Genomic DNA, 72,089 nt, shown 5'->3' on the forward strand with positions numbered 1-72,089 from the left:
AGAATTCAGTAGTTAGGGAAACAGACTTATGATGGAAGATTAAGCAATACTAAACAAGAGAGTGTAATTTTGTTAAAAGAAGACATGTGGTACCATGAAAAGAGCTCTGTTCTAGAATTCTGGCCCCTTGAGTCTTTTTCATTTTTGCCACTTACACTGGCTATTTTTCCTGGGACAAGATATTCAGTCTCTCAGATCCCCAATTTCCTCTTCCATGAAATATTACAGACAATGAAATCATGGCTTGCCTAATAAGGTTGTTTTAAGAATTGCATGAAATAATATATATGAAATTGCCTTGAAAATGGATAAGTACTATTTATGTGTAAAGGACTTCAAAATTATTAATAATGAGATAACAACAATAGCAGTTTTAAGATGGGCATAAGTATCCTAGACCTGCTTAACTCATGGAGTCTTCACGAGAATCAAAAGACATCATGTATATAAAAGTCCTTTGTAAAATGGAAAGCACCACAGGAACATAAGAGGGATACAAGAACAACAAGGTGGTATCTGAATGCTACCATTGAGAGGAGGAGAGCATAGGTTGATAATAAAATTAAATCAATAAAACCTTATTGGTAATTACATTTCCAGTTGAGACCCTTACGCAGATGACATGTGAGGGACAGCTTTTATTAGCATTAGGATTTGGCAGGAATCTGTTCATTTTGAATCTAAAGCGATTGATCGAGTGTCTTATCAAGGAAAATTGTAAGGTAGATTGCTATAATTAAATAAACCTTTCTCAGAAGCTTCCAGTTCCTGAACCCTCCCTCCCCCCCAGTGCAGCAAACAAATTGTGGCAAATAAGCAGTTTGCCAAAAGAACTAGCCAGAAGAGCTACTAACAGAAACCACAAAATATCAAAAGTCTTGCTTCCAAGAAGTATGGAATGCAAAAGAGAAAGTTTGTTATATTTGCATTCCTGCCACTGCCAAACATTGGCTACTTAGGCATAAAGTGTAGATACAAGAGCTCAGCGAATCATTCTCTGTTCTTAAAATTGTCCGGAAAATTGTAGAGTTCCTTGAAAAAAAGAAAGAAGAAAAAAAAGGAGGAGGAGGAAAAGGAGGAGGAGGAGAAGGGGGAGAAGATGAGACAAAGAAGAAGAAGGAGAAGAAAGAGGAGGAGGAGGAGAATTTCAAAAACCAACCTTGGGGATGTTGTGGTACTTATGGTGGGACTCTTTTTTACTGTTTTCTCCTTGATAATCATGAGGTAATCAAGTACCTTTGATGAGTTTTGCCTGTCAAATGTAATGGCAAGCAAAGTGGACTTTTTGTTGTCTTTGTTTTGGGTATGTCTCAGCACTCAGGTCATCACTAAGGAATCTTTGATGACCTACTTATGTCAAGGGAAAGCCTGGTTCACATGGATTTGAATTGTATGGTTGCGATGCCCTTTGACCCTGAAGAAGTGTATATAAACTCAGAGGTTAACGTTTTGCCTTTAGGGGCACACTCATTGAAAGTGTTGCTGACAAAACTCTGGTTAGCTATTGAAGTTGTGCCCCTCCCTCCCCCAGCTTTGAAAATCCAGATATTGGTGCTTCTCTCTGCTAACTATGTATGTGTTGTGATTTGGTCAGACAGATAAAAGCCTGTATGTTGATCTGTTTGTAATTTCTGTATGCATTTTCTCTGAAGTTCAGGGTGCTGGCTTTTCCTCCCGAACCAAGTGAATGGTATATGTATGTTTAATTAAAGTAAGATTGTTGACCCCTTAAAGTTTCTTTCCTTAGAAAAGCAGATCAAAGAACCTGTGCTAGCTGCCTTCCTGTGTGCTCTTGTTGTTGGTCTTTCACCTCCACAGCAGCTGCCGGCAACATTGTTGTTACAGGGGAAAGTAATTAGAAAAGATAACAAAATCCAAAACTGTATCAAAAGGCTGAAGCGTGGAAGAATGGGACAAAAAGAAGTAGAGGAAAAGGACTTTGAAGACTCAATACTGTGAATGAGTTTAAGGTGTTCCACATTAAGAGGGAACTGGACTTTTGGAGAGGAAAGTAGCATCTTCAATTATTTAAAGAGTCTTCTTGCAGAAGAGTGGTTTGGCTTGTTCCACTTAACCCTAGCAGGCAGAACGTATGTCACTTTGAATAAGGAAACACTTTGTGACATTTAGAACTTCCGCAAAATAGAATGGGCTGCATTGGAAGTTAGTTATTTCCTCCTCACGTGAAGTCCACAAGCAGATGTTGTGTAGTCACAGAAGATGTTGTGTAGTCACTTTGCCCAGAATTTTGTAGAGGGCATCCTTCATACTTGGAATTTGCTTCCTCCCTCCTTACTTCTACCTCACCAGGTGTCTCTTTTCCTTTGGGATATAACCTTAAACACTATCTTTTACAAGAAGCTTTTGCTTAACCCATCACTAATTGTTAAGGCCTTCCCTCTCAAACTATTTTGTATTTAACTACCTTGTATTCATGTGTAATTATTCACTTTCTATTTATTTGTGTGTATATATATATAATACATACTGGTGTGTATTATACATACACATAAATAGAAAGTGAATTATTGCAAATAAATAAGTATATGTATATGTTCATTTTTTCTCTATCCTTCCTCATTTAGAATCCCTTATGAAAATGGATTGTTTTCTTTTTCTTTGCACTTATATGGCCAGCATGTAGTACAGAGCCTAATGCATTGTAATTCTTAAATACATTGTAATTGTTAAATGTTTGTCGATTGATATTTTTACTCAGGTATGGATATCACAACTTCATGACTTACAGAATAATAAAAAAATTCACAGAATTGCAAAGCTGGAAGAGATCTCTGTGATTATCTATTCCAAATTCTACCCAAAGCAACAATCCTTTCTACAAGAACCCCAGAAAATGGTAATTAACAATAATTTGTGCCTTTGCTTTAATTCCTCCACTGTCAGCGACCTCAAAATTCTACCCCCAACCCCATCAGTTCATGTCATTACTGGACAGGGAAATTTTGCTCATTTTTAGCTAAAAATTCACTTCTTGTCTCTCCCAACCACAGTTTCTCATTCTGACCTTTAGAGTCATAGAGAACATTTCTAATTCTTCTTTCACAGGACAGCTTTCAATATATCAGAAGTTATCATTTTCCTCCAAAAGTTTTCTCTTCTGGATAAACATCTCCAGTTCCTTCTATCAATCTTCAGATGACACTTTGTTATGTCTCTTCACCATCATACCATCACAGTCACTTTCAGCTGGACATACTTTCTTAAGACATGTGCTTAGAATTGAATGCTCAAATATGGTTCAGACTTCTATGAAACTATCACTTCCTTGTTTTCTGGACACTATTTTAATGATCGCAACATACGGTTGATTGAGTTTTTTTTTAGCTGTCACATATCTCATCATCATATTGAGTATAAAACTGACTAAAATCACTCAGTCAATTTCACACAAACTCTTAAATCATCATGTTTCCCTAGGTATGTACTTAAGCCAAATTATTTGAAGTGCAGTGCAGAACTGCACATTTATCCTTTTTTTAGACTTATTCTTACCTTGTTGCTATTCTTCCAAATATCCAGATGTTTTTGGATCTCAGATCTTTGATTCAATATATTAGTGATTGCTCCCATTCACAAAGTGAATGAATAGTCAGTTATGCCCTCATCCAAGTCACTGACAAAATTGTAGAATAAAGCAAGGCCAGAATTATTGGAAAATATGATAAAGTATTTAATTAAGAATAATGAAATGAGATTTAAAAAAATAAATATGTCTCTCAGAAAGTCACTTTTAGGATTTTAATTCTTTAAGAGTATTAGTGAAGATATATTTTAGCCTATGCTCCTCTAGAAAGAAATTAGAAACATTTTCCATTGGAAATAATTGAAATTCCATCACTTGGAATACTTAAAAGTGGACTGGACAAAGTAATTAAAAGTTGCTAGAGTGAACTGTCCTACATTCTCTTGGGGGATTGACTAGATAACAATAAGTCCTTCTTTCCTAATTTATTCCCTTTAATGACTTATTTACCTTGCTGGAAACTAGCAAGATTTTCTTCCACCCTTAAGAGTGGGAAAAAGTGTAAATATCAAACTGGGTCATCATACTGTAGTCTATTATTAAAATTATTTCATCTATCAACAGTGCTGTGTAAATTTTGATTAACTGTGAAATGAAACAATGCATCTGCCACTGCATTCTTAAATAATCTATTTATACTTCAAGAATTTGATACATTGATGCACATGTGATTTTCCTTAGCAAAGAAGCACTCAAATATACTTTTTTCTAGAATAAGTTATCATTCATTCATATGATACTTGGCTGTCAAAAATGTTTAATATGATCTGAGCCTACAATAACATATGCATAATGATCAGGATGAAATAGGGGATCATCCCACTATTCCTTAGTCTGATGATATTGGGGATATTGTACCCAGTTATGTCACAAAGGATGTTACCAGATTGGAGCATTTCCAGAAAAGGATGATGAATGGGGGTGGTAGATTAGAAGTGAAGAGACTCAAAACACTTGTTTTAAAAGAATCATTTGAAAGATTTAGAGATTTTTAGCCTAGATGAGGGGAAAAATGAGGTGGCTGCCGTAGCTGGTTTCAAGTATTTGAAGGGTTGTTATACGTAAGAGAGATTAAACTTGTTTCACTTAGCCCCAGAGGCAGAGCTAGGAGGAAGGAGATCTTCAAATGGGAGGTAGATGTCCAGTTATTAAGAATGCTGCAATGGTGGTCTTTGCCCAAGTATGAATTGGACTAACTGCCTTCTAAGGGCTCCTCAAACTCTGACATTCAAAGAATTGCATCCTGGGCTAAATCTGTTACGCATCCTAGCTTGATAGTTCTCTATCACCATATTGTCATCCCAAATATTAAGTATCTCTTCCAACCTAATTTCCTCTGTAAAAGCAACAAGTATAGTACAACAAGTGTAGGTAGTGAGTTCACCATCCATTTTGGGAAGACTGCTTGCTGGAGAAGTTGTACATACCTTTAGCAAAGTTTATTCTTAAATGTTCAACTCTGTAATTCTATGTTGCAATAATTCAAAAGATTGTTGTTTGTTTTTCAATCATGTCTGACTCTTTGTGACCCTATGGACCATACGGTCCTTAGAGTTTTCTTGGAAAAGATGTGGAAGTGGTTTGACATTTCCTTCTCTGGTGTATTAAGGCAAAGAGGAAGTTAAGTGATTTGCCCAGGGTCATGCAGCTAGCAAGAGTCTGAGGCCATGTGTGAAATCAAATCTTCCTAAATCCAGGCCCAGTGCTCTATCCAGCGAGCCATCTAGCTGCCCCAATTCTATGTATTATATGTAAAGCATGCTGCTAATCACTAAACAGGAATTGATAGGGTTGTAAGAGATAATTTCTGCCTTCGGAGGGTTTACAAACTAAATAGAGAGGCTGTGTATGTGCACAGAATACTCTATAATAAGGTAGCGTCATGACAGTCACATAAAATTATATAGGAATATGAAGGAAGGAGTGATTGTAAGAAGCTTTATGGAAGAAAGGGTATTTACAACTGAATCTCGAATCTTGAAGGCCATTGATAGGCATAGATAAAAATGCATATTCTAGGAAAATGACCAGTTAGTAGAGAGGAAAGGAAATGTAGAAGGAAGAGTTAGATCTGGAAGGGAACTCAGGTTCTATATAGTCTTCCCCAAGCCCATTTTACAGATTAGGAAACTGAGGGTCAATAAAGTCAAGTGACTTGTCCAAGGTCATACATAGTAAACATCAGGTTGTCTGACTTTAACTTCCCGACTTCTAGAGAGGACACCAGCATTTTACCAGTCATCCAGATTTACTGCCCAGATGTCATATCAGCTCATCATTGTTACTTACCACCACCTCTTTCCAGTCTGTTGCTGTCTTATTGATTCTACTTCTGCAGCATCTCTTGAGTATGTCCCTTTCTTTCCATTTACAGCACAAACACTTTAGTTAAGGACTTGATTACCTCCTACTTGAGTTATTGATACATCCTCTTAATTGGTCTCCCTGTCTTCAGTCTCTCACATCATCAATCCATCTTCCACATAGCTGCCAAATTTCTATTTTAAAGGAGATATCTAACCGTATCCTTCTTCTGCCCAAAAAGTTTTCTGTGGCTCCCCATTACTGGTAGGACAAAACATATACTCCTCTATGTGGAATGTAAAGCTTTTCCCAGTTTTGCTCCAGTTATTCTGATTTCACATTATTCCAGGGGTGTCACGAGGCTCAAATGAGATAATGGATATAAAACTTTGAAAATCCAGATAATTATATAAATACCAGTTGTTGTTGTTGTTATCTTTTGGTCACCAGTCCCCCTGATAATGACTTCATTCCTAGTGTCTTCTACTGAACTCAAGCAATGTTTACAGAGAAATATAGAGGTGTGTTGGTAAATGGTTAACAACCAGCTCTGGGAGGTGGAGTGGGGGGGAGGGGGATATGCATACATACTTTTAGTTTAATCTGAATTATTAATACTTTCTTAAGTCTATATACAATCAATAACCAAGATCTGATTTAGAGCAACTTCTTCACACCGACAATTTAATGATCGGCTCTCACAAGTTGGTTAAAGCTAGCCTCAGCACATTCCAGCATTACCCCTACTGATTCACTGTATGCTCCAGTCAAACAGAATTACTTTTTGATTCCATCTCTAGAATCCTTTGAAAAGATGCTCTCTGGTGCCTAAAATGTTCTTCATCCTCCCTCTTGTCTCTTGGAATCTCTAGCTCCCTTGAAGGCTAGGACCAAGGATTTACTCCTTCAAGAAGTCTTTCCTTATTCTCCCTGTTTTTAATGTTCCTCTCCCGAGAAATGTGTGCTTGTTTAGGTATTTACTTATTTATGAACATATTGTGTGTCCCCCTAGAGGAATTTAAGGTACTGGAGAACAGGTATCCTCTCATTTTGGTAACTGTTTGTTGAGACATTGCTTGCTTGCTCTCACAGAATTTATGTTTTGGTGTTCAGTAGAGAGACTTTAAGGCAGGAGGCAGGATGATATTGCAATCATTCTACTGAGAAGTAAGATAAGAAGAAAACTAAAAGAAGGTGGTAACAGAGGTAATGAAAAGTTAGGGACAAACTGGAGAGATAAGGTATAGGAAACATTGATGTACAAAGAGAGAAACTATTGAAAGATGGTCCAAAGTTTTACAATTAGATAAGAGAATGATAGCAGCGTTTAAGAGAAACCGAAGGCTAGCATGTTGTTATTGTTTGTGCAAGTGAGGATTGGGTTAGGAATGATGTTAAGCTTAATATGACTGTGAAGTGATGGTGGGATAGCAAGTGTGAATGTCTAGAAAATAGTGAACATATAGAAACTTAAGAGAAAGTCTTAGCTAGAGTCTGGAATTGAGTCTTAGCCTCACAGAGAAAATAATTGAAGGCTTAGAAATGAATAAGAATGACAAATGAGAGGCCCAAGGCAGAATAGAAGTTCAAAGAACAGAACATTATGGAATATCAGTATTTAATGGTCAGGGTAAGAAGAATCAGCTTCCTTCTTGGTTATATAACTATTAATTTTCTAGTCCCACCATTACTATCTATTAATATCCCACTTTGATGCGTCATTGAGACATGGGGATGATGTTGAGTTATCAAAGGCTATCTCAACAGATTATGTGTTTTAAGGGCAAGCTGGAAAGGATTTAATATGGGTTCAGGGACAGGCTGCATCTGTCCTCTGAGGACCATTTTAGTAAATTTCAGAAAGGGTCATCACCAGAGAATCACCATATAGTTAATTGTTTAGCATATCTACTAAGATATGCATGGATAACAAACCTTAAAATACTGGAATACCTTAAGCAGGAAGAACAAACCTTGAATTTTATCTTTATGAGTTTTGTGGGACCTGCTGTCTATAAATTTTTTTTGTTAACATTTTGATAATTGTGTCTTAATATACTTGATTATTTTTAAAACCCTATGCATTTTTCTGAGAAGAGGTCCATAAGCTTCAACAAATTGCCAACATGGTCCATGGTACAAAAAATAATAAGAACTTCTGTGTTAGAAGATTGAATAAAATTTCTATTAAAGCAGACAAAACTACTGAATATTTCCCCCTCACTGGAACTTTCCATTAATTGTCTAAAAATTTCCCTTCGGAAATCAGCATCCATTATTCATATGAGAAAAAAGTCTATAAACTTCCTTAGGTCAGATTTATATCCAACATAATGATGGGAATTCTCCACTGCAGAACTGGCATTGCATAAGATGTGAATCTCATCCCTTTTCTCCATTTATTTTCCATTTACTCTTGCCTCTTTCCTCCCACTTGGTTTACAGCATAGGGAATGATTCACAGTAATTAAAATATATTTTTCATAGAACTATGCATAGAACTATCAGATGTGGCAAGGCCTTACCTGACATGCAACCTATCTCCCTGGGAGCATAGGAATGCATAGGAAACAGAGATACCCCTACTGGGGTAATATAAATACAAACAAAAAACAACCTACTTAAAGGAAATTTTTCCTAGCCTAAGTTACCATTCTAGTTGACCTCCAAACATTTTAAAACACTTGGTCCTTGCATCTCATGAAACCCATTTTAACAGTGTTCTCAACTCATAGTTTTAGTCAACTATCAAAGACCAGGTTACCAGAAAACATCAGCTTGTTTTGGTTAATAACTTTTTCAAGCATTATGACAGACCTTTCATTTTGTCACTGGTGTTTGATTTTTAAAAAGGTTTTTCAAAGATTTATTTACTGTCATTCAAATGAAAACTCTCAGCATTAACATCATCACCATCATCATCATCATCAGAACTCTCTTCAAAAGATCAGCAGTAGTGTGGAGACACCAGATTCTAATACAGTCTCTGGCCTTAACTAGTTGGGTAACCTTGGTTAAATCATTTACCCTTTGGGCCTTTGATTTCTCATTTGCAAAGCAAGGGATGGCACTAAAAGGCCACTAAAGTCCCTTGTGCCTCCAACAAGATATAATTCCATGAAAACAAAAACTACTATTCCTAAAGGAAAAGTTCATGTATCTAAAGGAGATTAATTTTCTTTACAATCCTAACCACACCAATGTGTTTAAAAATACCTGCGGGAGAGAAATAATGCCACAGCACTTTTCTTCCGATACTTGAGAAATTTAGTCTGGAGACTTTTCCAGTGTTCACTGGAAAAAAGTTAAAGCTTGATAAGATTCCCTAGAAACTTTGACAATCCAAAGCTTTATCAGCCCCATAGTGTTCAGTTCTTGAAGATTACTGTACTTAAAAGTATAATTATCTGTTTGCAATAAACTAATTTCCCTTATCTCCACACTACACCTTCATTTATCATGAAACTACCTTATTATTCACAGTGGTTTTTAAATCAATCATGCTGATGTAGGAACAATCAATCAGTAATTAAAAGGGCAAGCCAAACTGATTTGTAAACCACACATAACAGAAGGCAAACATTGCATTGTAATTTGAATCACATATTTTGATGGTAGAATTAATGTGGTGGTATTTTATGTGCCTGATCAAGGATTAAAAATATGTGTTATATAATTCAGTTTTTGAACATCTAAGAATTTTACTATCTCCACTTCTAGAGGCTTTTGAGTTTCTCTAAGCTGAATATTTGTGGTATTTCATTAAATTTGGGCATAAGGGCATAATCCTTGATTTTCAAACTCCTCTCCCCCCAACACACACACACACACACACACACACACACACACACACACCCTATCTCCTAAGGTGAAGCTAGTACACTTGCTGTAACTTCTATACCAATTAATGGTAGTCAGGCTTTAAAACTGTCCAGATGAAGTGCCTGGTTTAGCACATTCCCCTTTCTAAATGACCAATGAAAAACTTCAATTGCATGGAAAAGAACCATTTGTCTGGTTTCCGCATCTTTTTGAGATATTTTCTTGCATATTAAAGGACATGGTGACTAACTGGACACAAGCTAAGTTTGTGCATCAAAGACCTCTAACTACACTGGGAGAAATTACGCAACACATAAGAATGGAGATAATTTCCTGTGTCTGTCTCCTACTTTTATAATTTCCAAAGGTTAATATAAGTCATACAAGGGAGAGGGAGAAGGACTAAACCATGGTTTAATTGGTATAGGGAACTCCCAGATGAGGAAATTCCCTCTACCAATACAATTTTTCTACCTTCTCTACAATTTAGAGTTTTAGAGTTGAGAGTGAGAGAGACAGAGACAGAGAGATAGTACATGACCTTCCCAGGGTCACATAGGACATATGTATCAAAGACAGGACTTGAGCCCAGGTCTGTGTGGCTCCAAAAGCAACTGCCTACTCACCATGCCATTCTACCTGTCATTGTCAAACCAGAACAATACCAATTAATAATAGCTGACATTTATGTGGTGCTTAATTTTACGCTAGTTCATTTGAGACTCATAGACAGAAGTGTAGTGACATGCCCATGATCACAAAGCTGGCAAAGATCTGACTTGAGATTCAAACCTAGATCGTCCTGACCCTATTAGTCGGGTCCAGTCTTCTATTCACTATGTCATGTAGCCTCTCCTTTGAGACCTTATGTTAAGAAGAAGAGTCTGGAAGCAAAAAGGATTTGGGTATGACAGGCCCTGCTACTAAAGTTCATAGCAAAACTTTCAACTAGTTACAAAGTTTTTGGTTTCCTTGAGGAGACCAAAGCTGAATGCTGAATTCCGAATACGCAGTCAATTCTTCCTTTTTTTCTCCATTAAATTACTCTTCTGCCTATATCACACCAGGAATCATCTTGTCTCCTTGCCATCCCAGAGGAGAAGCAGGTGTTATTTTAAATTTAAATTTGGCAGAGGGGCAGGAAATTTCCAGGATTGATGACCTCTGGAACTGCAGTTTTTCTCCCTATTTACAGCAGAGGTACAATCTTCCAATGGAAATGCACTCAGATAGATGGCTGTAGGAGGACCCCAGAGAGCAGGTTTAAGGGGTGAGAGACACTAGACTAAAAACCAAACAAATGAGAATCAGCTTCTTGGTACTAGCGCTGCTTTAACAATGCCTCGATGTGAGGTCTTGGACAAATCACTTAACTTTGGGTGCCTTGGTTTCTTTATTTTCATATGATGCTGTTGTAATTCATCATTTGAGTAAAATGATAAATGCATATAGAGGAGGAATTTTGCCCCCTTCCAGGTCTAGCCAAACTGAACAATTTACTGTTCCCAAATCATCTTGTTTTCTCCTAACTCTTCCCATTCTGTTATACTGTCCACCACAGTCTGACGGCCAGAAACAAATTGTTTATGCTTCATCTGTTGAAATTCTTCTTTTCCCCCAAGGTCACAGCCACTTCACTTCACCTCCTACCTCCCCCTACCATTCTCCCCACAAAAAAAGCAACCCTGACCCCATCACACTTCAGCAAGCATTATAGTGGATAGAGTTGTTGAAAGGTCAGATTATCGCCTGCAGGAAAACATGAGTTGCAATCCCACCTCTGATACTTACTATGTGACCTTGGACAATTTGTCTTCACATTACTGAGTTTTAGTCTCCTCATTCAGAAAATTAGGGTGATAATAGCCCCTGCCTCATAGCCTTGTTAAGGGCCTCAAACGAAATGCCCAATATGAAGTGCTATGCAAACCAGGGAACACGTCATGAAAGAGGTGACACTCTTGTGTACTAAAGGATAGGTAGCAATTCAATATGCAAAGAGGTGAGAGGAGGGGATTTAAGGCATGGGAAAGCCTGAACAAGCCCAGAAACAGGGAAGCACACCTAGAAGTCAAAATACTCTATAATGGTTGGAGTATGGAGTAAATGACAGGAGGTAGCATGAGATGAGGCTGAAAACATAGGGTTGTATCAGGTTGGGAAAGACTGTGCTGTCAGGTGAAAGGAACTGGAAACATTTGAAAGGCAACCAAAGTACCACTGGAGTTTTTTGAACAGGGAAATGACAAGATGAAACTAATTAGTTTGCCACCCATAAGAAGTATGGATTAGAAGAGGAGAGAAGGGAAAACCTAGTAGGAGGCTATCAAAATGGTCAAGGTAGTGGCATAAAAGAGAAATACTGTCTATGCTATGTTGCTGTTCTGCTTAATTTTTAAAGATGATACTAATTACTATTAACTGTTCAATTCAAGGGTCTCTCTTTTCACTCTCTGTAGATTTCAATACTGTTGAGTACGGTATCTTCCTGGACACTCTTTGCTCCCTTATCTTCTATGGCACTGTTTTCTCTTTTTTCTCCTCCTCCCTATCCATTCATTCCTCCTCAATCCCCTTCAATGGGTGGATGAATGAATTAAATGAATGACTGAAAAAGCATTTAAGAGCTTACTATGTTCCAGACACTATGCTAAGGCCCAGAAAAACATATACAAAAGTGAGATAGTTCCTGCTCGCAAGAAGATTGCATTCTAATAATAAGAATAGCTAGTAATTATATCACACTTTCAGGTTTGCAAAGTGTTTACATACTGTTTCAACAATCCAGCTAGCAGCTGTTGTGGGGGTGATAGACCAACACAAGCCCAACAACAAGCACACTACCAGCACACTGCAAAAGCCCAGTTTCTTTTGATCTGCTTTAGTAAGGAAAGCAATGTTAAGCGGTTGACCAGCTTACTTTAATTCAGCATACAAATTCCATTCGCTTAGTTCAGGGGAAAAAACCAGCACCCTGAACTTCAGAGCAAAAAACAAACAAATTGCAAACATCGACAGACAGACCTTGTCTGATTCAAATCCCAGTACATAGTTACCAGAGTTTAACAAAGTCCCAACATCCAGGTTTATGAACTGGAGGGCTCTTAGCTACAGCTGCCTGAGTCTCCACATCAGTGCACCACCACCAGTGAGAGTCCCGAGCAAATAGCTCTGCCTTCTCTTCTTATACCATTTCAGACATCATCAAACGTCATCTGAATGAGCAGAACTTAGGCTCCTATGATTGGCTCTTGAGTTAGCACCTCCTCTTAGTACCCTGGAAGCTTCACACACACATAGGCTTAGCACCTAATAGGGGTTTGGGCCCGGGACTTAGAACCTAGTAAGCTGAATGAAGTACACCGAATTAATCAAAGGAAACAAAAGCCAAACTCTTCAAGGGCACTTGGTTGAACTAAGTGCTAAGAGCCCATTTTGCTTACCAACACACATACATGGTTTAATTTGACTCTCATAATAATTCTGTGACATAGGTGTTGTTATCATTCTCAATTTATAGATGAAGAAAACAAAGTTGAAAGACTCAATGACTTACCCGAGATCACACTATTAAAGGACCAGAAGCAGGTTCCAAACTCACTCCTTCCTAACTTCAAGTCCAATACTCTGTCCACTATGTCATCTACCTGCCTTAGGAAAAAAAAAAACAAAAAGAAAAAAAAAACAAAGAAGAGAAGCAGTGCCACATAAAGGGAGATTCTCCAAAGATGGGCATCCCCCAAATATCTGTGCTAAGCCATGATCTCTTCTTTTTCTACAGTCTCTCAGTGACCTCATTAATTCCCATGAAATCACTTACCATTTCTCTGTGGAAGACTCGTAAATCTCATCTTTCTCTGGAACATCAGACTGACATTTTCACCTGCATGCGGGACATCTCCATCTTGATATGCCATAGACATACTCAGTTATGTCCAAAACAGAACCTTGGATATTTACCTCTCAAATCTACCTCTCAAACTTCTCCTTTTCTATTGACAGTATCATCTTCCAGGCAGCTCCATTGTTTCCTTTCCTGCACTACACCCCTCCACAATCATTCAGTTATCATCTTTTGCTAATTCTACTTTCACTATAGCTGATACATCTGCCTCTTTTTCTTCACAGCCTTTCTTTCACATCTCATCACCTAGTACTTGGACTATTAATATAGCCTCCTAGTGTGTCTCACTGCTTCCTGTCTCTTCCCTCCACATAGATGTCCAATTCACACTCACAGAACAAAGATCTGGCCAAATAAACCTCAATGAAACATTATCAATTGCCCTCTGTTATCTCAAGATCAAAATTCAAAATCTTCAATCTGACATTTGTGAAAATAAGTAATCTACCTCCTACCTAGAGCTTGTGCCTTATTTCACATCACTCCCCCTCCATACTTTCTATTCCTGTCATGGTATCCCGTGAGCTATTATGTCAATATATTATGTCCATATATGTTAAGCCATCTCCCACCTCTGGGCCTTTGCATAAGAGTTCCCACGCATATAAAATATACTACATATCTCCCCCCACCTCCCTAAATCTCAAGTTTTATTCAAAGCAAGGCTCAAGCACCACCTTCTGATTTTTTGTCTCCTCCTTCTCTTTCCCAGCTGTAAACTCTATTACCCTGTTGGATTTTGTACTATTTTGTACAGCCTTTGTACCAGCTTTCCTATGCAAATGTAGAAAACAGCCTCCTAGAAGATACGGATTGTTTATTTTTGGTCTTATATTCCCAATATCAAATATAGTGCCTCATATGTAGTATGCATTCAATAACTATTTGTTCAAATGAATTATTGTTGAACCATTTTAATCAATGCTTGTGGGGTTGGCTGCAAAAGAAGACAAGAAGCGCAGTTCATTTTATACTATGTAAATGCAGTGTCTGTCCCATGATTAGTATGGGTAACTACTCTTTCGATAGCCTATTGGCATTTGTGACTTTTCCTTTTAGACTTGCATTTAAGCCCAAAGCATTTGCTCAAGATGAGTAAGTCCATCTTTATAGATGCACGCCAGCCTGGTGAGCAGATTGTGGGTGTTCCCTAGACATCCATGGTTATTTATGCCACGGGACTTGGAGCTCTGATCTGCCAGTCTTGAGAACATTTCCTTTGCCCTTCCTATTCACAATAGGTCCCCTTTAGCTCACAACACAACAGGTGCTTGAATATCCTGCTGTTACCTTTTCCTTAAATATGTCCGGTCCAGCGGAGTTTTCTTCTGACAAGCATGACACCAACGCTAGCAGATTGGCTATTGTTACAGGGCTTTATCATTGGTGACCTTGTCCTGCCATTTCGAGACAGGCTCACAGGTGGCATGATTGAAGCTATTCCAGAGAGTGGAAGCTCTAGGCCCTCAATGTGTGGCCCTCTACAGGGCTAGAGAATATTATGTTATTTTAAAGATTTTCCATTTCATTTGGAACTTGAAACACACTATGCCTGCCAACTTCCCAAAGGACATGTTATGATATCTTGATTGAGTTTACTTTGTCAACCATCACAAGACTGATTGATCACTCTTTTGGAAGTGCTCATCACCTGATGAGTTTCCTAAATGTCTGAAGAGAGAGTTTCACTAGATCCCCTATATGTTTTTCAAGTATAGCTATAAAAATAGTATCTTAACAATTTTGAGTTGGAAAGGATCTCAGAGATGATTTAGTCCAAGCTATATGATAATATAATTTTGTAATATTATTTTTGCTGTTGAGTCGTTTGAGTCATGTCAGACTCTCCATGACCCCGTTCGGGGTTTTCTTGGCAGAGATACTGGAATGGTTTGCCATTTCCTTCTCTAGCTCATTTTAGAGATGAGGAAACTGAGGCAAACAGGGTTAAGTAACTTGCCCAGGGTCACATAGCTACTAAGTATCTGAGGCAAGATTTGAACTCAGGAAGATGAGTCTTCCTGACCTAGACCCAGGACTCTAATTACTATGGTGCTACCTAGCACCCTCAATATGCCTGACAGGGATGCTTAAATGCTTGATGCTTAAATAGGAACAGCAGTCATAATACTTGAGCTCAATCCCTAACTGTACTACTCGTTAACATAAGTCACTTTGTTTTTTAATATGCAAAAGTAGGCAGCTGGACTACCTGACCTTTATGGTCCCCTTTAATAACATAATAACCTTATGATCTCCTGTGACAGGAAGTTGAGTAATATTCAGCTTTCAATCAACCAGCAAGCATTTGTTAAATGCCAGATATGGGCAGCTAGGTGACCCAGTGGATAGAGTACCAGACCTGGTGACAAGAAGACTGATATTTGTGAGTCCAAATCCAGCTTTAGACAGTTACTAGCTGTATGACCCTGGGCAAGTCACTTAACCCTGTTTGCCTCAATTCCTCATCTGTAAAATGAGCTAGAGGAGAAAATGATAAACCACTCCAGTATCTTTGCCAAGAAAACCACAGATGAGGTCATGAAGAGTCAGACATGAGTGAAATACCCGAATAACGAAAATGTGCCATCTACCTCTTTGACAATGGAGATACAAAAAAGAAAATAAAAGAGCTCCTAACCTCAAGAAGCTTACATCTTATCATGAGAAACAAAATATATACTTAGAAGTATTAACAAAATACAATTTATTTATTTTGTCTATTTTTTTGGTGGGGGAAGCAGTAGATGGTAGAGACATCAAGAAAGACCTCCATCTGTAAGTATACTATGAAGTACAATAAGAATATTTATGAATTTCTTTGATTAACCAAACTTTTTAAAGTAGTTGGCTCATCCCAAGTCAACTAATGAGATATAATACCTTTTGTGTGGTCTATGAATTCAATGTAGAGTTCCTAATGCCATTCCTTCTGCTTTTCCCATTTCTGAGCATCTTTCCCAGCCTTATTTTTTCAGTGTAATATAAGAGAAAGAACACTAGCTCCAGAGTGAGGAGATTTTGGCTCAAATCCTATTGTCTCCTACTATTTAGCTGAGTGACTTTAAACTCAAGGTCTCAGTGTCATCATCTTTAAAATGAGGAAGTTGATGTACCTTATTTCTAAGTTCTCTTCCAGAATTATTATTCAGTGATACCAACAATCTAATCCCCTACATAGACATCTCTTTTCATCAATACTGCCCCCCTAATATGACTACCACTTTTCTTTCCCCATGCCTTTATTCACTGTCTCAACCAGGAATGGAATACATCTACTCATCAGATCTTGAGTTCAACTAATCTGAGTCATGAGGACTTTATAATGAAAATGAAAGTGGATAGGGAACATTGCCCAAACATATCTGCCAAAGAATCAGTTATGACAAAGTATAGCAGTAAAATGTAGCACTGTGCAACATAGGAAGAGTATCAGTAAAGAAGACCACAAGAAACAATAATCGAGAAATGAACCAGCAAAAAAGCCCATGATTTCAGATTTCTAGAGATAAAAGAAAGATGTGACACAGTCTTCACAGCCATAAAGATCAGAAGTAGGAACACAATGAGTAGAAGTTACAGAAAAAATAGAACTGACATTAATATAAGAAGAAAAAAAGTCATAATAATTAGAGCCATCCAAAAGTGAAATACACTGGTAGGTAAGTGACAAGTCCCTCTGAGATGTTTCATTTCACTAGAGCTCTTCAAAATGAGACTGGATGACCACTTGTAATGATATTATATCTCAGAGTTCTATTCAAGTGTGTGATGTACTTTAGAGTTTCCAAGGTACCTTCTCACACTAAGATTCTCTGATTATTTGGCACATGCTTCTGCAGATGTGTTTCCTATCCCAATTCTATGATTCTGAATTGGAGTGGGAGGAATAGGAAAGGTTGTATGTCGTTAGGGAAGGTGCTCCTTAATAGTGCATTTTTCTTAAGTTCCCTCATACCAACATTGAACCTTGGATTGCTAAGCACAAGGTGCCTGAGCAAGAGAACAGATTTAGTGAATGTTTCTCCAATTATTTAATTTGCATGAGGACCTACATTGCTGAAGGTTTGCCCTAAATATTATCTTAACAATTTTATGTATTTTTATCATCATCTACCAAATCAAGAGGTGGGGGAGGAAACACCTTTATGTCCATTATGAATACAATTAACCTCAAAGAATAACTTTAACAAAACTAGACATGCACAGAAAGTTGGAATAGGGATTGGTTTTCCTCCAAAGAATTCTTCCACTCCAGATGCCATCCCAAGTGATATATCACTTAGAAATAACAGCTGGTCAGGGGATAGAATATTTCACATCTGTTTGCAATATATTTGGATATTATTAATACTTATAAAGTAATTCAAAAAGTAATAAATTAGCATAATTTTTGTACCATTCTTATGGTGTGTGTATGCATATGTGTGTATTTGTATGTGTGTGCAACATTTTTCATAAAATATTAATCAATTTTCTCTCCTTTGTGAAATTTTATCTATCTTATTTCTTATTATAAATCATGCAGGATATAAATATTTCACTTAACACAAGTAAAAATTTAGAAATTTAGATTTAACAAATTAAAACTTATACAACATAGAAAGGAAAGGAGAATCACTAAATATTAGGACATGTTTTAAGTCTGAGACTCTTGCCATTGATGAGATAGCTAGAAACATCAGGGAAGGAAAAGTGCCTTGCAGCCCAAGTCCTGTTGATGTGGCTCCATGGGTGTTTCAGAGGAAGAGGAGAAGAGCAGTGATGATTGGTGACTCCATGCTGAGGGGTACTGAAGCAGGCATGTACTGACCTGACACTAACAATATGGAAGTCTACTGTTCTCTCAAGACACATATCTATGATGTGACAGATACTCTTCCAAGAATCATCAAACCTAATGACTACAACTTACTTTAGTTAATTTAAATGGGGACAAATGCTACTGTCAAAAAGAAACCTACAAAGCCTTACTAAGGATTTTTAAGACTTAGACTAGAAACTGAAGACCTTAAGGACACAAGATGACTCATGAAAAAGAGCAATTATAGGAAATAACATCTGGTAAGAAGATGGGGTCTGTTTGAGGACTTTAATTTAAGACTGTACAGGGATAATAAGATCTGATCAGAGATGGGTATCACTAAAAAGGATGGCAGAATTTTACCAATATGTCACTACTAGGCTTATACACCAAAGAGGTCACAAAATGATGGAAAGGACCCATTAGCGCAAAAATATTTATAGCAGCTCTTCTTCTAGTGTTCAAGTACAGTTAACTAAGGGGATAGCTATCAAATGAGTAATGGCTGAACAAATTATGGGAAATGAATGTAATAAAATACTCAGTGCATAAGAAATGATAAAAGAGGTTTCAGGGAAAGCTGGAAAGACTTGTTTAAATTGGTGCTGAATGAAGTAAGCAGAAACAGGAGAATATAACAACAGCAACATTGTAAAGACAGACAACTTTAAAAGACTTGAGAATTCTAATCAATATAATGAACAATCATGATTCTGGGTGATCAAAGATGAAACTGGCTACACATGACAGAGAAGGGATAGACTCATGATGCAGAATGAGATATATACTTTTGGATATAACATGGGAATTTGTTTTGTTTGATTACACATATTTGCTAAAAGTTATTCTTTTTGAAGGGGTAGGAGAAAAATTAATGTGTTAATTGAAAAAATTAAAAATATTGTATAGTTTCACATATTTACTCAAAATAGATTTAATTGGAAAGAAAAAAAGAGAGAACTATCTTCACTTATCTATATACCATAGAGAAAATTTACAATGTAGATGAAGAAAGAGCAATAGAGACACAGTAATTTCATGGGTGAGAAATTTCAAAAACCAAAATATATATATATATGACCAAAAACCATGGTCACACGTGTTTAAATAAATAAAAAAGGATGGGAGACAAATGAGGCAAATTGGGGATTTTAATGAAAAAATACAAGTTTTACCTCATAGATATGACTAAGGCCTGGTAGAATGGGACCTTTTATGGGTAGAACAGAGCAATATTCTCCAGTAAAAAGATTTACTCAGATGTATGGGTGTATCCCACAGAAGGAATTCATATCTCATGAGGTTCCAGGCCTTAATGATGGACTGGCTAAAGTTACTGGGATTTCAATTCACATGAGACTATGTGCACTCAAGGTAGGATGTTTGTACCAGGAAAATAATGGCTACTTCAGACCAGCGGAGTAGCTGCCTCCAGAAGCACTTACAAAATGAAAGAGGAGGAGGAAGAAGAAGGATGAGGAAGGAGAAGAAGAAGAGGAGGATGAAGATGAGAGGAGGAGGAAGAGGAGGAGGAGGAAGAGGAGGACCTTCCACTGTGACTGAGTTAGTGGAAAGTGCTAGACACAGTGAGGGGAAATGAGTGAGATACTGTGAGTGAATCTCTCTCCTAGCTTCTATGGGAAATGTATCATATTTCCTCCATACCAAAACATGAGTCTTGTAGTAGACTATTTCTTATCTTATTCATTTAGGGATTAGACCTAATTTCTGTGTCTCTAATCATTTTCTAATTGTTATAGTCCAAATTAAGCATTTTATTTTTTAAGTTCTTATTTGATCTGCAAACTTGGTGCATACTGAGTTTAAATAATCTTAGAAAATATGGATCTGAGATGGGTGGAGAAGTTAAACTAGATAAACATCAGATAATACAATGCCCACTGAACCCAAGCATGCCCATGAATCCAGAGATGAGTAGAATGTTGATGGCATAAGGACAATTAGGAACTAAAGTTGAGATGCATATTTGAGTGCATTCATTAATTAGTAGGAGGAGGAGGAGGAACAGGAGAAGGAGGAGGAGGAGGAGGAGGAGGAGGAGAAGGAGAAGGAGAAAGAAAGAAAGAAAGAAAGAAAGAAAGAAAGAAAGAAAGAAAGAAAGAAAGAAAGAAAGAAAGAAAAAGAAGAAGAAGAAGAAGAAGAAGAAGAAGAAGAAGAAGAAGAAGAAGAAGAAGAAGAAGAAGAAGAAGAAGAAGAAGAAACCAAACAAGGCATTCCAGAAAGAAAATAAAAGAATGTCTTCAAGGCATGATATAGTAGGGACTATTGTTGTTATTGAGTGGTGTCCAACTCTTTGTGATCCTGTATGGGGTTTTCTAGGCAAAGATACTGAAGTGGTTTGCCATTTTCTTCTCTAGTGGATTAAGGCAAACAGAGGTTAAATGATTTGACTGGGGTTACAGAACTAGTGAGTGTCTGAGGCCACATCTGAACTCAGGTCTTCCTGACTCCAGGTCCATTACTTTATCCACTGAACCACCCAGTCTCTGCCTGGCTCCTGAAATGGGAAGGATAGCAGTCTTGGGAGAAGGTTAATATAGTTTCCTAGAATTTATGACAGAGAAGGAAAAGAAAGCTGGACAGACATGTCCTAGGTTTGGGGAGAGTGTATTTCAAAGAATTCAGGGTAAAGATGGGTAGGATATCACAGCCTAAAATTCTAGAGGGGTATCAGCCCTGCAGACATAAGAAGCTCACAAGAATGAATTCAGAAGAAATGAAGGGAAGTAATTCTAATGGAGGAGAGAATTATATAAAGAGACCAATGTGAGTAGCCAGAGGACTAACTGCCTGACTTAGCTTTCATTAAGACAGGTTTAAAAAATTAAAGCAAAGGGAGATGATGAAGGATTATATTTTTTAAAAGTGCAGCATAGTTTTATAAGAATGTCAGGACACGCATAATGAAAAATGCTATTCACCTCCAGAGAAAGAACAGATGAAATCTGAGTATAAATTGAAGTATAGTTTTCTCACTTTCTTTATTTTTCTTGCTTTTTGTGATACAGATGATATGGAAATATGTTTTGCCTTATTTCACACATATAATTTATATCATATTGCTTGCCTTCTCAGTGGAGGGAGTAAGAGGGAGAGAGAATTTGGAACTCAAAATTTTAAATAAAAGAATGTTTAAAAATAAATATTTTTTAAAAAATACTGTCAGGACACTAAAGGTCGGCTTGGTAAGACCAACAAATTTTTTTTGTCTTGTGATATTTAAAGCAATGTTGGTGAAAAGAAGATTGAAGAAAGTAAAATACAACTTTCAGTGGATTGGTTAATGATAACGGATAATGGAGAAAAGGAAAAAAATCCCTTAACTATTATTTAATTTCTCTTTTCTCTATCAAGGAGAATAATTGTAGTATATGTCTCATAGGGATTTGGAATTCAAGGTACATAGGAAAGAAAGTAAAAGGCTATCTGGCTGACCTCTATGAGTTCGAGTCACTAGGCACAAACATACACATACAACTTTTTGAAAGGACAGGTGAGGGCCTTCTGACAAAGACAGTAGCTATATCTAAGGCTGATTCTCACCTTCACTATCTCAAAATAAAATAAAAATAAACAAGAAGAAAAGAAGAAACAATTCTTTACAGGGTAATTTCTATCTGTAAAACAACATAAAGCTTACTTAAACTTCCTGCTTAAACCATGTGGTATTCTTACCATTCTAGGTCCTCTACCCCCGTACTCCACAAAAACTCCTCTACTGTTTTTACTCAGAATTTCCTCTCTGTGATGATAAAACAGCTCCTTTCATTCCTCAGCAAAGAGTCGGGGGCAGGAATTTGTCCAGCTCTTCTGGGCTGCACGGGAAAGAATAGATGTTCTTGTTTGAGGGAGGGGACCAACATCAAGACTATATGAAACAGGAAGGAAAGGACTTCCAGCAAGAAAGAAAAATGAGAGGTTATAAGAAGACTAGCTGCCCCTCACAACCCTGAGTAAGTTAGAAAGGTTCCAAACCAACTAAAGTACAATTCAGAGGGGAAAAATAAAGACTTCTGGCAATACTGCTACATGACAAGTCTTGGGCAAATCCAACTTTTTTCCATCTTGTCAAAGAAATTTACCTAAAATACAAGACAAGAAACAACAAACGATGCATTGGAGGGAAAAAGGAAAATAGTCATTACATTCTTTAGAGGAAAAAAATAGCAGCAAAACCAGCAGAGACTGAAAACAAAAGAAAAATGATCAGTAACAAAAAGATTCCAATGTAATGAATTAACATTTCACTGAAAGAACTCCTAGATGAAAGGGAAAACATTATAGTTACAATGATAAAAGCCCTGAAAATCACTGAATATATCTTAAAATCTCTACAATGGTGCAAAAGAACAATAAAAAAATTTGAAGAAGTGTCAAAATAAATAAGGTAGAAATTGGGATGAAAATTAGAATTCTCAAGGAAGAAATTAGATTATCAGGATGCTAGTGAATTTTGAACAAATTATTGAGAATCATTTCAAAATCACTTACGAATACTCAGCAGAAAAAAATGTAATGAAGAGTTAAAATGGTTTTAGACAAGTCAAGAATAAAAATCAAGAGAGATATACAGAAAAAAAAACATTGTTTAAAGGTATAGTGAAAAAATATTGGCAAATATGTGTTGAGGATATCCCTATTTGCAGATGGAAAAAAATGATTACTTAGAAAATTATGGGGGCAGCTAGGTGGCACAGTGAGTAGAATACCAGCCCTGGAATCAGGAGGATCTGAGTTCAAATGTGGCCTCACACTTGACACCTTTACTAGCTGTGTGATCTTGGGCAAGTCACTTAGCCCCAATTGCCCTGCCTCCCCCCCATCCAAAAAATATAATTATTTTGAAAACTGTGGATAATCAGCAAATAAAATCATCAAAATGATTAATAGAATTGGTAAAGTAGAAGGTTTAACAGTAAGTCAGTAGAAAAATCATTAGTATTTTTATATTGTACTAACAAAAAAAAGTAAAAAAAAATATAAAAAGAGCAATTATATTTTTACAAAACTAGGAAAAAGGAGTTAACCTACTAAGACATGCACAGGACTTAGTTAAATATAATTACAAGATTCTCCAGAAAAATAGGGAGAAAAATAACAGCATACATAGTCAATATTCAGGCCTGACTATACCAAAGTAACAAAATTATATTACCCAAATTAGATAATAAATGTAGAGTCATATGCATCAAAACGTGAAGGAGTTATTTCATAGAACTAGACAAAATAATAACAAAATGTCAAGAACTTCAAGGAAAATAATGAAAAAAGTAGAAATGGAGAAGTCCTACCTAGAATTATCTCATTCATCTTAAACTATAAAGCATCAATCATCAGAACTATCATTGGAAATTTTTTAAATTGTTAAGCAAAAAAAGACTGGACTAAGCAAGCTGTAGAAAGAAATGAATATGATTACTATAATAGTCCCATGATAAAGTTTGATAAAGCCAAGGGCATAAACTACCGAAGCAAGGGCCATTTGGAAAGAACTGCTGGGAAAACTGGATGACAGTTTGGTGTGAAATAAGTTTGAACCAACATCTGACAGGGTTACCATAATAACCTAAAAAACCATATGTGATCCAAACATAAAGGAGTACATAGGTCCGTTTTTTGTAAAACTAAAGGAAAATGAAAAATTACTTGTTATAGTCATGTTTTGAGAAATAGTTCATAACCTGACCAGAGATAAAGGCAAGTATAAAGAATATAAATATAAGAATAAAATATGTAATATATTAAATATAAATATATATTATATGATATATAAATAAAACATGAAATATAAACATAAAAATAAAATACCCAGCTTTCGTTTTATAAATTTTAAAGATTTGCCTTAACAAACTTCATGTGCTAGAGGAAGTTAGAGGTTGGGAAATATCTTTTTCATCAAGCAACTCTGATAAAGTCTAACATCAAAGGTATAGAGAGGATTGACAAAAATTTATATGACTAAAAGCCACTCCCCAATATAATCAAATGGACAAAGGATGCAGTTTTCAAAGCAGTGGTGATTATTATTATTGTCCTTAATAACATTAATAATTGTTATTTTAATAATAATATAGATAAAGTATATATAGCACTTACAATGGGCCAGGCACTGTGCTAAGCACTTTATAATTATTATCTCCTTATATTCTCACAATCACCCTGGAACACAGGTGTTATTTTACAAATAAGGAAACCGAGGCAAACAGAAATTATAATCTATGAACACACATATGGAAGAATGCTGTAGATCACAATAAGAGAAATAGAAACTAAATTGCCTCTAAAATAACACTTTGCATACTTCAAATTGATAATAACAAAAAAGCAGAAATCAAATTGAGAGAGCTAGGAAAAGAATAGCAGGCTAACATGTTGAATTGGCATAACCAGCCTAGTAATCCATTTGGAATCCTATGAGAAAAGTTACTGAATTGTCCATACCCTTTGACCCAGGGATCTACTACAGGATATACATGCCAAAGAAGTCAATGGCAGGGAGACATTGACATACATGGCCAATATATGACAATATTCACAATTTCATTATTCATACTATTTAAAGAACTGGAAAGAAAGTGAGTACCTATCAGTCGGAGAATAGCTGAATGAATTGTGGTATAAAGAGGCAAGGTGGGCTACTGTTGTGGAAGAATAAACAACAATATGAGAGAAGCAGACAAGAAAATTTGAATGAAGTGTAGGAAAGTGCCAGAAGAACAACATAAGCAATAATGACAAAATTTAAATGAATAATAATAATGCCCACCAATTATACAGTGCTTTAAGGTTTGCAAAGATCTTTACATATTGTTGCATTTGATCCTTACAACAAACCTGTAATATAGGTCCTATTATTATCCCTGTTTTATAGATGAAGAAACTGAGGATGGAAGAATTTCGATGACATGCCCAAGGTCACTCAGCAAGCAAGTTATCTGAGGCAGAATGTGAAGTTACCTTCCTGACTCCATACCCAACATTCTACCCACTACACAATCTAGCCCTCTTCCATCTGAAGATAATTGAACTCAAATAAAATGACTGGAATCAGATGATTAAAGGTGGAATACACTTCCTTTTTCTCGGTTAAAAAAGAGGCGTACTTTCAGTGCAGGATGTTACACAGTCAGGTAGGTTATTGTTTCAGACGTTTTGCAGTGCTGTCCTAGTGTAGTGCCAGATGCAAAATGTAACAAAACATTTAAAAAAGAATAAATTGTAGGTGTGATTTGTGAGCCACTGTGAATAGTGATCTTTGAAAGATCATTAAGAAAGGGAAAGTCACTGCAGGACTGAAAGAAGTAGTCTGTCCTGAATGATTGCCCCCTTCCCTAAATCCACCCTGGTTCATCCATCACCTGATCAACTCCAAGAGCCTCCTAATTGGTCTCTCTGCTTCCTGTCTCTTCCCTCTCTCATCTTTCCTCCCCATGGCTACCAAAGTGATCTTCCTGAAAGCACAAGCCTGACCAGGTCACTCCTGTTCGGTGGTTAGTGATTGATTCTAGGAGGAAATACAAGCTCTTCTATATGTCATAGGTATGAAGACATACCCACACAATCTGGTTCCAACCTATCTTTCTTGATAGATTTAATATAATTTCTCCTCCAGAACACTACATTCCAGCATAACTCACTACTTGATTTTGTGCCTTCATACAGGCTCTCTCTCCCAATGCCAAAAATACTCCTCCTCTTCATCTCCACCTCTTAGAATCCCAAGCTCCCTTCAAAGCTTCAAGCCCTTTCTTATAGGAGGTCTTTCCTGACCCTCCTGTCTCCCACTCAGTCATTACTGCTCTTATCCATTTACTTTGAATGTATTTTGTTTTTCTTTTTTTTATGTGAATGTGGTTTCACCTTTGTCTTATCTCTAGCACGTGACAGAACGCCTATCACAGAGTAGGAGCTTAATAAATGCTTAGTGAATTGAATCAAAAGAACTTACCATCAAAAAGTTGTGCTCTTCCTAACTCTCTCTATCCTGACTGGGAAGGATGGAACAAGGAGTATTAACAAGACTTTGGGGAAACGTTCTCCAAGAACCAACTGTGGAAAAACAGATTAGGGAGGCAAACTGAGTAAAGTGAGAAGGCAAACAGAGCTTTTTTAAAAAAAATATGGTTCATAAGTTGGATTTCTTCCCTGGAGAACTCCCTTTTCACATCTTTTAACAATTTATCAATTAGGGCCTGGCTGGTTTTTTATAAGTTCGAATCAGTTCCTCATATGTCTTGGAAATGACACCTTTGTCAGAGAAATTTAATGCAAAGATTTTCTTTTCCCCAGTCATCTATTTTCCTCCAAAACATAGCTTCATTAGTTTTGTTTGCACAGAGTTTGAAATTTTATGTAATCAAATTTGTGCATTTTAATTTTAATGTATTCTCTTTATCCCTTATTTGGCATTGAACCCTTTCTGGATCCATACATCCAAAAGGCAATACAGGGTAAAGTGAATAGACCTTAGAGAACAATTTATGTAACAACAATAACATTTTTAAAGACAAATTTAAAGACCTCACAACTCTGACAAACATAATGACCAGCCTTGATTCTTGATATAATGAAAAATGCTGCCCACCCCTTAACAGAGAAGAGATAAGCTCAAGATGCAGGCTGAAACTATTCATTTTTGGATATGGCTAATGTGGTAATTTTTTTTGATTACCTATGCATATTTGTTACAAAAGCTTTGTGTTTCTGGGTTGTTGCCCACTCCCCCTCCATGGGATCGGGGGATAGAAGAGAGAAAAAAATAAATGTTTGATAATTTTAAAAGAATAACATTTAATTTAAATGTATATACATGTGTGTATACACACATATATGTATGTATGCGTGTATGCACACATATATATATATGTAGTGAATGGAGAGGAAAGCTGAAAATCAACACACACACACACACACACACACACACCATGAAAGAGATCAAAATAAATAATCTGATACAGAAAACTTTCTTATACTTTTGTTTCCTGGATGAACAAACTCTCCTTTTTATATTAAGACCTAGGAGCTTTCTTGACTTAAAACAAACTTAAGATACTAAAATCTCAGTTATAATGAAAGGATTTTATTGTATCTACACGATCTTTCCTTATATAATGAACTGGTTTTCTGTATTAAACCTCTATCCATAATGTTATATTAAAAGATTTTAACTTTTAATTTCCTTTTGTTAAAAAAATGTATAAAAGTAAAAGAAGCCTTAGAGAACAAAGGTAATAGGAAAAGAGTTCAGCAGAATAATGTTCAGATGTAAATGTTAAAATAAATGGATAACTTCCAAATAAAAATATTATATGTCCAGTTTCCTGATAGCTCAGATTTACATGTTCCTTAATTCTAGTAGGCAATGAGATGTTTTGGGTTTGTTTGTTTTTTTAAGTTGCTGATAACCTGTACATTATTTTTCTCCAGGTGAAAAAGTATTTATGCACCTTTTAGGAAAGAACAGTCTTTCCTTCCCAACCCTCAATCCCCTCCTCCTCCCCGCTGTTCCTGGCCTGGAGGTAGTCACACATGTAAAAATTCTAGAGGAAGAAAATTCTAGAGAGAAAGAAGAGAGGGATGTCATATTTACGTGCATTGACTTACCCATAAGTCCTCCTGATTATACCCAGAGACTCCATGTTGGGACATAAACATATCAGTCATCTATCTTTACCAGGAAGCATACTTTGAGGCAGATTTGATGCAGAAAGATGGTACCAATGTAAGTTGTGCCCCCAATTCCACTCTACTTCTTCTACGCCATGCCCCTCCCCCACCAAATACACTCTAGCCCATCTCTCCCCAGACAGGTGTTGCTCCTGCCTTCCTATATATCAGGGATTCAACCTGGATTTCAGGGGGTACATCAATTTGGTACCAAAAAATATATCTTTATTTTCACTAACCTCTAAATGAGATTTAGTCACTCCTTCGATTATAATTTAGAAAACAACAACAACATTATTCCAAGAAGACGTCCATACGTTTGTTCAAACTGCCAAAGAGGTCTACAACACAAAAGTAGTTTAAAAATCTCTGCTCAATTTATTGACCAGATCCCATAGGTGTGAGAGAGCTACTTCTTATTCTCTTTATAAATTTTACTGATGCTTTTTTAATACTTCATTCATTTTTAAATATCATTCCCCCAACATCTCACCCTGAACCCTCCCTTGTAGCAAAGAAATACAATCCAAAAAAACATGAACTACCATTGTTTCACATATATAATATTCCATGCCAACAGCTCTCCCCACCACCTCCTTCTTTACCAAGGGAGAAGAATATGCTTCCTCTTATTTCTCCAGCACTTGGAAGATCGGTCATTTCAATTTCTCTAAGTCTGCCTGCTTTTGGGTGTTGTTTTCGATTACATTATTGTAGTCACTGTGCATTCTCTTCTTCTGTCCTAAAGCAAGCCATTTCTTAAAGTGAACTAATAATCCATATAATCAATTCTTATGTCTGATATTAAAAAGTCAGTGGAGCATGGTGCTAATGAAACCTAGTTTAGGAATTAAGGAAAAAGAATCCTGGTCTCTTGAAAGTTAATAAAACTTCTAGGAAGGAGGAACTCTTCTCTTTTTTTAAAAAAATATAACTGTAGGTTTTGGCCCCCTGACAATAGTCATTTATTTTGCATTTTATATTTCAAAAAGTAGTTTGCTTTATGTCCATTTCTCAGGTATGGGAAAATTCAGTTGAGACCATAGATTTGAGACTAAAGCATCATTAAGTTATGAATATCTATTATTATTGCCTTTTATGCTTCTTACTAAGGCAAACACCACTTGAACTACTCTAGACTCTTTTAAAGACCCCTTTCTCTATATGTGAAATATGTTGTCCCAAAGTTGGGAGGAAGAGGGATGTATTTAACCAAAAAGGGAAAGACTTATGTCATCTGGAGAATTGTATAAAATACTCAAACCCTTTATCGGAATAAGTCATATCAGCTTGCCACTTTTAAAATGTCAGTTTTGATGGGTAAAGCATGGAAAACCTAAAAACTTGACTTACGTTCTTGACAATGTGATGGCTAACTTGTAGGGAGTGCTTTGGGGTGCTTTAGTCAAATTCAATATCTTTTCAGTATTATACCCAACTACTCCTGCTGGCTGAACCACAGGGATAAAAGAAATGTTTGTGGGCAGATCTGAAACATTTGTGTCCTCCATCACTGAAGTCCTCAGAATTATTTGACATAAAGAAAATATGGGGATTTAAAAGCACTAAGATAACATTATTTTACTCATGCACTGCATTTTTATCCAGCAATAGCTACCTAGCTAGAACAAATCCTAAATCTCCAATCTGAGACTCTGCAAGTGAATCTCAGTTCTGCAAATTGACTCTACACATAAGTTGGCTCAAGTCATTTGAGGTCTCTGTGTCTAAGTTGCCTTGTTTATAAAATGAGAGGATTAGACTAGATAATCTCTAAAGTCTCTTCTAGAGCTTACATCAGCAGTGATGAGGGGATCTTGTTTGTTTTTACATCTTTTGGACCCCTTAGCACTTATCACAGTTTTAGTTACTAGATAGCAGGCATTTGTGAATTCGTATTTGTTGACTGATTGATATCAGATTAGGACAGTCAACTTTTTGAACCTTACATAACATTATACCTAATCAGCTACCTCATAACAATACTATTAGAGGGGACTTTTCATATATACGGGGTGACTGAAAGTCTTAGTTCAGTTTCAATCTCTAATAGCTTAAAATTGCACTAAGACTTTTAGGACTGTAGCTATAGATAGATACACACATACATATACATATATACACGTGTTTATGCTACTTGGCATGACAAACACATGCTTATATCTATATTTATATCTACGAGTTTATAGCTATCTATCTATATGTATTTAAGTATGCATACATCAATATGGGTTCTGGCAAAATATATTTAATAGAATGGCAAAATGTTTAGAGAGCGGGCATCAGAGTAAAGAAGGTCTAAGTTCAAAGGCCTGCCCTATCACATATTGACTACAAACCTGGGCAATTCCTTTAAGGCCTCAGTAGGTGCCCCAAAGAAAATTCAAAGATTTATAATTTGCGAAGAAAGCATCCATCTGCATTGGTAGAAGGACTTTCTCAATGGGAGTTCCCTACACTAATGAAATCAGAAATTTGATCTTCCCATAAGGACCAAATTTATATTTACATAAGTACATATATGTTTACTGACATACACACATTCATATTTATATATTACGTACATATAGATACATAAAATATGTCTACATACAAGCATATATAGGTACACGCATGTGTGTTTGTGTATATATGTTGACAAACTATTCTAGATTGAATTTCACATATATAACTATACTAGGACTCAGCTTTGGAGTCTTCAGAGAACTCATGTTCAATTCCTCTAACTGTCCTTAATTGCCTGTATCAGGAGATTTTAGAGTTTGGAGGGACTTCAGCAACAATCACCCAAAAGGAACCCCACCACTACCACAAAACAATGAAGACCACTAATAACGGGAAACCCTCTACCATCCCAAAGAGCCCATTCTACTTTTAATTAATTCTAATCCTTAAGAAGGAAGCTAGGTGGCACAGTGGATAGAGTACTGGGCTTGGAATCAGGGAGACTCATCTTCATGAGTTCAAATACAGCCTCAGACACTTTCTAGCTATGTGACCCTGGGAAGACACTTAACTCCATTTGCCTCAATTTCCTCATCTGTAAAATGAGCTTGAGAAGGAAATAGCAAACCAATCCAGAATCTTTGCCATGACTGAAAAAATGACTCAACAATTAATTGTTAGGAAGTTGTTTCTCTCCATCTGCTGCTCCTGGTTCTTCTGCTGTCAATTGGGGCAAACAATTTGACTTCCTTGTACCTGAATTTCCCCCCTGTAAAATGAGAAAGTCAATCTATATGATCCTCAAGGTTCTTTAAAATCCTTAACTCTGGAAATATTTTCCTTGGATGATTTTAAATGATAAAACTGAAGATAGATTCTCACAATAAATTTCATTGACTGAACTGCTGCCTCCTTACCATCACATTACTCTTAAAAGCAATTATTTTTTAATGGCCAGGATAAATCAGGTGTTGATACTAGGAAGTGAGCTATGGCTGTCTAATGTAGCAGTTTAGAAGTTATCACCATGTTTTGCAAAATATCCAAGAGAGCTTTAATTAAAGTATTGAACCACAGAATAATAAATAGAAAACACCAATTAAAACATTTTGGAGCTATAGCTTAAAAGTCCTTTATCCATGTTGCCCAATCTTTGAGTAACTTAAGCACACTAGAATCCTATTCCAAAACCTCCTCCCAGCCACCCAAAGTTCATACTTTGACTTGAAGGAACTTCTCTTAGAGGCCTACAAAACTAAGGCCTCTCCAGATTCAGTGGCACTGCTGTCAGAGGTCTCTTCAGCTAAAAGTTACAATAAAACAGGCAGAAGAAAGTCCATCCCCTGAGCGTCTGCGCCACTCACTAATGGAGATATGTTTGCTGGTGAATTTGTCAGTATTGTACTCAAATGAAGAGTCCTTTTTTATTGGCAGGTGTAGTCAAAGCACAAAAAGCTACATAAAAAGGACTCAATAAAAAAAAAGAAAGGTGACCTTGCTGAGAAGATAGTTCTTTCTGATTTTCTGTAATAGACTTCACTTTGCCATGAAATTAAATTTATATTATATCTGCTAGACACTGAGACTCCAGCCAAGCTTTGCTATTCCCTGACTTGACATTAAGGCAAGTATTTTCATGGGAAGACCATTTCAAGACAAATAACTGGTTATATGAACCGTTTACAGCAAGCCTTTATTTAAAAAGAAAATGGATAGGTTCTGCAGTTTCCAGAAACTGTTAGTACACAGGCACACATTCAAATTTTGTTTTCCTTTGAGAATACCCCTAAAAAGACAGATGTAACATGAGACAATTGGAAGTGTCTGGGTCTGAGACAACAACTCAGTGTTTATTATTCTGAATCATAATCTAGCATTTATCAGGTGGTAGGTTGCAAATAGGAATGCAAAATCCAATTTCAATAGTGGATGATCCCCTCATAATAAAAAATCCACTCTCTATCATTTCAGCCATAGAGTGGGTGTCTCATCAGGTGGTTGGCACTGCTGAAGAGGATCCAAGTGGTGATCCACAATGAGGAAGTGTTCCCGTATCCTGCCAATAGTAATGACGCATGTTATATAAAAGCAACTGTTTTTGTGCAAATGAATTGGAATGCTGAGAGATTGTCTCTGGAGAAGCATACACTAGTTTTCCCAAATCATTTAAGTATCTTGCATTCCAGTTTGTTGGGGGCAATTTTTTCAGTTGAAAGGTACATTAAGGCAGTGTTTTACAGGGCAGATTTTTCAACAGAGGACTTGTGTTCAAGTCCAAGGCTTGAAGCTTACTACCTATGCAGCCTTGAGCAAATTATTAAACCTCTCTGAGCCTCAGTTTTCTTATCTCTAAAATGGCAAGGTTGGACTAGATAACTAAGTACCCGTACATCTCTAAATCTACATCTATATTATAGAAATGTGAAATCACAGTATCTTAGAATTGGAAGAAACTTCAGAAGTCATCTGTCTCAACTCCTTTCGCAAGTCATAAATTCTTTGTTCAATATACTCCCAAGATGTCTATCTAGACATTTTCCGAAGACCTCCAGTGACATTCTCTCTCCCAGAAGTATCTTGTTTCATCTTTGGATATTTTCAATTATTAGAAAATGTTTCCTTATATTAAGCTTAAATCAGTTCCCTGTACTATCTACCTATCAGTCTTAGTTTTTCCTCTAGGACCAAAGAGAGCACACGAAATCTTCTTATAGCAGTGATAGCTATTGCACTTTAAGGTTTGCAAAGCACCTTATCAATTTTTTTTCTTTTTAATCCTCACAATAATCTTGGGAGGTAGTGCTATGATTATCCCCATTTTATAAATGAGGAAACTAAGGCTGAGAGAGGTTAACTTACTTCTCAGAGTCACATAGCTAGTAAATGTCTGAGGCTAGATTTGAACTTGGGTCTTCCTAATTCTACTACCTATATGTCCATATATCTTTTTTGGGGGGGAAGGTAAGGTAATTGGGGTTAAGTGACTTGCCCAAGCTCACACAGCTGGTAGGTGTGTCAAGTGTCTGAGGCTGGATTTGAACTCAGGTCCTCCTTACTCCAGGGCCAGGGCTCTACTCATTGCGCCATCTGGCTGCCCCTGTATACCTTTTGAAATTTGAGTTTATTGATGCATTCTTCATTCAACCACAACTTTTTCTTGACATCTTTCATGTGTCTTATTCATTGAACTTGATGGTGATTGTGTCACTGAAGTTATATTCTTGAGAGCCTTCTATACATCTTGAACTGATAACATTTGGAATCTCAGGCCAGGAGATCTTACTTCTCCTGTTACTAAAACAATCCCCACTCCTAAAGTTTAGGGCACCGGTCAGACTATAATCTTCTTACTTACAACCTCTAAAATGGAATGAATACTGCCTCCCAAATGTAAAGTTTCTGTCAACTCTACTAACTAAAGATGGAAAATTATAAATGAATCTGAGCTAAAGAATAGTGAACATACAGGCAACAAGTCTGCAATAATATTTTAAAGAAGGAACTATTTTAAAAGTATTTTAAAGAAAGAAAAACTTCCAGGTTAAGACAGTAGCTTGAATGATCCTTGAGGAAGCCCATTTTCTACAAATACCACAGCAAAAAAATGAAACAAACCTAAAAGGGTACCAAAAAGAATAATGATCAGGAAGGTAATTTTCACCCATCATTCCCAGTATTCATGAAAGAATAGCTTATTTTAGGAGTGCTCAAGAATCTTAGAGAGCAGAAGCAGTGTAGTCAAGAAAGAAAGGGACTTGGGCTAGATGTTCCCAGTTCTAGCCAGAGTTTTGTCAAAAAATAGCTCTTAACCAGTTTGTTATCTAGTCATGACAATAAGACATGCAAAAGGAACTAGGTCGAAAAAGAGATGTGTCAAAATGCAATAACAGAATACAGGAGTTATAGGTTACTTTGGACTGAAAGTTCAAGGAAAGTTTCATGGGAGGCACATTTTGAAGTGGGAAGGTCACTGAAAGTTGCAGATCCTTCATTTCTAGATCTGTATTTTTTAAACTGGATCTGTGATTCCATTGGTATAGGGAACTCCCAGTAAGGAATTCTCTCTATCAATGTAGATCAACATTTTTTCTGAAACTTAATAGTCTTAGAGAGTTGCCTGAAGCACTGAGGTTTGACATGGGTACCAAAAGACACATAAAAGAGGTCTATTCCACACACTTGGAATGACACAAAGAAACAGAGAAGGAAAAGGGCTGTTAGATTTTTTAGGGTAATGGTAAAAAATCAAGAGAGTGTAAGTTGAGTAAAAATAAAGTGAAGGCCCTAGCATAAAGAAGTCATTATAAGCTTTATCTTACCAGCAAGAAAAAAACCTAGGAGGAAAAACACTTTGTAAAGCTGAAGAAGGATCATAGAGGTAGTCAGAGCCATTTCTATATGCAAAAAGGGAGGCACGAAAAACAATGTCACAGAGTCAGCCTTGTAGAGCCAGCACCATGCATAAATAAGGCAGGCCTAGTAGAAACTTCAGAACTAGACAGATGAGAAATCAGGTTCAAGGTCCTCAGTTTAGTAGGGGAAGGCCAGAAAGTTTTGAGAACCTAGAAACACTAGAGAGTGGTTCCACAAGATAATTTTGATCTCTGGTACTGCCATTTGTCTGAGGAGATTTTAACCCACATGCTAGACATTTTGCTAGTGTCTCTTTCTATCTAGTTTCAAAGAATAAAAGTGCGTCATTCATCCAAGAGGAAAGAAAAATCACCCTGTCAAATTATTTTCTAAAATCGTACAGCAAAAGTTCTTTTTTGCCCATATAAATTTGTTCATTTATTAATATGACCTATTTCCCCTATTATCCATCACTATTATCCAGGACTCCTTGATCATGACTCTAAAAGTCCTTTTCAAAAAGCTTTCAAAGGATGCTTCCCCCAAGCTTCTTTCCTCTAAATAAAGAAGGACATGCTTAATTTGTCTCTGCTCCATGACCCATAGGCTCATCCCAATCTCAAATAAGCAAATGGGGTTCTAGGGAGAGGTGCATGGACACCAGGCAATGCTCGGTACTTCTTTTTAACTCCCATTAGTATTTTCTATCTTTGATCTTCCTTTAACTTCACACAAATTTCTAGAAGAGTGTCACTAACAGCTAAGTTCAGTCATGTTGAAAGCCTATGCACATACTTCACCTGTTTACAGGCGCCTAACATAATATCCATTCAAATGAACAGGACAGAATCTTGCTAAAACTTCACATCTTAAGATGGAATTACCTTCTATTTCTAGACAGCAATTTAAAATGGTTTCCACCCTGAATCTTGAGCAGATCCTTTACTTAAAATAACTGTTGAGTACTGAAGTGTTAATATCCATCCTACTTTGCTTAAGACATTTAATGAATGGAGTGTTCATTTAACTCAATCACAAAATCTGAGAGTTTGAAGGGACTCTGGAGACCATCTAGTCCAAGCCATACATAATGGAGAATCCCCATCATGATATACCCAATGCCTAGTCATTGAGCCTTTCCTCGGTGACTCCAGGCGTAGCTGGAATATTCTCTTCTCCAAGCCAAAACTTGAACTAATTCTCTTATGACAGCAATTTAAGGCCCTTCACCATCCTGGTTACCCTCCTCTGATGCTCTCCAACTTATAATTATCCTAATGATCATCTGTGCCGCCCAGCGTTGAACACAATGCTCCAGCTGTGGTCTGAAGAAGCAAGAGAGGAGGTGGGGACAACACACCATCCCTTCAAAAAGGGAGTGTGCTGACTCAGGCAAAGGTGCTTCTTGAATTCTGGTCCCTCCCATTCTGCTTTGCCTATTTCTGGAACCGACTTCTGTCTGAGATGAGGCAGCTGCTTCTTGCTGGCTCTTTCATTTTTCATTCTCATCTGCTTTGCCCACAATCTGAATAACTTGCTTTAGCTCCTGTAGCAGTTTCCGTTCTTTTCCCCTCAGGCAGAATGTATAGGTCTACCTGATTATCCCCTGAAGAATTGTACCTTTAATATCCAGCACATTGTTTTTTTGCTTACTCTAGTCAATGCCTTGGGCACTAATTGCCTGCCAGGATCTGGCATTGCCTAGAAATGACATAGCTGCAGTGGACCTGGCTGAAGCTAGGAGTATGGCCCACACCTGGCTGCTTCAGAACAAGATACCCAGGACAACACCATTGCCTGTGAGACTGCATCACTCCATGCCATATAAATTAAATGAGTGTTTTCTTATCTTGACCATGGTGGACAGAGAGATGTTCAGTCCAGAAGGCCAACAAAAACAGGAAACCCACACACCCTAATATCTGCATATCAGTTTAGACATACCATAACTTGAACCATGGAAGGTTATATTATACCATTGTCCTAGTTGCAATTTCAAAGATGGGGTGTATTGATTTTCTTAAGAGGCCTATCTTGAGAGATCATGTCCATTCCAAATACATAATAAAGAAGCTTAATAGTTCATATCTTCTAGAATCAAAGAGAAAACCCCAGAGCTATATTGTATGCATGGAGTCAATGTAAAATTGTTCAGAATACTGCACTATCTTCAATCTGGTCATAGAATTGGGAGGCTTTTGAACGAGACAGGACCAGAGAAATCTAGTCCAAGTCCATCATTAGATGGTTGAAGAAACTGAGGCCTAGAGTGATGAAGTGACTTGCCCAGGGTCACACAGGAATGCAAGTAGGAAAAGATTCAGGCTAATGCCTTCCAACTTCAAATCCAGTGCTCTTTCTGGCATACCACACAACCTTCTCTAAACTATGAGGAAATATGAGGTTGATACTATCTAGACGCTATATATCAACAATCAGCAAAGGCATTTTCTTTTTTTCATTTTCTTTTATTATTGTGAATTTAACAATCATCAACACATAAACATATCGAGAGAAAAGGAAGAGAGCTATGTAATTCAGCTCTGATATAGTTCATTTTCTTCAAGCTTAACAAGGTAATAATAAAATAACTCTATACTTCTTTCTCTACTCTTTTTTTCTTATATGCATTTTAAAATATTTTATTATGAAGTTATTTTCCACAATATTTTTTCCTCTATGCTTACGACCTAAGTGGTTATTATGCATTTTTAATTGTTACCCATAGTACCCCAGAAGTCTGGGATTTACATGACATGGACTCCAATGTAAAGGTTTTTCAGGAACCCTTTACTCTGGGTCAAGACTGATTGAGGAATACCAGAATTTAAGAATTTAGCTTGTGTGTAGATCTCTATGAAAAAGGGAAAGGATTCTCAACTTCCAAGCAAGTACATAGGCTAGCAAGATATTAGATACCAAATAGACTTTATTTAACCCTAGCCAAAGAAAAAAAAGCTTCGTCACCAGACTCAATAGTTCACTGGGGGTCTATGTGGTGTCAAACTGAAATAGGGGCCACTAATCCATGTATAAGAATCCCTCCAGACTACATAGTGATTTAGTTTTAAAATGTAATATTATATATGTTTATTGTATTTTATTTGTTTTGTTAAATATCTCCCAGTTGTATTTTAATCTGGTTCTGGTGCAGTCTCAATTGGGAGTCCCCTGATCATATGCTTGACACCTCTGGTCTATGCAATAATCACTTAGTTGATAGTGCTAAAAGTTGTGCTGTGAATATGCAGGACCCCTTTAAAATAAAAAAGTCTGTTCATCATTGCACTGTTAATAAGGAGTGAATTCACTCCATTAGCAGTTAGTTTTTTTTAGGTTTTCATGAGAGAATGATTTACTACATACAGTTATGGACACATTTCCCAAATGGTTTTCCAAGGGTATGAAACTTAGAAAGAGCCAGTATGAATCCATGTGTATTAAACATTGTAACAATTCACTTAGAAAGTAAAAATGTACATTTTCCTCTGAGGGAAAAAATAAGGAAGAGTTAGAGTATATATTCATTGATTCTAGTATTCATTTAACAACCTTTTATTATATTTCCTGTAATGTACAATGTGTTGAGTTATGTAGGCACAGAAGGATATACAAATATAAGTAAGGCCATTTCTTCCTCATCCCCCAAGAATCATGTAGTCTTAATCCAGGTGATTAGAAAAGCTATCAGATAAATAAAACAGAAATTAGAGTAATGTACATAAGAGTTATAAAAAAAAAGTTTTGTGAGTTTGAATGGGGAGGAATAATTTACAATAGGAGGTAGGAATCAGAGAAGCCTGGACAGTGGAAGTGATATGAGGTGAGCTTTGAAAGATGGGGTAATATATTCTCAAAACAATTACATATGCCCAGTGGGCTACACCTAACATATGAGGAGAAACTTTGTGGAGATTACTAGCATGTTGTCAAATACTTATGCTGTACCCAAGTACAAGGCATGCGGTCTGTAAATTCTAGACCGTCTTGTGGGAGAAAAGTCTTTGTAAAACTTTTCTTTAGTCGAGCTTATCAATAGTTTATTATTGATTATGCCCCAGAAGATATTAAAAATCATTTTCATACTCTGAGGCTCATTCCAATCTAAGTGTATTCAGTCTGGATTTTTTTTCAATTCTTCATGGATCCCCTACTTTCCAGGATTCCAGTGTGATGAACATGTTTTGATGATGTTCTCATGATGTGGTTGACAGGCCGTTAACTTCAGAGACTCTTCTTTTTTTCATTTAGCAGGTTTCCAAGCCGAGAGAGACAGAGAGAGAGAGAGAGAGAGAGAGAGAGAGAGAGAGAGAGAGAGAGAGAGAGAAAGAGAGAGAGAGATGAAGTAAGCTGGTTATTGGCACTTTCTTATGTCACCACGTCAATACTCCTCCTATTGACCTTTTGTTTCTTAAGATAAGGAATGAATTCATGAAGATCCTATTTATTCCACAAGAAAAGCAAAAGTTTCACGTCTTCCAGAGACTACTCATATTTTACCGCACATATGGGAAGGGGAAAGAAGTGGGGCTTAATGTTGCTGTTGTTGAAAAGACCTTAGCCTGAAAGGTCCAGGGTCTTCTAATGCATCCTGGGCCATCTCCAGGCATCCTGGTGAATATCAGGCCACTGGACCCAGATGGCTCTGGAGGAGAAAGTGAGGCTGGAGACCTTGCACAGCCCTTCCCCACTCAAATCAAAGTCACCTGCAAGTCATGTCATCATTTCCCTGATGTCATGGTCCTCTTCAAAAATGAAGGACAAACACAACCTGTGAGTAGCCTCTCCTCTCCACTCCTCTCCTCTCCTCTCCTCTCCTCTCCTTTTCTTTCCTTTCCTTCCCTCACTCTGCAGAAATGAAGGTACATTTTGACAGCTGAAAGTTGCCTACTTAACTTTGGGTTTACTGGCTAGATTTCTTTCTCAAAACCAAGCCTTAAACCCAACTCACTTTGGATCTCATAGATTAGACAATAGGGTCCTGCCCTCCTGACACGGAGTGAATGTAAATACTAAATAGTAACTGTTACTCTTTTGGCCAGGAACCCTGAAGGTCTTCACCTCCCAGCTTGATTTTTCTTTTGAGTTTTTGATTAAAGGGGCCAATCCTTTACTCACTTCTCAAAGAGGTCTATTTTCTGAATGGACCTTACCTCACTCAAAGTGAGAACCTGAAAAGACTTTAGCCTGAAAGGGCCATGGTTTCCTAATGCATCCTGGGCTATCTCCAGTCATCTTGGTGAATATCAGGCCACTGGACCCAGATGGCTCTGGAGGGCTTAATGTATGTTGGTGACGAAGGCAAGACCATCAAGTCTAAAGGCACTAAATCCATAAACTTCTGAAAGACTGAAAAAGCAGTGTATTAATCAATTAGAACCTTAAAGCATACTGTGTCATGTCTAGAAATAGGTATTTGGCATTCCTTCATGCCCAGCCTTTTGGAGTGAAGATGACCATCCCTGACAGATTGTCCATAAGTTCAGGAATCAAGTCAGAGGTTACTTGTCCTAGACCATGATGGCTACCAGGTCAGGGCATTATAATCATGGTAAAGGCCATAGTTCCTACATTTCAATTTAACAAATAGTACACAGAGATGTGTTTGTCTATGGGGAAGTGGCACATGGATATCTTCATTTTTTTCCATGAACTCCTACACAGATGTTGTCTCAGAGCTTATCAATGAGGGTAGATCCAAGTTCCTCGGACTGGGTCACCAGAACCAGGTTTATCACATAATTGAATTGTTACATGTCAAGGGAGATGCCTTCTCTGGTATATTTACACATATCTGGATAATGCTACTGGAAAAGGAGCCCTCATAATGGGACTTGATGGGGGCTATAACTAGATATTAACACATACTGGCAATATTGGCACAACAGTGTAATCCATCTCAGGGGATAACTGAAATATACAGGGAAAGCCACCTGGAAAGATAAAGTGGGAAATATTCATCTGGGGTACCTGGAAATATCACCCTCCTCCTTGGACCCAAAGGAACTTGGCCTTCTCAATCATTAATGTGGACTAGAATGGGTATGCATATATTGTCATAATTACCAAAAAGGCAGTACAGACATTTAGCATATTTACTTTCTGTAGTCTAGAACACAATCCATAAATGTTAAGGGGTCCTGCGATTACTGTAATTACAACTCATAGTACTTGGAACCCTGGCACTTTGATCCTGAGAGTTAGAAATGGGAGAGTCATAGAATAGAATTACACACATTCTATGGTTTACTTGCTATTCCTTATACACAATGTTTCATCTCCCATCTGCCTTTTCACTGGTCATAGTCCATGCCTGGAATGCACTCCTTCCTCAGTGCTAAGTCTGGGAATGGGCAGAGATAGGAAATCTTGTGGGTTCCATACCTATAATGGCAGGCGGGCAGATTGATACGTATCTTCCTGCCTAAGTGGAACAACATGCCCAGACTCTCTGAGGGGGAAGAGGGAGCTGGACATTGCAACTCCCAATCTGTACCAGCCCTACTCCACAATGCAGCAGAACTCCTATGGGCAGACTGGAAAACAGCATCATTTATCTAAGTTGGGGCTTGACATTTTACACTTTGCTTTTTAAGTTCTGGCCATATCTACTCTTCCCAGTTCTCTATCAATGGACATAGCCAAATGCATCAAAAATTAATATTCCATGAAAGGAATATTTCATTCCAAGTCATTATAGAGGCTGAAAGCAGCTATGCGTTTCTGCCACAGTCCATTGGCTTACTCAAGAAACTCAACTCCCTATTGTCTCTAGGATCAAAGATGAAATACTGTTTCTCTTTTGGACAGCAATACTGAGGGTCTTCCCCTCCCAGTTTGATTTTTTTGAAGGGGGCATCCCTTGACTCACTTCTTAAAGAGGCCTATTCATTGGATGGGTATTACCTCAGTCAAAGTGAGAACCTGAAAAGACCTTAGCCTGAAAGGGCCAGGGTCTCCCATTGCATCCTGGGCCATTTCCCAGTCATCCTGATATCTGGCCACTGGAACCAGATGGCTCTGGAGGAGAAAGTGAGGTTGGTGACCTTTAATAGCCTTCTCTCACTCAAATCAAGGTCAACTGCAAGTCATGTCAGCATCTCCCTGATGTCATGGTCCTTTTTGAGAACAAAAGATAAACACAACAACAAAGGATCAAAAATAAGCTCCTCTGTTTGGCACTTAAATCTCATCACATCTGGCTCCTTCTTAACTTTACAATCTTCTTACACATCACTCCCCTCCACACATTCTGTGGTTATTTGCTATTCCTCAGACATGATGTTTTATTTCCCATCTACCTCTTCACTGGTCACACTCCAAGCCTGGAATGCACTCCTTCCTCAACTTTTTCTATTGGAATCTCTGGTTCCCTTTAAGGACCACCTCAAGTGTTGCATTCTACCAGAAGCTATTCCTGATCCCCCACCTCCCGATACTCCCCCTCAAAGTACCTTGTTTTCATTTATTGTGTGTTCTGTATATTTGTGTATGCCCACATCATCTCCCTCAATAGAACACAAGCTCCTTGAACACACAGTCTATTTCACTTATTTTTTGTTTCACTGGTGTCAAATGCTTGTTAGTTGATTGATCAAACAGCAAATAACTGTTCTAAGGGAGACATAAATCTCCTTGAGGTCCTAAAGAAACTCTTTCATATTGTTCAATGGCTGTATTTTTAATGAGTTAGGGTCTCCTCCAGTGGTCCCCGCAAAGATTTTCATAGCTTTGTGTTTAAGAAGTCACAAGGGGTTGAAATCCTTAAAAAATACTTTCATTGGTACAAGAGATACTAAGAGAGTCTCTATTCACGTCTGAGGGTCAGATCTCAGAGTCCTAGTAGCACTTTGCTTTTTAATTATTTAATATACTTCTCATGTGATATTGTGTATTGTGATAGCTATGTGTATTGATGTCTTATTCCCCACTACACTATAAACTTCTTGAGTCATGACATGTCTCAATTAAACTTTGTATGCCATCAAGTATTAAAGAATGTTCTGCATTCAGTAGGTGCTAGACACATTTGTTGTTGGTGCTAAAAGAGGAAATTCCAAAGAATGACCAGGGCCATTGGAGCTAACTTTAACAGTCATCTGGCATCAGTGCTTGCTTTCAGTAGAATAGGAATTCTTCGAGGACATGGTCCTGTTATAAAACATAGGGAGTATTGGCCAGCTCATTGTTTCTAAGACTTAAGCTATTTCCTCAATTCTTCAACATTTTATAACAGCAGCTTCATGTCTTCTTTTTATCTCTGTCCCCACCCCCACCCCTTTATGTCGAGATTTCATTCTGGCACAGTCCATTATAGCCCAATTTGACTTACTTGTTCCAGGAAGGATGTGGGCTCAAACAAATCAATTGCTATGGGTTTCTTTGTTCATTTTTGTTTGTCACCAAAGCCAACTTTTGCTGCAGTGCTTCATCGCCTATGAGAAAAATGTGTCCTCTGTCTTTAGACTTGCCAACATAAAGATGCTTTCTGGAATGTCAAGCAGGAACTGACTTCTATGTCTACACAACTCCTCCCTTATGAGCAGCAGAAAACACGGCTTCTTACCATAAGTGTCTGTTTCTGCTTGTGCTGTTGGAGCTGTACTTAGTCAAGACGTGCCACATGGCATAGAAACGCCAGTTTCTTAGTCCTCAAGAACAATATCATCTAACAAGAGAACTGTGCATACATGGGCAAGGAGGCTTTCATTATTATGAGATTCAAGAAATTCCTAAACTACCTCGGCAGCTACACCCTTTCCAAAGCATGCTGATCCCTGGTCTCTTGTAGGACTCTTTTCTAGGGATATAAGCTTTCTTAATTACGCTACTGCATATTCAACACAAGACACTTCTGCTCAGGACTTATGACTACACAGATGTTTACAAACCTGGCAGAAAAAATATCAAGTGCTAATTCCCAAAGCTGTCTGGCACTATACGTCCCAGATTATGTTGTGATTTAGAGGATGTATATGTTGTAGTGAAAAGAGATTCTGGGTGTCAGGAAAGCTGGATTCTAGATCTGGCTCTTTCAGTTAATCATGTTATAATTGTGCACTGAGTGACCTTGGGTAAATCATTTTATGTATCTTATAGTTAACACATATATAATGCTTTAAGGTTTGAAAGGCATTTGCATAATTTATGCCATTCGATCCTTACAACAATTCTGTGATGTAGGTACTAATGTTATCCCCATTTTACACAGGAGAAAATTGAGGCTGAACAAGGTGAAGTGACTTGTCCAGGGTCACACAGCTTGTTTCTGTGGCAGGATTTGAACTCAACATTTCTTGACTACAGGTCCAATGCTCTTTCGACACTTTGCCACCTATCTAGGACTAAATGTCCTTATCAAACACCACCCCCTACCTGAGACACTTCCTGACACCTTCTAGCTTCTACTGCCTCCCTACCAAAGTTATCCCACATTTAATTTCTGCATCTTTTGCAGGTATTCATGTATGCTTTTTTGTCTCCAATGATAGAATGTAATCTAATTGAGCCCCTGGACTTATTTGCTTTTGTCTTTTTATCCTCACAATGTAGCACAGCGATCAGAATATAGTAGGATTTAACGAACATTCACTTGACTGATTTGTAAAAGCTAGGGTTGGCCTAAGTGATGTTATGTTGTGTCAATTTAAGAGTGGACCTCATATTTTCCAAATCAGTAAGTATTTAGTCTGGAAACCTCCATTCTCTTTTCTTGTGTCCAGCATCTATTTGAATAGTAACCCAACTAAAAATGCCACTCCCAGTTCTGGGAATATATAGTATCAGTAAAGGAAATAATTCGAATAAGCTTCAGAAGTGATAGAATATATCAAAAAAGATAATAACAATAATCCCACATTGAGAAAGAAGACAATGCAATATGCCTAAAGCAGACCAAAAAAGACACTTCCTGAAATCAGTGATTTTGGGTAAATTTAGTGTCAGTCTCATTAATTAATTGAATAGTGCAAACATCACCATTCCCTTCAAATCCCTATGTTTGATCTGTACTTATGGATAATTGTCAGAAAAAAAGAAAAAAAACCTGCAGCATGTGGTTTAGCTGAAGTGTTCCAGTGTATTCATCTAGAAATTTGCCACCATAATAAATTTTTTAAATTTTTATTTCTAATTTATGGGATAAAATAAGCATTTACATAACATAGTATAATGAAAATATGATTGCACATGAAACTGCAAATCTATTATATACAACTTGCTATTCCTTTTTAAATATATAATAAAGTTACTGTGTAAATTTCTTTTTTCCCGTCTTTTTCTTCCCTCTGCCCCACACCCTAGACACACACACACACATACACACACACACAATCATTCTACACATACTTCCATTTATCAGTTTTTTCTCTGTATGTAGATAGTATCTTCCTTCGCCTGCGTAGTTAATTTGGGTATTTATAATTGTTAAGATGACTTATTCACTCAAAGCTGTCCTTAAAACAATTATGCCTTTACTGCATACAATGATCTCTTGGCTCTACACATTTCGCTCTTCATCGTTTAGTGCAAATCTGGCCATGTTTTTTCTAAGAACGTTGAGCTTATCAGTTCACGTAACACAGTCACATTCCTGTACAATCATAACATCACAACGTCATTCCTCAATCGATGGGAACCCCTTGTCAATTAATTAACTTAAATTATATTAATTTAATTCATTCTTAATGTGACTCCCTCCTCAAGTCCTATTTTTTAAAATTTTGTTGGCATCAATCCATTATACTCAGTGGCTTAGATAAAAACAAAATATAATAAGGGCAACACCAAAACATTGAAGAGACCTTAACAATCCTATCCAATACTAGAATATAGGATCACTATTACTGGTAACACGGCAATGACATATTTTTGTTTTAGAAATGACATATCAAAAACTTTGAAAGGACTTGCACAGAGTTAATATTAACAGAACTTTAGAATTTGTCACTGAGATAGTTAAATATAAATAGTATGTCTTGAGGTTGGAAACTGAGGAATGTTACTTTGTTTTGTTTTGTTCTTTCCTTCAGGTGGTCTGTAGATGAGTTCAGCTGGTGCTTTGCTTTCTTTCTTTATAAGTTCTGTATGTTTTTCTCATTTCAGTTGTTTGGTATTCAGTCGTTTGGTTTTTTACTTGTCACTTTCTTCTAGGAAGCCTACGATCCTTAAGTTGTCTCTATGTATCCTATTTTCAAGATCAATGTGTTTTCCTTGTATACAAATCATAGGTTCTTTTAAAAATTATTGAATAAAGGAGGACAGGATAGGATGGAGGAAAATATAGTTAGTCTTTCACAACATGAGCACTGTGGAAGTGTTTTACATAATGATGCAGGTGTGATCTATGTTGAATTGCTTTCTTAGGGAGGGTGGGTGGGAAGGGAAGAGGGGAGAGAATTTGGAACTCAAAGTTTTAAAATCAGATGCTCAAAAAAAGTTGTTTTTGCATGCAACTGAGAAATATGATATATAGGTAATAGGGCATAGAAATCTATCCTGCCCTACAAGAAAGTAAGGGGAAAGGGAATGGGGCAGGGGAGTGGGGTGACATAAGGGAGGGCTGACTGGGGAAAGGGGCAATCAGAATATATGCCATCTTGGAGTAAGGGGGAGGGTAGAAACGGGAAGAAAATTTGCAACTCAAAATCTTGTGGAAATCAATGTTGAAAACTAAAAATTAAATAATAAAATAATTAAGAGAAAAATTTTAAAAAAGAAGAGAGACCTCTGGAAGAAAACGATTGGATCTAGCTGATGCCACTATCTTTTCTTTCAGCTCCAGTGCAGCACCACATGCTGGTACCCAGAAGTTCCCCCTGTCCTTTAGTTCTGTGACTGAGAGCAGCCACCTCAGGTAGAATGTAGTTCTACCTTCTATATTTTTCTCTTTTCTATAAATGGCTAAGCAGAATTGAGATCCGATGCTTGTCATTATAAAATAATAGAGTGAGGGCCGGGGGTAATGACAGGGTGTGCTTCTGTTGCAATAGAAGCAAGAAATCTCTGTGTAAATCTAAAAGTACAATCCAGTGGTTCTTGCATGCTCTGATGGAGTATAAAGGTTACCAGGTAGAGGGTGCCTGAATGTGAATGTTAGGAGTGAACTTTCTCCTCTGTTAATTCAAAGGGCTCTTATCTTGTTAGGCCTCTTGGTGTCTTAACCTGAGGAGACAACTATAATTGTTCTAACTGTAGCATCAATTTTTGGGGGGGTGGGTGGGAGGGAGGGAGGCAGGAAGGTAGAGAGGATAGGGATTTTTGGTCATGTGGAAAATTTTAGAGTTAAGGTGAACTTAGAGATTACTAGTCCCACATCCTAATTTTAAGCATAAGGAAATAGACCTAGATAATGAAGTAGTTTGCTCAAGGTCACCTGTACAAGAATAAGTACTATTGTTTCATATTAGTGAATGAGTACTGGTAGGTTGACTATGAGATGTTATATAAGAATATACTTTATTTAAAAAAAACACTTTTTTTCCTAGGTTATATGAGTAATATACAGAAAGGTTAATTATTTTGTGGATTTATTTTACATTTTGTTAATTTCCTGAGTTTACTCATTGTTTCAGTAAACCAGCATATCAGCTGCAAATAGAAACAATTCTACTCTTTCTTTACCTATAATTACCCCAATGCCAAAGTAAATCTACTCCTTTATTTATGTTTACCTTAAAGACTTTAATGTCGTTATTTTATCTTTATCATAATGGCTAGCATTTATGAAACTCTATAAAATATTATTGTTGACAATGGACAGCCTTCCTTTATGTCTGATCTTATTGGAAAGGTTTCTACTGGTTTTTTTTCTTTTATAGATAATGCTAAGCACACCATTAAATCGTCTGCCAAAAGTGATACTTTTGTTTCTTACTTGTCTGTGGATATTCACTCAATTTGTTTTTCTTATCTTACTGTTATTGCCAACATTTCTAACACTATGTCAAAAAGAAGTGATGATGATGGGCATCTTTGTTTTACCTCAGACTTAAGGGAAAAATTCCAGTTTATTTCCATTTCAAATAAGAATGGCCCTTAGTTTTAGATAAATACTATTTATCATTTTTTTAAAAAGTCAATTGATTCTTATATTTTCTAGTGTTTTTAACAGAAATGGGTATTGTATTTTGTCAAAAGCTTTTTCTATAGCTATTAATACAATCATATGATTTTGTGGATTTTGCTCTTTGATATTGCAATTAAAAATACTGGTTTTTTTATAGAAAAGGAAAATTGAAAGAAAAAGAATGGTAAAGTTTCTCTGTCTTTACTACATGAATAGGAATTAAGGCTGTTCAGCCAATAACATTATATACAATCGATCTATAGTATACATATTATGTATGTATATGTGTATAGGCTACCAGTATCTATCTAGGGGTAATTTCTAGAAGGAAATAGATTGTTACTACAAGGAAGCAAGGACAATGAATAATATTTGCATCTCTTCCTGCACTACTGTACATAATGGGCACTTAATAAATTATTGTGAAATAAGTAGTAAACTCCTTGAGGGCAGGAACTTATTTCTTTTTGTCTATCCTCAGTACCTAGCACATTGTCTGAAATAAATGTTTAATAAATGCCTATTATTGAGAGATTAATTAATGTGAGATGTTTCTATGATTTGCCTAATTTGGATAAGAAATATTCCCAAAGATATCCTCACATAGTGGCACCTTGTGTACTTTAATAATCAGGCACCATTCTTCAGTTGAAATCGGGAAAGGAGTACTAACAGAGATGTGGAAGGAGAAAGAATTTGTATCTTCAATCCTCATTTGGAAAACCATCAAGTTAAAAATCAAGAGAAACCACCCAGAATATTTTATGTTGTTAAAATTAGAATTCTGTAGACTCATGAGGTTGAGAAATAACAAAGGAATCCTTTGATCTTAACCATACGAAATTTGCAAAGTTAAGTGACAGAGAAGATACAACAGCACTTTAGCTTTTTAGAATGTAAGATGCTATAGCAAAATCTTACTTTGTTGTTGTTGTTGTTGTTGTTCAGTCACTTCAATTGTGTCTGACTCCTCATGAACCCATTTGGAATTTTCTTGGTAAAGATACTGGCATGGTTTGCCATTTCCTTCTCCAACTCATTTTACAGATGAAAAAACTAAGGCAAAACCTCATTAGCTCAGACTAATCATAGAATCCCAAAGGTAGAAGAAACCTCAGAAGTCATCTAGTTCAACTCACATATGGACAGAAATCACATCTCCAACATACTGGAATTCAGCCAGACTTTGCCTAAAGGTGTCTAGTGAGAGGATTTTCAAGAATCTTGCAATTGTACATTTACAAACATTGAATAATATTGCTATAGCATGAAAGGACACTTTTATAATCAGGAGTGTAAATTAATAATTTTCTATTCACTTCTGTAAATACTCTATTTCAATTTAATCTTAGTTTTTTCTTTAGTTCAAGCTGTACTTTGTATAGATCACTAATGATTAATGATATGAATGAGAGGAGATAATGTTTAAGATTAATTTTTTGTTTCTTTTTTAGAATTAAGAAAACATATAATGTTTATAATATTTTGATATATTAATTCTTCCCATTACGTATGGGAAGAGGTGTATGAAAATCCACGTTGTCAAACTGACATAATCAGAAAAAAATTGGAAATGCTTATTTATTAAAAACCCAGAAAATAGGTATTAAACCTTACGTTGAATGTTAAAATATCAAAAACAGATTTTACTTCAACTTCTTATTTCAATTCTATGTGAGTCTTTATATTTCAGATATATTTCTTGTAAACACCATTTTGTTGGATTTTGCTTGCTAAACCATTTCTTTAACCTCTTCCATTTTATGAGTGAGTTCATTCCATTCAAGTTCCAGTTGTTTCCTGCCATTGTCTTCTTATACTTTTCTTCCTCTGTTTTCTATTCTCCCTTGTTTATTTCAAGTTATTCCTCTTTCTTTTTCCCCCTTTTAACCATCTCTTTATAAACCCTTATTGAAGCTTTAGTTTAGTTTTTTTTTTTACCTATGATTAATCCCTTCCTAATCTCTAATCTCCTTTATATTCCACTTTCCCCTTTTCTCATTTCTATCTGTATCCTCATTGAATTTCTACAACAAACTCTTAATGTTCTGCTCTCTTTTGACTAATTTAGATGAAAATGAAGTTCAGGTGATAACTTTCTTCACACAGAATTCTAAAGAATCAATTAGAAATTAATTGAAATAACTTCAGCAAACTTTCTGTGTATAAAGTAAATCCGTATAAATCATCAGACTTGCTGTATAGTACTAGTAAAATCTATCAGGAAGAGAAAAAGAGATAGAAATTGGGGTAGCTAGGTGGCACAATGAGTAGAGCACTGGCCCTGAGTTCAAATCTGTACTCAGACACTTGACACACTTACTAGCTGCTTGACCTTGGGCAAGTCACTTAACCCCAATTGCCCTGCCTTCCCCCCTCCAAAAAAAGAGATAGAAATTGCATTTAATATTACTACTGGATATACAAAATGCTTGGAATTCTGCCTTACAAAATAAACAAAAGAATTATATAAATACAACTACAAACAAATATTTACAGAAATAAAGACATCTAAATAACTGAGAAAATATTAATTGCTTATGTGTAGGATAAGTCAGTATAATAAAATTACGATGCTGCCTAAATCAATGCACATATTCAATTCCATACCAATCACACTACCAAAGGCTTACTTTATAGAAATAGAGGAGGTAGATAGCATTTTTCATCATGAATCCTTTGAGATTGTCTTGAGAATAGCTACCATTCACAGCTGTTCATTGTACAATATCGTTGTAACTGCATACAATGTTTTTCTGATTCTGCTCACTTCACAACAATTCCTGTAAGTCTTTCCAGGTTTTTCTGAAATTGTCCTGATCGCCATTTCTTATAGCATTCATTATTTTATTACATAGAGCAATGTTCCATGACAATCACATACCACAACTTGTTCATCCACTCCCCAATTGATGGGCGTCCCCTCAATTTTAAATTCTTAGCCACCACAAAAAGAGCTGCTATAAATATTTTTGAACATTTGGTTCTCATAATAAGCTTTTAACAAATGCTTTCTAACTGCTTGTCCTCTAGAACAATCTGGTTTGGCCACTTTGCTATAACATCTAAAGACCCCATCAGAGTTGCAATGTGTTCTTAACAAGGATGCCTAAAACCTCCACCAGAAATGTTAACAGACTGTCCATCGAAAGATACGTGTTATACTTATTCCAAGGGTTTTAAAGGTCTTAGAAACTCAGGGCCTTTTCACTTTGGCAGTAGTGTCCTTTGGAAGATTATTTCTGATACTTGAAAAATATTTGCACATTTCTTCTTGAAAACAGGGATGTACATTTACTGAGCACCAGGGATTAAAACAGATCTGAATGCTTAGAGGAAATAGATTAAAGACAAATACATGAATATTCCAGAAAATATTTTTTTTTGCTTTGATAATCTATGATTTTATGTACTATTTTGCAAGGGAAAGTTAGCTCTGATAAATCAAAACCACACTACACATAGTGAAAACATATATACTGAAAGGAGTCAACTGCATAACATTGAGAAAGTAACTTAATCTCTCTGGGCCTCAGTTTCCTCATCTATAAAATGAGGGATTGTACTAGGTAACCACTAAAGTTACTTCAAGGTCAAAAATATGAGCCTTCCCTTTTACATTTGTCTATTGAAATGTTTTTCAAACATTCTCTTAAAAATGTATGCCAGTGAGGAAAAGAGGTTCAGGAGAAGAAGAAAATCATTCTTTCTCTTTCCTTGAGTCCATTTTATCTTCATATTTGGACAGCATTTCTGCTATGATCATTTTTTTCTTCTTCTTCTATTGTTTTATTATAAGATAGCAAGTCATCTTCCTGGATGGTTGGAATATAGTTGAGGGCATTCGACTTTGACTTTGGCACTCACTTGCTCTCCCATTCAATTTTTTGCTACCTTCTGCTAACCCGAATTGGATTTAACAGAGCTCTGGTCAGCCACAAAGCAAAATATTAGAGAACTCCTTCCACAAATTTCATGAGCTTACGCAGTCAATCAAGTAGCATTTATAAAACATGTCCCATGTGTCAGACATTGTGCTAAACACTGGGGATATAAAAAAGGCAAAATATAGAACCTGCTCTAAAGAAGTTCATCGTTTAGTGGAGGAGACAACATGCAAACACATACAAACAAGGGATACACAGGATAAATTAGAGATAAACACAGAGCTAATGCAATAGCATCAAAGGGGATTGGGAAAGGCTTCCTGTAGAAGGTGGGATTTCAACTCAGACTGGGAAGAGGCCAAAAAAATTAGGAAGCAGAGATGACCAAAAGAATTCTAGACATGGGGGATATCAAGTGAAAAATCATGTAGTATCTTGTTCAAGGAAGAACATAGAGACCAGTCGTGGGGAGGAGAGTGGATGGGGTAAAGTGTAAGAAAATTGGAAATATATAGCAAGAGAATGGGCCAGATTATGAAGGGCTTTCGATACCAGAGGATCTTGTATTTGAAGGTGGAGGCCATAGGGAATCACTCAGTAGTTTGCTGAGTGTGTGTGTGTGGTGGGGGGTGGGGGGTGGGTGACATGGTCACATCTCTACTCTAGTAAAAAAACAATCTGATAGATGAGTGGAGAATGGACTGGAGTGAGCACAGACTTGAGACAGGGAGACCAATAAGTAGAATATTGCAGTAATCCTGGTGTGAGACAACGAAGGCCTGTACCAGAGTGTTGGCAATGTCAGAGGAGAGAAGGAGGCATATATGAGAGATGTTACTAAGCTAAAACTGACAAGTTTTGGCTACAGATTGGATATAGGTGGTGAGAGAGAATACGGCCTTAAGGATAACATCTAGGTCGCCAATATGGGTGATTAAGAAGATAATGGTAGCCTTGGCAGTAATAGGAAAGTTAAAAAGTGAGGAAGGTTTGGGGGGACAAATAGAGGTCAGTTTTGGACATGCTGACTTCAGGAAGTTTGCAGGATATCTAGTTTGAGATGTCCAATAAGCATTTGAAGATGGGATACTGGAGGCCAGCAAAGTGATTAGAGCTGAATAAGTAGGTACTAAAATCATCAATGATGACTGAATCTATGAGAGTTGATAAGATCACCAAGAGAATTAGAATAGAGGAAAAAGAGAAGAGCGTCCATGAGAGATTCCTGTGGTACACCCTAGCGTTAGCAGGTGTGACTCTGCTGAAGCTCTGTTAAAGGAGACTGCGAAGAAGGGGTAAGATAGGTAGGATGCTGCTTCTGATTATTGCCCCAGGACATTATTCTGACTTCTGATCTTTTCCTTCTGGACACCTTATAAGGAGCTGAAATGCATCCTGACATCAACCAGTGAATCTCAGGCCATTTTAAGTTCTACCAAGAGTTATATCATCAGTTAAAGAAATAACAATTTTTCTATTCCCCACAATTGTGTAAATAGAATCACAAACATATTTATGGTTAAACCCTTAAGTAAAACCAAATTGACAAGGGGTGAGGCAGGGAGATGGTTACATATGTATTCCTGCAGATATTTCTTTTCACGGTCTTGTGAGAAAGGGTGCTTTTCAGAGTAATTTTTGAAGCAAACACATTTAGTAATGTTGAAACACTATATATACACCTTGGTTATTTTATGACATACACCATAGGCAGTGAAAGGTAATACAGAAAGATTTTATAATCTCTAAAAACATGGAAAAAATGATATGAAAAGACAGAAGTATCTGCTTGTAAGATATCCATACAAAATTCTCTAGGTCTTCCCATGAACTTTGCCTGAAATGCAGACCCCCCACCCTCATCTCAGCTTCTTACACTTCCTAACTTCCTTCAGCCTCCCTCCCAAGGCACTTCTCAATTCTCCTCCTCCATTTGTTAGGATCCTTACCCCCATCCTGTACTACTTTGAATTGATTTTGTATCCCAAAATTCTCGGTGTGGTTTTAAACTTTAAAAGTTAGTTTTAAACTTTAAAGATTAAAGTCTTAAACTTTAAAAGTGTAAAGTTTTAAACTTTAAAGCTTAAGCTTTAATAGTATAAAATTGTGCTGAGACTTTTGGGATACCTCTTATTTTGCATTGATTTACTGATGTGTAACTAGGCTTCCACTGGAACCCGGTGTGGTTTTGCATGCCACTATGTAGGTGGAGGCAGTCATGACTCCCGGCTGGCATTGGCAATGCTGGGTGAATTTCACGACACAATTTTACTGCCCAGTAGAATGTGAATGCTTTGAGGGCAAGTTCTGGTTTCTGTTATTGTTGTTGTTTGTCTTTGTATCTCTTAGGCCTGGCAGAGTACGTGACAGAGAAGAAGTGCTTAATAAATTCTTATTGAATGGATGGATGAAAGCATGAAAAAAAGAAAATAGGTCTGGATTCTGCTTTTCATTAAAGTCACTGACTGATCTCTATCTGGTCTGCTTTTGTTTTAAGCTCTGGGTACAAAGGCCAATTATTAAAGATTTCCTTGAGCAAATAACTTCTAATTTGGCCTCTTATCCACCTATTTCATTCTAGAACACTTGCATATGTGAAATGATAGGACTCTTTAAAAATTTAGACTTCAATCTAGAGAACATAGTATTAGATACTTCGAGTTTCTTCATTTCCTGATAAAACAAAGCATAATTTAACACATCATGTTTCATTCACAGCATTTTAAATTAATCTTTTTCAATTGCCTCACTTGATCCCTTGTTCTCTGCAGTTTTACTTGGGTGTCCAAATTTGTATCCAAATTGACCTTTGAAAGACAAAACAAGATTTTGAGTACTTAATTTTTTTAACGGAGCAATGCCTAAGTCTGCATGACTTGGAAAATGTACCTTCCAGTTTGCTTTACTTTTTAATTGCTCCTGTTCTAGAGTTGAGTGTTCTTCGTTAAGTGTCATGCTGTTTGCCAAGAACTGAAGGTGAAGAGGAGTAATAATAGCAAGAGGCTACTTGAGAACAGAGCAGGGGAAGAAATTAACTTAAAGAGAAATGAGAACCAGAGAGAGGCACAGAAAGCAACAACAAACTCAAAATCATCGAGTCATTAGTTGTGGTTGCATGAGTCCATGCTAAACCCCAGAAACTGCTTTTGACTTTTGTAAATAAATTCATGGCAGTATCCCACTCTGGCAGACCTGAAATGTGGGCTAAGTAATTAACCTTCAGGTTGTCAGAACTGATACTCTGTCATCATCACAATGTCACCACTGGTGTAAACCCCAAAGGAAAACATAATTCTTGTTGCTGTCACTCTCATTTGTGGACCCAAATCTCACAAAGTTTTTTAAGCTTCATTTTAAATGCAGACTCCTGTCTAGAATTTTTTTAAAAAAAAATAGAATAAGTGAGCTAAAGTGTCTTCTGAATAATAATGTTTAGGGATGGGGGTGGTCCAGATTTAGGTATCATATGATTACATGTGGTATCTAATCCAAACTATTTACTGATTAGTTGAGACATTTCCCACATTCTCTTGGCACATTGACATCTATTTGAAATTTTTTATTTAATGCACTATAGAATTCTAATGAATCCCCAAACAGACAGGAAGCTCCAGAACATTTTAACTAAATTCTTTTGGGCAGTTTCTTTCCCAATATGCACTTCTCAACCAATACAAGAGGAAAATGAGAAATTTCCAAAACCTGATTCCTACCCTAGTTATGCTGGTAGTCAAATAAATGAAATCATTTTCTATAATAACTTGCAAGGCATAAATCATGACTTGGAAGGCGATTGGCAAAGCTACAAGAGAATTAAAATGTTTATTCAACTGATGAACAAAATCCATTTGTACCCCGGGTATATTCTTCTATGCGTTCTATTCACTCACTCTGAACACTCATTTTCTCTGTTGTCCTCATTCCCTGCTTTGGATGGGATGTAGCTAGCCTGATGTAGGCATAAACAGAGCTCCTGCAGGCTGTATAAAGTGTTGTTAGGCAGAGCGGTGTCATGACTTTGCCTTACACTATTAATTTATTCCTAATGATGGGGCTTGAGTAAACAAGTGCTGGAAAAGCCTACCTCTTAAGGTAGATGTAGCTAACCTTCTGAATCATTGATACATTTCTAGACCACTTATTGGGCTTTCTGACTAAATACTAGTTTCCCTATAGCTTGTCAGAAAGAGTATATGAAAGCATGGCTTATTCAGTTTTCATTAAAACATTTTAAGTCCAGCATTAGCGCTTATTTTAGGGTTACATTCACACTTCAAGGCTCTTCAGACAGGACGACCCTGCAGAATGTATGCAGACCAAATAGAAAGTGAAGGCTTAGTAATGAATGCAATATGGAATTTTTTTTAAAGATTTGAGATAACGGGTAACATTTTTTTTATTATTTCTTCTCAGGAAGATAACAAGAGCCATATATTCCGATTCTAAAAATGATTTGCAGAGAAGAAAAGACTTGTTTTATCTTGCCCCCGTAATAGATTTTTTTTTTCTTTTGCTGAATTCTCTGCGTGAATAACGAGAGTGGCAGCCATTTTCTCCCAGCTCAACATCAAAACCCCTTTCATCTGCTGTCTAAATGCAAACAAAGCAAACCTTCCACCAGGCCTTTCTTTCCAGATAAATTAAAACTCTCATGTCCTAGGGCCTAAATCAAGCCTACAGGCCTTCCCTAGATAAATCCTCTCTCAACCTGAAATCTTCTTGCCACACGTGCTCCTTGTAAGATAATTTTGCAGTAGCTAATCAATAATGCAACAGTAAATTGCATTTAAATAAACATTAGCAGCCCCTCTTAATGAATAAAACCTCATCTGCAATTTGTCAAAGTCAGAAGTACTGGACTCTTTTGATATTCATTAGAATATTGGAAATTGGAGCTTTGACAGGCTTTATGTACATTGCAATTACAATTTTATGTGTGTGCATGTGCCTGCACATATGCGTATATGTCTCTGTCCACCACTGAAAGTCTTATTTTTTTACATTCCTGAATGAATCGTGGCACAGCAGAAGGTTTCTGAATTTGAAGTCATGCTCCTGCTACCACCATGGTTAAAAATATATAGTTGGATAATCCTACTTTCCATTGCAAATTGAGAGGCAATGAAGTTGTACTATACATTATAAATTTTTCCCCCTATGTATCTAATTTAAATTCTCTAGCTAGATGGGGGGAAATGGTAGCTATTTTATGCAATTTATGTTGATGAAGGAATGGGCTTTATTTTGTGTTTTATAGGTCATCATTTTTGTATTGAGGTTTAATAGAACAAACATTCCTCTTATTTAGAAATTCTGAAGTAATTGTAATAGTTTATAAAAAGGATCATTGTCTTTCATGAAAAATGCTCCAAATTATGAAAACATCAGTCTAAAAATTTACATTATAATATAGATTGCAACTGTTATATGGAGTCTAACTAGTAGCATTTCCTAAGATCCAGATCAATGGCTTTAAATAAATATTCTCTTTAGGGAGGCTGAGGATCCTTATTGCTCACTGTGATTTAAATCTGATTGAGCACCATATTAAATAATGTGCCACAGGTAACTCTCTGCAAAGGACAAAACTCTGCAACACTAGGTTGACAAGGGAAACTAGAAGTCTTTTCCTATTTTTCTAGATTTTTATAATAATAAAAAATTCTAAGTGTAATTGCTCTCCACTGAACTATGAAGTTATTCTGCTAAGTCTAAAGATGTCTAGAAGTGGAATACAAAACAAACAAAAAAAAAAACAAGAGTTTGAAACCAAGCAGAGAAATGGCAAGTCCTTCATGTTTCAGCCCATTGGAGAATCTGTTTGTTGCTTTCAGTGTGACAGAAGTGTAAAGTACATGAATATGGGGACAAATAAAATGGTGATACTGTGTTTGTTGTCTTAGAAATAATCTGAGGAGAAAGGTGCTTGTTGCAAATAATCAAATATTACAATTCTGTGGAAGAGGCAGTGGTACCTGGAGGCACTGGACCGTGAGTCAGAAGGCCTGGCTACTAATCTCTGCTTAATTACTTAGAAGTAGCATAATGTTGGCCAAGCCAAAATGGTAGACTCAGTCCTACTGGCTACCTCACAGACTTGTTCTGAGGTTCAATTGAGATAACAGAATCTCAGAGGTGGAAGCCTTCTTACCTTCTATGCCCACATAAGAGTTAATCAATAATCAAAAAGCATTTATTAAGTCTTTATTTTATGCCAGACGCTATGATATGTGCTGGAGAAGCAGGATAAAAACAAAAACAACCCCTGCCCTCAAGGAGTTTACCTTCTGAAGAGAAACTTTGTCTATAAATTGGTGAAAATAAAATGCATTTAGAATGGAAGCAAGGTAACTTTGTACTGAAAAATCATCGCCTAGCTTTTACCTGAAGATCCCCTATGAGAGGGACCATATATCCTAAGGCAAACTTTACTTTCCAACAGTTTGAAAGTTTTGTGTTTTTGTCATAGTGGTCCATTGTCATCGTTGTTAATTGATGCAGTTGTCACCCCTTTGTAATTTTCATCCTTTCTCCTTATTCTACCCCCTGGGGCCAAATAGAATCTATTGAATGCTTCTTCCACATGACAGCCTTTCAAATATCCAAAGATGCTACCATGTCCTGTGATATCTTCTTGTGCCCAATCTAAATGTCTCCACTTCCTTCAAACAGCACATGTGGTCTTAAGACCCTTCTACATCAGTCTGGCTGGATGCACTTCAGCTTATCCAAGCCATCATTAAAAGTAGCTCCTAGAATTAACATGGTACTACAGATGTGATCTGCTCAGTGTAGGAGACAACAGATATATTGCCTCTCTACTCCTAGATACTATGCTCCTCTTCATGCGGCCTGAGATTGTTTAAATTTCTTTGTTGTTCTCTCACGCTTTTTTCTAGTATGGAATTTATAGTCTACTAAAACTCTAAGATCCTTTTCAGAAGAACAACTGTGTAGCCAAAACTCTCTCATCTCAAACTCATGAAGCTGATTTTTTAAAAAAAAATCCATTTTACATATATTTATGTGTATTTTTACTGAATTTCAAAGGTACTCTTTTTTGTCCCCTCCTTACTTTCCAACTCTCCTTTATGTCTTGTTTTCTCTTATTAGAAAGTAAAATCAACCTTAAAAGACTGAGAGAAGGGGACTATGTTGCAGTACAGTTATGTGAACAGTATAATTAGAATAATCAGAACAAAATAGTAACCATAAACAATTCTATGTTAACTTCAAGGTAAGTCTGTGGTGGAGTGCCCCAAGTATCTGTACTTAGCCTTTTCCAATTTAACGATTTTATCAATGTCTTACATAAAGGAGTAAATGGCATGATTATCATATTTGTAGATGGCACAAAGGTGGGAGAGACAGCTTACATACAGATTGAAAACAAGATTCAAGGAGATATTGATATTCTAGCTTAGAAGTCGGCACACTATGACTCCTGCCCAAATGTGGCTTCTCTTATGTTTTTGGATGGCTCACTTTACCATTTTTGTCTTTCTTAGTACAAAGATCATTGACCTTGAAGCAGAAGCATCCTAAAAACTGAGCAGTCCTTACTTCTTTCTGATATAGGTTTTCATCTCACCAACCTCAAGCACAAGTCCTCTCTCTTCATTCATATTCTTCTCCCTCCCAATATAGCCTTTTAAAACCCAACCCTTTCCCATCTTGTCCTTATCTTTCCTAACCAGCCTGAGTTTATTCTGAGTTTTATTTTTCCTCATATTCTTCTTACAGGATGATGCAGTGATTTTGTATTCATCTTCCATCATGGGCCTTTGCTTCCATCTTCTGTGTGTGTGTGCATATATATGTATATGGTAAAAATCTACCTTGATTGGTGACTTTCCAGTGTATTTGCACCAATATATTTAGAGAAGTACACTCTTTCTTCTTCATTAGAATTATTGCTCTTCTTTTTTTCATAATTTCATCTTTGGAAGCTTTCCAGTCGCTCCTGGACTAAACTATCCTACAGAATATTAGATCATGAGATCCTAGCTATACTTTTACTGAACTCTTTGAAATCTCTCCTCAAGTCCAGAGGGCATACTAAATTAGATCTGGCTTTATTCTCCTTCCTTACCACAAATTCCAAGATGGAATGATCCCTTTTCCCTAGGATTTCTATTCTTTCCCCTCCAGTAGCCAGTTTTTTTTTCCTTCTTGGTTACAATCAAATGATGTATATGAAAATACTTACTATAAGATGTTATTTTTTTTTCAAACAATATCCTCTATAAAGGAATTAATAGCTTTTTCACAAGGAAAACCATATACAAAGGGTACTCAGTGAGTTAAAAAGCGCAGGTCTCTTTAACTACCAAACAGACTACTAGTGAGTGCCCCATCCTTGGTAGTATGCTTCTTCCTTAGTTCATATTTCAAAATATTATCAGTCATTCTATTATTTATAATATACAAGATGCATTCAATGGGTTGCATATAGTTAAAATGTAAGAACCTTCGAAAAAGTGATTTGTTTCATTTTATTATTGTTTCCTAACTAGCGAACACAGTGCCCTGAAAGTAGTACATGCTTAATAAATACTTTTTGTTAAAATATAATTTACATATTTCAATGGAAAAACTAAGCAGATTAATAAATGCACAAAGAATCAATCCATTTAAAAGATATATTTTAAGTGTTTGTATATCTACTGAAGCCTGTGCTATGGAAAAATGACATGTCAAGGACAAACCGGCAGCCCTAACTATTGAGATCTCCAGAAGTGGAACGCGGTGGCTTTTAAAAATTGCCTTTAAGCAATGGTTGGATGACCACTTCCTGAGCATTCTCTCGGGAAAATTCTTGCTAAAGTATGCTTGGGCTTGGTGTCCTCTGAGCGAGGTCCCTTACAGTTCTGAGATTCTGTCTTTCTCTAACAATTCAAAATTACTTTCTTTGAAAGGAAGAAAGCATTTATTATGCCCTTACTATGTGCCAGGCACCGTGATGAGCACTTACAAACATTATTGCATTGGAGCTTCACAACGACCCCAGAATATAGGTGCTATTATCATCCCCATTTTACTTTTGAGGAAACTATGGCTCAGGAAGGATAAGTGATTTGCCCAGGGTCACACAGCTAACAAGGATAAGGTCATACTTGAACTCTTGTCTTTTTCACTCAAAGTCCAGCACTCTATCCACTGTGCCACCTGGCTTGCCACAAAAATAAGATGTTTGGTGTCTTATTTTTTGCACTTTTGTATCAACAATGTTGCTTGCTGCTACTGTGGCTGTGTAAGACCAGTAACACCAGCACACAGAACGGCTGCTAGCAAAGGTCCTTTGATCTGCTTTTCTAAGGAAAGCAACTTAAAGGGATTAATAATCTTACCTTAAGGAAACATGCAGGGGGAAAAGCTAGCACCCTGAACTTCAGAGAGAATACAAACAGAAATTACGAACATACATTATATAAACAGAGCATATAAACACAAATCAGCAGACAGGCTTTTAGCTGTCTGTCCAAGCAATACACAAATGGTTAGCAGAGGGAGAAGCACCAACAAAGCCAGGGGGCTCTTAACAATGGCTACCCAGAGTCTCATTGGGTCAAATCACACAACACTCTTCCAGTGAGTGAGAGCCCCAAAACAAACTGCCAACCTCAGATCTTATATACTCTTCTCAGAGGGCATCGCAGCCATGTGACTCAAATCTATGTGAACTAGACTTTCTTGTTTCTTAAGTAGGTCAAAGGCTCTTGATTCAATCAAAGAAACAAAAGACAACAAAATGTCCATTTTGTTTACCATTACATTTGAAAGGCTAGACCCATCGAAGGTACTTGACTACCTCAGCATTCCAAAGGAGAAAACAGCAAAAAAAAAAAAAAAAAAAAAAAAGGAGTCCCACCCTAATTACCATAACACCTTTCTAGTAGTTTCAACTCACCCTCACTGTTTAGAGGATCAAAACAGATAACAAATACAAAGTGCTTTGTAAACCCTAAACTGCTATATAAGTGCTAGCCTCCGTTTTGTTATTTTTCTGCTATTCTGTAAGTAGTCCAGAAACCACAACAAGACATAGTTGATAGTGTCCGACTTTCAGACAAAGTGATCTCAGTTCAAATTCCACTTCTGACCTTTATTAGCTGTGGGAACATCAGAAGTATCATGGATTGTGAGAAGCATTGGTCAAGGGGATTACCTATTCTGCAAGTTACCTATGTTGACAGAAGCACAGATCCTACACAAATCATATTGAAAAGAGTAAACATTTACAAAAATTAAGCCTCCATCTAAAACTTTAAAAGTTTGAAACTATGTCATAGTAATTAAAATTGAGAATCTAAAAATACCTTTCTAGATTAGTCTGGAGGCATTTAAGAGGGACAACTTTACTTCCATGTTATTAATTGAATTTTGGTATAGTGCTTAAGAGAGTACTTGTCAGGCTTTGCCAGACTTCTGAAATTGCATAGAAAGAGGATGAATTGGAAAAAATCATTTCTCTGGCCTAACATCTCTTTATCAGTCTGCCTCATGTAATAAACAGACACTGGGTGAGTTTGCAGCGTTTGCACTCAATTCTGATCTCTGAAGTTACATGTGAAACTTTGGGTCATGCAACAGCCATGCTTATGTACACAAATCAGGGAGTTAACCTTTCACTACCCAATTTGTCCATGCAAATATAATCATTATTTGCATGGATTCCAGCAGGTATAATTTTGTTGGCAAGGTTAAGGTCCTTTTGAAAATTTGTCTTGGTGTATCAACATTCTTTTTTTGAAGTATGATTCCTTTTGGGGAGGGATGTATAAATTAAGAGGGCAGCAATTTAATGTTTCATGATCTTTCTATTTAGAACAGACTGGATCATCTCTGATTTTTAAAAACTAAGCAAGTTTCAGATTAGCCCACACAGTTCCTGGATGAATGGCATTAGGAATACCTGATGTGCTTATTTTCTGTGACAGCAATAGCTGGGTGCCAAAGGGGCAATACTTTCCCAGATCATTTAATTAGAACACAATTCAGCACCTACTGCAAGGCACACTGCAGACTCTGAAGAAGTATTAATTGATAATGATGTTGTGGGTTCTTGGGCTGGGAAGTCTCTAGACTCTAGAAATGCACTGCACGAATGAATGTAGGATTTAGGGGAGGCGGGGTAGGACGATGATACTTTTTAAAATATAGGTAATAGCCCACATGTATGTACTATTCCATTTACAAAGAGATTTGTCCAGAAAATTTTATTTCCGGGTCTTAAAAAAACAATACTAATTTTTAAGTTACACTCACAAATTTTGCTGTTGTTGCTGTTGAGTCAGTTTCACTCAGGTCCATGTCCATCTCCATTTTGGGTTTTCTTAGCAGAGATACTAGAGTGGCTTGCCATTTCCTTCTCAAGCTCATTTTACAGATGAGGAATTGAGGCAAACAGGGTTAAGTGACTTGCCCAGGGTCACACAACTAGTAAGTATCCGAGGCAGATTTGAACTCAGGAAGATGAGTCTTGCTGATTCCAAGCCCAGCATTTTATTCATTGTGCCACCTAGCTGCCCACGTTCATAATTAATGGATTTTTTTAAGTATCTTAAAATATTGGCTTAAATAAGAGTTTTAAAAAGTGGTGGGTTTAATAACAAAAATAACTTTAGCTGGGTTCATGGAGTTATTATTAAGTTAATCCTATAGAAGGTAAGAGCCAACTAACCAATGATTTGGTAGCTACATGGCTCAGTGGATAGAGCTCTGGACCTGGAATCAGGAAGATCTGAGTTCAAATCTGCACTCAAACAGTTGCTAGCTGAATGCCTCTGCCTCAGTTTACTCAACTGTAAAGTGGGGGTAATAATAGTAACTGCCTCCCAAGGTTGTTGTATCAATGAGAACATATGTGTAAAGCACTCAGCATAGTGCCTGGCACATAAGGGGTACTTAATAAATGCTTGCAAAACAATTATCCTTATATTTCAAAAGATCTGTGATCTCACAGGCACCTCCTCCTCTATGGCAAAACAAAACCTCTCTATGACTTTTTATCTTGTGCAAACCTGTGTACTTCTTTAAGCCATCTATCTGTGCATCAATCAACAGGCAATTATTAAGCACTTACTATATGACATTCACTGTGCTAAGTACTGTAGTTATAGAAAAAAAAGTGAAAACAGACCCTTGTCCTCAAAAATCTTATATTCTAAAGGAAAGAAAGTATATATAGATAAGATACATACAGAATATATACAAGAGAAGCAGAGAGGGTAGTGAAGGGGGAACCAGCACCAAAGAGGAATGGGACAATCCTTTTACAAAATTACAAGATCATAGTTCATAGAATCATGGATTTAGAGTGGAAAGTACCTTAGAGGTCATCAAGTCCAACTTTCCTTTTACAGATGAGGAAACTGAGGCCAAGAGAGGTTGAGTGATTTGCCCAGGTTCACAAAATAAGTGTTTAAAACAACATTTAAACTCAGGTCTTCCCAACTTCCCAATGTCCACCATTCTACTCACTACCCCAAACTGGCATTTGAGGTAAGTCTTGAAGGAATTCAAGGATTATAAGAGGCTAAGGTACAGAGGGTAATTCCCAGCACAGAAGACTGGTAGAAGATCTTCTTGAAAAAGGAGAAGGGAAGAAAATCACCAAACATTTGAGCCATCCCCCATTCTTGATACATGTGCTGCCCACCTATTTTCAGTCATACACATCCTTGATATTTTTTTTATGCCACTGACTGTATGGGAGTCATCACTGGTAGTATGTTTCAGCCTCTGTAAAGCTACAACTCACCTGTCCATTTTCTTGTCTGGTTATGTGAAATTTTGATTCTTCTGAGGTAATGATGTTCCATGATTTGTCACCACAGAGCATCATCAATTAAATATAGTCCCTTCTTGCACTAAAAGGGCCTTTAAAAAAAGTTTGGAGCTGGGAGAATATTTTAAATGCTCTCTTTAAATATGTATATGCACATATTAAATTCACGAATAATCTAAGACATCATCATCATCATCATCATCATCATCATCATCATCATCATCATACCATCTTAAAGTTTGCCAAGCCCTATAGATAAGTTATTTCATTGGAGCCAAGTGAAGTAGATGCTATTATCCCTACCTTGTTGATGAAGAAACCAAGGCTGAGAGTACTCAAATGATTTGCCCAGAATCAAACAGCTAGTAAATTCAAACTCAGGTCTTCCTGACTCCAAAGTCAGTACTAGAGATGATATGTTAGATGACCTACTAAGGACCAACATTACCAAAGACATTAAAAAAAATACTAAGTTGTCTGTGATGAGTCACAGAGGAGCTCCTATGCAGAGTCCAAATAGGAAAAAGTATTCGCTGTTAAAAATGAGTCTCTCCAAATGTTCCTATGTACAGGTGATGCTGTACCAATTTCACTGAGTACAGGACACTGCTCAAAGACACTTCAATGAAATTTATTCAAAAGAGATCAACCTAGTCATCCACACAGGGGGAAAAAGTGGATGAAAAACACTTTCCACTTTTATTTTCCCCAAAATAAATTGGCTTTCACCAATCTGAATTTACTTTCAAATTACTTCAAAAAGTGAATGTAAAGCATCTGAGCAAGGGGGAAAAAATCAGGATTACAAGCTGAAGATAGAGCCCAAAATTCTGCAAGAAATTAAAGTTTTGGGCACAAAAACCCAGTACAGTACTTGTATTTCTTAGATTCTCAGAATCTACTTTACTTTTGGACACTAAGGTATTCATAACTTTTAAATAAGAGTTAAAAATGAAAAATTTCCTAACGTTCACTTTTTTAAAATCAAAGCAGCTATCAGGAGCACAGAATTTTAGAATTAAAGGAGCCTTAGACTTTATCTAATTCAAGTGCCTCTTGTTATAGAGGAGTAAACTGATTAATTTGATTTAAACACTAAACTGAAGACTTTGTTTACCCAAAACATAGTGACTTGCACATGGAGTTCAATAAGTGCTTGTTGAATTGGAATGAAATGGATTAGAATGCCTTGCAAATGACTTGGCAAGTTACTTCATTTGTCTGGGTCAGTTTCCCCATTTTTTTTTAAATTAGGGGGTAGGACTATTTAATCTCTCAGATCTCTTGCTGATAAACCCAACTGAAAAATTGCCTGCAAACAAATCTGGGGGACTTTCCAGAAGCCAGAATTTTGGGTGTGAAGGTACTTCCAAGTCCTGAAGTTTAAAGTATTTAGGTGGCCCAGTGGATAGAGTGTTGGGCATGAAGTCAGGAAGATTCAACTTTGTGAGTTCCAACCTGGCCTCATACACTTATTGGCTGTGTGATCCGGGGCAAGTCACTTCACACTGTTTGCCTTAGTTCCTCATCTGTAGAATAGAAAACCACCCTTTCTTTGCAAAGAAAATCCCAAACAGGGTCACAAAAAGTCAAATATGACTGAAATGACTGAACACTGAAATGACACAACAGCAAAACTGGTACCCAGAGAAAAGAAATCAACTGCTTAAAGGTATAGATACAGTTAGGGAAGAACCAGGACAAGAACTCCAATCTCATGCTTCCCAGCTCAGTATTCTTTCAACTAAATGTGATAAATTTCTGTATAAAATAAATTTCATAAATATCTGCAAAAACTATGTGTGCAGATACAAGGTTAAAGCAGGAAGCATTAACTCTTGTAAATCCTAACTCCAATAGTTGGGCTACCTTACAAAAAAAAAATTGAAATAATTTAAAGGGAGCACTTTTTTTTCCTCTAAAATGTCACGTAATTAGTTTCTTGTTTTAAATAAATTACTTGGCTAATCTATTTCAAACTCAAACAGTGGTATTGTTTATATTCCTAAAGCAATTTTGAAAAGAAAAAAATTCTAAGAGGCATGAATTTTCTTCACTTTCTCACTGCAAAATCAGGTGATTTTAGAATCATATAATTTCAGAGTTGCAAGAGACATCATAGGTCTTCTAGATCAGATATTCTTTCAAAAACATTGCTAATAAGAGGTCATTGACATTCCCCTTAAAGAACTGCAGTGATAAAGATTCCAAACACTTCAATGGCAGTCTTTTCCAGTCTGGAATAGCTCTAATTGATAGCAAGAGTTTCATCACATTAATCCTAAATCTGGTTCTCTGCAGCTTTCATCCATTATTCTAAGCTCTGTCATTTGCCACAAAGCAGGAAAAAAAAAATTAATTCCTATTCCAGATGACAACCCTACTTGAAGACAGCTACAGTTCCTTGCTGAGGCTAGTCTTCTCCAGATATTCCTTCAACCTATCTTCATATAACTTCCTCTTGCACCCTAACCATCAAGGCTACTCGATTCTAGATTCTTTACATTTTGTCAGTGACCTTCGTAAAATGTGGCACTGATAAAAAGACATGACATGCTCTTTTGGGGCTGACCACAAATTTTAGGTTTTTTAAATGTCAACTGGGCCTCAACAACAGAACAATCATTTTACTCCTATGTAATTGATTTTCTATTGTCATCTCAATAATGGCTATTCTTAAGCTATTCTTCCCTCCTCAACACTCCCCCAATAATTCTTTCTCTATATCTCCACAGCAGACTTTGCCTCATTCTTTACTGAGAAAAAGAAAGATATTCAGCCATCAGCTCGTTATCCTCCCCCCTTTTTACATTTTAAACATCCTTCATATATTTGCTCTTTCACTCTTTAACTCCAGTCTGATGAAAAGATGGCCATTCTCCTTGCCAAGACCATCTTCTCTATTCATATTCAGGAGCTTATCCATCTGCTTTACTTCACTCCCCAGCCAGCTTCTTGCCAGTCACCTTTCCACTCAGACCAGTAATCATGCCCTTGAGTACTTAACCCCTTTTCTGTCCCCAAAGCCCGGACCTGGGGGCCTGCTAGCCTGGTTGGTGGTTGCCTTAGTCACTCACTACTTATAGGTACAGCTCTAGCCACGTTTCACTTTATCTCCCTGTCAGCATCTCACTAATGCCACATGTTTACATTTTTATCTTCTCTAAGGCCTTTCCAAGATCTAGATCTATAATAAAATTAACTTTGCCAGTGCTCCAGGAAAGGGTGTGCCAACTCTCCTTGGCTACCACTCCTGTCTATATATTGTGTATCTTAATTCAAGTATAAGTTCCTTTAAGGTATGTCCTTTCTTCATTTTTTGTCTTTGCATCCCCAATGCTTAACACAGTGCTTTATACATAACAAGTTTTTAATATATGCTTTTCCATTCATCCATTCATTCCTCTCCTCTTCCTCTGTAATCTTTAATCTCCCCCTATCCAAGGACATTCCTGGCTTCTCTTCTATGCTTCAAAAAACTTCACTTAATTCCACCATCCCCTTAAGCTATTGTTCTTTATCTCTCCTATCATCCACAATCAAACTCTTACAAAAAGCTATCTGTAGTCTTTGCTTCCTTCTTCTCTACTCTAACTTACTTTTCAATCACTTGCAATCTGGCTTCCTAACTCATCACTCAAGTGAAACTTCTCTTCAATTTATATTCCTCTCTCTCTCTCTCTCTCTCTCTCTCTCTCTCTCTCTCTCTCCTTCTCTCTCTGTAAAAATTTTAGTTCAGATAATATATACCAGTACAATTACACATGACAAAAAAAATCCTGTTTGCTTTGTCACCCAGAAAATTTGGAACAACTAACAGTCCTCTAGCCTAGCACACTTTAATTAGCACAGTCTGTCTCTTTCTAACTCTTGTTATTAGAAAAATAATAAACTCTCAGGCAGGTCTAGAGGCAGTCTCCTGAACCACTTCTATCAAGCTGACCCTTTGGTCTGAGTGTTATAAAACATAGCTTTCCTAAGCTCAAATATCATAATATTAATAAATTATTTATTTAAAAAATAAAACAAAAAGCACCCTAAACCACTTCTAAGAATGCAGTTCTTAGAGGTGCTTGTTATATTTCAGGATGTTTGTGTTAACAGTAAGGTTATCACTGGAACAACCAAAAGACATTTTGATTAGATAGAATCAACCTTAAATTTCTAAATTATTTACATCATCTAAATACTGTAATTTATAGGTGATTTGGGGATCCTGGGAGATCAAATTATTCCCACAGTAGAGGGCTACAGGCTCACTTCAGTTTAAAACAACTAAGTAGCCTTTGCAGACACCACCAATTCAGAAATGTAAAAGTTTAAATTTTGGGCAGAAACTATGTGATTTCTTTCAGACTAATCTCCTGGAAAGGCATTAGGTGTATATGCCTCCATCTGTGGTCTGCCAACCACAGATGAGATGTTCTCCTGTTCTCCTTGTGACAGCAACAGCTGATTAGGGTACGGATTACTCAAATTTGTTAGCTTCTCCAGTCAATTTTCATCAAGGTAATAAATTACAGAATCTGAATTCACTGTGATTGCTTTAGGGCCACTGGACCCCTTCATGCTCCCCACACTCACCTCCACCCTGGCCCATAATACCATAATACCACCCAGCTTAAGAGAACAGAGAGGGAGAGTAAGACTGGAGTGATCCCAATAACAAGCCAGTTACTAACTGTACGCCTTCTATCATACAGGTGCACAAACCTATTGGCTCAGAAAGTAATCACATCACTGCACGTGATGAAATTATTTCTTACTTTTGATTCTGCTGGTTAATGGATTATTGGGGGCTACTCAGCTTCACTGAAACCCAAAACTAGTCTTCACTCTCTGTGCCCAGGTATAACAACAGCTGTTGTGGTGGTCAAAGACTGATAACACCAGCACACAGGAAGGCTGCTAGCACAGATTCTTTGGTCTGCTTTTCTAAGGAAAGCAATTTTAAAGGGTTAACAATCTTACTTTAATTAAACATACATATACCATTCACTGAGTTCAGGGGGAAAAGTCAGCACCTTGAACTTCAGAGAAAATACAAACAAAAACCACAAACAGATCAACAGACAGGCTTTGTCCGATCAATACATCATAAACATAGTTACCAAAAAGAGAAGCAACAACACCTGGGTTTTTCAAATCCGGGGTGGTGGGGGCGGGTGGGGGGGTGGGGCTCTTAACAATGGCTACTCAGAGTCTTATCTGGTCAATTCACATGACACTCTTCCAGTGAGTAAGAACCCCCAAAACAAAAGACCTGCCTCAGCTCCTTCTCGGGGTCAGAGGGCGTCACAACCATGTGACTCAAACCTATGTGAACTAGGCTTTCTTGTTTCTTAAGCAGGTCAAAACTCTTGATTCAATCAAAGATTTCCTAGTGCTAAGAAGCACTTCAAAACAAAGACAACAAAAAGTCCATTTTGCTTGCCATTACTTTTGAAAAGCAAAACTCATCATGAAGGTACTTGATTATCTCAGCATTCCAAAAGAGAAAACAGTAAAAAAAAACAAGTCCCACCCCAATTACCAGAACATCAGGGCAAAGGCCACTCCTCCAGAAAGATTCCCTCACCCACACTCTAATTATATCTCAGACGCTAACCGTGACTTCTAGAACACAGGAAAGGAACAAAAATAAGAAACCGAGCTCCAGGGCAGGAGTTATTGCATCTGGAAAGGGTCAAATTCTCATTTAGTAGCACACATCTCCTGTAGCCACAAGTTTGAAAGTTTCTCCCAAAAGTTACCATCTTTGGGAATATTTTATCTGTGCCAACTCCAAGGAATACAATCAGTAAAAAAAGAGAAATTGTGACAAGGATGACTCAGTTATGTTTGGTTATTTTTCCCTCTTCATAACTTGTATTTGTCTTTGATGGTTCCTTCCAATGTTTTGTTTTGTTTTGTTTTTTTTCACCATTATAGAGCCTCATTGCTGCCTGGGCATCTTGAACTGACTTCATAGCTATTTTTTTACACCAATAATTTTCTCACTGAGCTGTTTCAGAGATGGACTTATACTCTTTACTTGTGTCCTGAAATGTTTATATTTCTGTGTGTCTTGGATCTTGTTTGAGGACGATCAAGAAGCAAACTCTTAAAGTCATTATGCAGGGCATGTTCAATTAGAATCCTGCCTTTAAGCAGGTCTGCCACCTCCTTCCGAACAACCTGGTACTTTTCTCCATGTTTAATGTCCTCTGGCCAAATCCAATAATCAGTCACTTTCTCTGTTGGCTTCATATACTTGTCATAAACACACTTCCCAAACTAATTCACAGTGAACACAAGACAAGAATGTTTTCTTTCCCATTTGGCCCTGCCTCCCAGCATCTCACAATCCATGACTACAGGTTTGATCATGCCTTCAAATGCCCTTTCTTTCACCAATGACAGATTTCTTTCCTTCGTACTCAGTTTTTTTGGGGGGGAGAGGGAAGGAGAACTATTTTTGTAGCTTCTTGGACAATTGGAAGTTTCCATATCTTTAGGATCTACATCAACAAATCAGATGTCTGATTCTGTTGGTGGAGGAAGAACTCATTCTCCTGTGTTCCTCTTCTCATCCTTGATGTCCCCTATTTTCTGGTGAAGGGGGCCATTTTTTCTTCTCTTGGTTTTCACTTCATTGCCCTTGCTGTTTGTTTCCCTGAACATTTTTATGAGGGACAACCTTTGTGTTGTTCAAAGACCCTAAAAGTACATGGGCTTTGGAGGAGGGTTGAGCTATTTTGTGTGCCAGCTCTGGTAGTTCTGCATGACCATGTTCTTCCTTTCCAAAACACTTCTGTCATTTTGGTGGTGGACTTTTTTTTTTTCCTGGGGTTCCTTTGAGTTAGAAAGGAACTTTTCTGGACTTAGTGTTTTTAGTTTCAACACATTCTGCATGGCCTTCTAGTTCTGAGAAAATTCTAGCAGCCCCTAGGCTCCCTGGCATCATTATTCTCCTATTTCTTGGAAGTTTCTGTGGCTTCTGCAGGTATTTTTCCTTCCACAATTTTTTCTCCCAATCGGGCTTCTTGACAAGCTCTGGCTAGGCCACAGCGCAGCCCTCATAGTTTTGTTGAACCTGGGCCTCCACTTTCATCTCGTTGCCATCCAAGGGCCCCCAGGCTGCTCAAGCCCTCTCCTGTCCCAAAGGCTTAAAGTCCCCTTTCCTGCCCCTCCAGTGTGGACAGCAGCCAGTCCCTTCATTGCATGGTGAAAAGGCTCCAAGTGAACCCTTAAGAAACCTCTCGGCTTCCATAGCCAGACCACTGGCAGCTTCTTGGCGGCTCAGTAGGCACACAAACACACATGCAAGCACACTCTCACGGCCGCACAGTCGCACGTGTGCTTGTGCACGTGCATGCGGCCCTTTTTGCAAACCTGGAAGCTGTAATAATTTCTTAATTGCCAAATCAAATGGTCTTTCTTCAGCAGGCATGTTTCTCGATTTTTACATAGCATTTGGCACCATTTGTTACCCCTCCTGCAT

General features: G+C 37.1%; 1 pseudogene; it reads right to left on the reverse strand.

Annotated features, from left to right (window-relative positions):
* Positions 1-70,437: 70,437 nt before the first annotated feature.
* On the reverse strand, positions 70,438-71,095 carry LOC118837092 (annotated as a pseudogene).
* Between the last annotated feature and the right edge of the window lie 994 nt (positions 71,096-72,089).

The sequence above is a fragment of the Trichosurus vulpecula genome, chromosome 1 (assembly GCF_011100635.1).
Source record: "Trichosurus vulpecula isolate mTriVul1 chromosome 1, mTriVul1.pri, whole genome shotgun sequence".
Lineage (NCBI taxonomy): Eukaryota > Metazoa > Chordata > Mammalia > Diprotodontia > Phalangeridae > Trichosurus > Trichosurus vulpecula.